Source organism: Hemiscyllium ocellatum, chromosome 16, assembly GCF_020745735.1.
Source record: "Hemiscyllium ocellatum isolate sHemOce1 chromosome 16, sHemOce1.pat.X.cur, whole genome shotgun sequence".
Classification (NCBI taxonomy): domain Eukaryota; kingdom Metazoa; phylum Chordata; class Chondrichthyes; order Orectolobiformes; family Hemiscylliidae; genus Hemiscyllium; species Hemiscyllium ocellatum.
Window position 1 is genome coordinate 33,464,632 of NC_083416.1, and position 72,089 is coordinate 33,536,720.

The following is a 72,089-nucleotide window of genomic DNA, read 5'->3' on the forward strand; positions in this document are numbered from 1 at the left end:
GCTAATATTGGTTGGAGAAGAAGTCAAAGGGAAGCCTTACAGAACACTCTGGGATGAGCGCCACAGAGGGAAAGATTGAACAGCAGAAACAAAACAATACTGTCTCTAAGAGGCAGTCAAAATGAACTAATTCATTCAGTATCTCAGCCACAATTTCATTGAAACAGTCAGAAAATTCCAACCTCCATTTCTATTCAAGGAGCCAAGAGGGAATCCTTCAGGCCAGTAACAATTTCAGCCTCAATCTTTAAAACTAGTTAAACAGATTGAGTGTTTCTTGATACTCTGTTAGTAATATAAGTGCAGGTATATTTTTAAAATCATCTTTTCGTGTGTATGCATAAATGTACAAGTTTGGGGTTTGGATTTTTGTTGTGATTACATTTCAGGTGTTGTGAAAATAAACATTTATTCTTACATGCAAAAAAAAAGTTGTTTGTCACAGAGCTTACAAATATCAAAACACTCCTTCCCAAAAATATAGGGTGTTGCAATTATCCATGAGTAAGAAAAGGGGGCAAGTTATCCTATACACATTTCCCCTGTTTGTTAAACTTTAGTGTTCTTAGTTGTACAGATAATACTTTAAGGAAGGAACAAAATCAGATTTTAGGATCAGATATAATTATTATTTCTGGAGGTTCAGGGATTTGGTGAGGTTCAACTGGCTGTTATTTCCTATATAGTACTTTAGCTTGATTGTTGAAGATTTCATTGATTTCTATTAACTGACTCCTTCCTGTATTGTAGGATGAACATTTCTGTGATTTTGTGGACACCCTGACAGAGTATAAAACAAAAAGTGTTCTGGCAACTCCAATAATGAATGGAAAAGATGTAGTTGCTGTTGTGATGGCTGTAAACAAAGTAACAGGATCACATTTCACCACCAAAGATGAAGAGGTAAGATTTTTCCAGGTTAATTTTGTACACATACTCTGTATGTACAGATTTTAAAAGTTAAATCTTTAAAGTTCAATGTCTTTTCCAGTACTTCTTCTGGAACCACAATAACATTTTACTTTTTTTGACCATATAATTGGGTGAATTAGATGACAATGTTAATAGCTTTCTGTCCCATAATGATTACAGTGTAGTTTTCATTTCTGGCTAAGGCCTTGTCTCAATATATTATCTGATGTATTTGAGGGTATTTAAATATCTATAAAATAGGGATGATCATCACTGAAGTTGTAAAGACCATGAATTTTACCTCCAAGGCACCAAAGATAACTACTACACCACATTGTTTTTCTTTTCACCCAGTTGTCGAACTTATCCTTTTTCCACCCATTCTGGAGCTGCTCCCAGATGTAACCTCAGGGTAGACCATTCCTATGATAAGAAAGTCTCACGAGGTTGATTTGGCATTTCTTTTATTGCAGTTTGATAATAGGAGGGAGCTGTTGCTGACTACATATTTTAAAGTTGTGCCTCAGCAGCATTGCTTCCTGTTCACTGTTTGAGTATTCTCCAGGGCTGAGAAAAGGAAGCTTTTCCTACACCTACTCATGCTCTCTCCATTTTATTGAGTCATATCTTTTCTCACTGACCACCAGGCTTGTTGGTTTATGACTGCTTTCTAATCCTGATGCACTTAGCCAATAGTCACACCCTGGCTCTCAGATATCCATATGCAGGATGCAGTCTGATCTGGCCTGCACTTACAACCAACGCTTCAATCTATCTTGGTAGACTAACTGACTCCTGATAGCTGTGGAGATGGAGAGTGGTTACAGCTGCAAATGCCACATGCTGCACAGATTCTTTTAATAAGCAGAAAGTATATCTTAAGTAGAAACTAATGTTTGATTATCAATGACATAAAGGGGGTAAAGTCGATAAAAGGTTTTGAAGTATTGATTTGCCATGATTGTATTAAATACTGGAGCAAGCTCAATGGGCTGAATGGCCGATTCTTGTTCCTTCTGTTTCCTTGACGCTATCACAGATGATAGTCACAGGTGTCAATTGTCAGGCATGCTGAGAGGTTGTCTCCAGTGTCTGTGTATAGGTTTGCTTTTTCTGAAATATCTAATTTATCAAATTTGTAACTTTCAAATTAGAGGTACAAGTAGCTTGCTGGTCTGTATATTCTCAATCATTCCACACCCTTCTTGCTCACTTGTGTTCTGAATGATTAAGAAGGTCCCAGGAGAAAGTTTTTGAATCGACAGATGAATGTGAAAGCATGTGATAGAGATGGTGTTGTCATGGAGACCAAGGTAGCAGAACATAAATGAAGATCTTGGTCCGAAGACTTCTGTATGGTCTTATCGTCAATATGCCCTTCCTTGTTGTACTATTTTGATCCAAAGGTAAAAAAAAAATTCCTGGCAAATACTTGACCTTCTCCTCTAAAGGATGCAGTTCTCCACATTTGTTGTGCTGACTCCAGTAATTTTACCTTTTCATTTTGTGCAACTTGCTTTTGTGACAAGATTGAAAGAATTAGCGAAAGGCTAACTTTTGAGGAATTATCCTTCAAAAGATAACAGACAGTTGATAAAATACATATATTGGTTTCACTCTGCTAAAATAGATTAAGGGTATTTACAATTATGTGATGCCAGGACGTGACAAATATATTAAGCTACCAGGTCAGTGCAGGTGCTTTCTCAACTTATAGTTGACAATTGAGTTAATATCATTGCCTTGATGGAAGCCAGGCTGAGGATTGATGTCAGCTACTGCCTAACCTGCTCTGCCTTTGTCTTCACACTTTCCTTACCCAGACCTTTGTGTTAGTGATGCTGGCAATGGTGATAGTGTGGGTCTAATTGGCAGATGACACTTTGGTTTGTCATCTGGCTCTTGCTATGCCTTTTCAGCATCTCATCTTGTCCCATTCCTCTTGGTTCTGGTGTAAAACGTTCTTTCTCCAGCCAAGTACCATGCCAATTTTCAAACTGAACTATCTTCATGACTTGCCTTGCTAAGTCTCTGTACTGAGAAACTTCTCATCAAGAGTTTCAGCTGCATTCATATCATCATGTTTCTCTTCTTTGAGTTCACTGTCCTCTTATGCTTCTCTGTTAATATATCCCTTTATGGACAGTCCCCAGTCTTCTATCTCACATGGTCTCACTACTCCCATTGCATTAATCACATGGTAAAGACACCTCTGACCACTCCCCTAATTTGTTTTCCATTCATATTCATTTTCCCTCTCCCGCCTTTACCTTCTTTTGTGACCAGCTTTGGGATATAAGACTATCTCTTATTTAGTTACAGTAAAATCATAACAAGTTGAATCACAGCCCACTCATAAAGTTGTGTTAGGCACAGCTTCAAGACAGCAAAGCAAGCTGCAATTAAACCTGATTTGCTTGTAAATGTCAAAAAAAAACCTTTGAATACTCAGTGATGTAGCATATACAGTTCTGCAGGCTGGAACAGAAGACAACTTTTCTGCAGCCAGAGTTCAAGTTATCTGCATTTTATTCATTGCTATTTCAGTGCAATAACTTTACTGTCAAAATTCAATTGTTTACTTTTCATTCACTGTTCTCAAAAATATTCCCGCAGCTGGCATACGATTTGTTTAGCCATTCACTGCCAGATGTGGTTGGAACACAGGAAAGCACCATCAGGACCTGCTGTCAACAATAAAGACAACTTGCTTTTCTCAGATCATCCTGAGTTGCAAAGATAAAACCTCACTGCTTTCCCCTAACCATGTAGTTTTCTGTACTGCAATCCAATTTCTTATCACCAAGCATGGCTGTGATACTGACCAGAGTTGTGATTAGAGTGGTGCTGGCAAAGTGCAGCAGGTCAGACAGCATCCGGAATCTGTTTTGATAATGGAAGTGCATTGATACTTTGCTTCATTAACATATTTAATATAGCTGTAGCAAGATATTCTTTCTGTGATCTCTTATATCAATGCTTCAATGGTTTTTGGACAAGTTTAAGAAGTGTGACATGTTTGAAGTCTCTGTTATTGCTACCTTAATGATCTAACTGATTGATACTGTTATGGGGTTCCAGGAACAGCAGTTTCTGTTTCAAAATAGATTTTGTGAATTTCTACTTTCCTCTCAGCAGCTCCCTAGTTGCCATTGGTTTGTATACAGCTTACTGGACAATGTACATAATGCATATTAGGTGAATGGGCATGGAAATGGCATGAATAGCATGAGAGACAATGTGGAATGGCCAGGGGTCATGAGTTAGTCTAGCGAGTAAAAGGGGCTTTCAGAATGGTTGGGATCATGGGTTGGTATTGATTAGAGTGTAGAAGGTATGGAGAAGACCCTTTGGCCTTGCCTTTCAAAAATATCCCAAAACCAAACTATGATTCATGACTCCTCTGTGTGGCCATGTATGGAGAAGCTGGTTATGGAGAACCTAGTTCAAATCCATGAAAACTACAGAGATGTTTTTCCCACATGGAACCAGTCTGTTTGAGAGTGTAGATTGTGGGCTCACTGTCTGTGCCTTTATGACATCCAAGCAAATGCTGAGAATGGGTCAGGAATCCTGAAATTGTGTCCCATTGCCAATTTTAAAAGGCTTCAGTATCATTCCAACTCCATGAAAATTCAGCACTGAAGTTCAGGGTAAGTACAATGGTAGAAAATTGAGACCTAAGTTTCTTCATTTTTGTCTAGTATATTGAAAATAATCTCAATTTTATTTTCAGATTTTATTAAAGTATCTCAATTTTCTCAACCTAACACTCAAGATCTACCATCTGAATTACCTCCATGGGTGCGAAACCAGGAAAGGGCAGGTAAAGTTAAACGGGAATGTAAAATATACAACATAGGTACTTATACAACTTAATCAATGACTTAATAATACTGTTTATAATAAATGTAAAGGTTGATTGTTTGAACATAGGAACATAGTACTTGGAAATAATTTGAGTTGTAAGTTGACATCAGTTATATCAGACATTGAGTGGGCAATTGAATCCACAGTGCAGTTGATGGAAATTGGAGGTGGGGCTCTGTGCATCATATATTTTTGTGTAACTATGTTTTCATCACTACATTTTAAAAGATAAATAAAAGTAGCTACTTCACGTCACAGACTTTTGCAGAATAGTCTTAGTATTAAAGGTTATGGATGTTGTGAAGAGAACATAAAGTCATTCAAAGGGATATAGGTCGGTTCAGGGAATGGGCAAAGTTCTGCAAATGGAAAGTTCTGCAATGTGAAATTGTCCATTGTGACAGGAAAAATTTTAAAAATTGTATCTAAATCTTATCTAAATGGTGAGATATCACAGAGCTCTGAGATGCAGGTACCCTAGTGCAAGCATCACAAATAAAACATTAACATGCTGGAATAGTAAGCAGTTGGGAAATTTAATAGTATATTATAGTTGATCACAACAGGATTTGAATACGAAAGTAAGGAGGTTATGCTTTAGTTATATAGGGTGTGGATGAAACCTCACCTGGAGCACTATGTACAGATTTAGACACTTTATCGAAGGAAGAATGTAGATGTGTTGAAGACAGTTCAAAGGAGGATTATTTGACTAATTCCTGGGATGGTGGGGTTGGGAGAGGATTATCTGCTGAGGAAAAACTGCTTGTATCCACTGGAGTTTAGAACAGTAAGAAGTGACTTGGTTGAAATATACAAGATCCTAAGGAGTCTTGATGGGTTAGATGTGGAGAGGATATTTTCTTTCATGGGAGAATCTAGAACTAAGGCTCACTGTTTAAAAAGCAAGGGCCACTCGTTCAAAACAGATGAGACAATTTTCTTTCCTGTGAGTCTTTGGAAGACTCCTTCTAAAACGTTGGTGGAAGCAGTGTTCTTTATTATTTTGGAGACAGAATAAGATAGATTCTTGTTTTATCAAGGGCTAAATGTTTATCAGGTAGGCAGGAATGTGTATTTGAGTTTACAATCAGATCAACCATGATCTTATGAATGGCAAACAAGGCTGGAGGAGTGTACCCCATCACTTTTTTGGCATGAAAGTGTGAGGCTGATCTTTAATGAGAAAAGGAAAATCATGTTTCCACTGAAGGGGATGTACATTAGAATACAGTATATGGAAAAACATGTCTTTTGTAGCTGAACAAATAGGTTTGTAATGTATGCCAAGTCAACACATATCCCAATAATTGATAGTAATAAGGAAAATCCACCATTGTTTATCCTTGTACCTCCTTCCTGTCAGGAATATCTTATGCATCCTCAGCTGTATATGCTCATTCCTAATTGCCCAGACAGACAGTTATGAGTCAATCACATTGCTGTGGGTCTGAATTTAAATGTAAGCCTGATCAGGTAAGGATGGCAGTTTCTTTCCTTAACCTCTGTAGAGGTCTATTACATCAAGTAGCTAATTTTATAATTTGTTCATAGGGTGTGAGCATTGTTTGCAAGCCTAGAATTTATTGCTATTTCCTAATTATCCTTTAGAATGTGGTGATAAGCTGCCTTCTTGACCTGTTGGAATTCATCTGGTAAAGGTACAAACTCAGTAAGGTTAAGGAGAGTATTTCAGTGTTACGATACAATGACAGCCAAGCAGTGAGATATAGATTCATATCACTGTGGTGTGTGACTTGGGGAAGAACTTGCAGGCAATAGTATTCCCATGCATTGGCTGTTGTGATCTTTTACATGGTAGTTTTCACAGGTTTAGTAGGTGCAATGGTGAGGTCCTCCAGTAAATTTGTAGATGATCTATACAACTAAAGGCTAAAGTTTCCTGCTCTGGTTAAGGGGTGAGGGTGTGGGTTTCTTTCTCTATGATTATTTTTAAAATGTATCATGTAACATCTTTTTATAATGAACTGCAACTGACACTAAATTCCCAAACCTGCTGAAATAACTTTAACATTTAGTTTTTCCTGGCCTTTGTCACAATTTGCAACACATTCAATTTGACCGCCAATTTCATTAGAAGAAAATTTTATTATTACTTCAATTACTGGCAATTACTTCAATTACTTATTACTGGCAGTTAGCACTATTGCTATACCGTTTCTTTGCCAAAGACAACTATTTCTGTTATATTCTCGTTTGATAGATCACTATCATCAGTGTTTCTTTATTCTTTTAAACAACACAAAATTAAGTTAAGTAGCCCTGGATGGGACACTGTAACAAAGAAAAAAGCAAATGATTAAATGAAACTTGTAAAAGGTGAATGAAAGCTTACTACATCAAAATAGCATTATCTGGTGTATTCTCCTTTCACTGTGCTGGATCAAGGGATAAACTAATCACCCATGGTAAGGGATGATCTAAATAGAAAAACATGCTTATATAAGAAAGCCATTTATTGTATAATGACAATAGATGTAATCTGCATTAATTAACTAGGCATAATAAATTAGGATTATCAGTTCCTGTACAAAATACATCAGCTCCAATTGGCAATGCTCACAGACCTTCAGTTGCCTCACCAGAAGGCTGTGTGATATCATCATAGTGTTTGGACCTTGATGCAACATCAATGTTAGCACCTTCAGAGCTCTTACCTTATTCAAAAGCTTTTTCAAAACATACATCCTACAAGTTGACTCCAATGAACGTCTAGTCTTGCGTATCACAGGAAATGTGTTAAAATTCTTGTCTAGACAATTGAGTGTAGAAATGTTTATTTCACAGGTTCTCTTATGGTCTGCAAGCAAAGTATTTGAAGAACTTACTGATATTGAGCGTCAATTTCACAAAGCCCTTTACACAGTGCGAGCCTTTCTGAACTGTGACAGATATTCGGTTGCACTCTTGGACATGACAAAGGAAAAGGTCTTGTAATTTTTGCATCAGTACTTCAAATATGGCAGCATTGACTTGGTTATGAGTTATGTTCAGGTAACTTTATTTTCATTTTGATTTTGTCATTTTTATTGCAGGAATTTTTTGATCTTTGGCCAGTGCAAATGGGTGAAGTACCACCATACGATGGTCCAAGAACTCCAGATGGAAGGGTATATTTTACAATTCATTTCATTCAAAAGATATTACTTTTGTTTTGACATTTTTATTCTTACGTACTTTGTTTTTATCTATAGGAAATAAACTTCTACAAAATAATTGATTACATCCTTCATGGAAAAGAGGAAATTAAAGTCATCCCGTAAGTCTCTCTGTTCAATTAAAAAGTTGAGAAATGAATACACTTTTCTAAGTTGATTTAAGTTACTTCTCAGATCCACATTTGGATTCGGAGAAGAAAAAAAATCAGAAAATAGAATGGGCAGAAGTAATTTGATTGGATATTTAGACAGAATCTTCTGTTCTCATTGGTGAGCTTGGAAGCAGGATAAAGCATACCTGGATGTCACCACCTTTCCATCTCTCCCAGAACTATATCTGAGCAGGAAAACCCATGGTCAAATCTCCCATCCCACTACCAATTGAGACCCCTATGTGAGCAAGCAATAACTACTTATGGGCCTCATTCCCCTCCTGATGGTATTAACCAATGTCAGAAAGGTCTGCTCCTTTACACAACAGCTAAAACTGTTCAGTCAGCTGGTTACCCTTTATGTATGAAGCAAAGGGAAAGGACACATACACACCTGCAAAGGGACAAGTTATATTTCACAGAGGAAAGAAATCTGGATTTATTAGATCTACTTAAGGAGACCACGTTTTGGTGAACTTGAGTTATTCAAAACCCCACTGCTTGCATTGTAATTTGTACCCACTCCCATTTACCCATGCCCCTGTGCTCACTGACCTACAATTCGCTTCCAGTTAAACACTACCTCAATTTTTGTTCTTTCTCGTTCGTGTTTTAAAATACTTTCATGCATCACTTCTACTATCCTAAAATGTCATTCAGTCCCACAAACCTCTGTAATAGTCTCTGTACTTCATTAATTAGAGGCCTCTTAGACAAGCCCAATTTTATTCATATCACACTGATGACCATGTTTTTATTTGTCAAGACCATAAGTTCTGGAAATTGCTCCTTAAACCTCTCCAACTCTCAAGTTTTAAGACACCCTTTAAAATCTATATCTTTGACTGAGATTCGGGTCACCTGAATTGATATCTGCTTATTTGGTGTGGTGTTTAATTTTGTTTTGTAACACTCCTGTTAAGTAGTTTAGGATATAATATTCCATTAAAATCATTATTTTAGATACAAGTTGTTATTGTCTAATATTATGTGATTGGCCCTTGGTAATAAATTCTGTGTTCAAAATACAAAAAAAATTATAAAAGAAACCTTTCAGCAGAAGAGTGGTTTGAATGTCTTGTAATTAATAGGTCCACTGCAGGAAAATGTTATCAATTCATTCCCTTAGGCATGCATTCCCCCTGCATGTTCTTTTCATTGCCAATCTTTTCAATGTCAACTTTGGTTCAGCAGTAGCATTCTTGCCTTCAAATCCCATTCAGTAATTTATGCATTTCAGTGCAAGGCTGGGAGACAGGTCCTTGAAGACAGATGTTAAGCTGAGATCCCAACTGCTCTCTCAGATGATATAGATCTAATTGCACCATTTTTTGGGAGGATGGGGGAGTTCTTTTGCCACCCTACTCAACCTTCCTTCCTTTACTAATATCACTGAAAGAAGTCCTGTATGTTTCCAACTGTTGTCCAGGGAATTTTGTATATAAACTAACAACCTTCACTGTCTATACTGCAACAGTGACAAGGCTTTAACATTTCTTTGGAATGTCCTGACACTGTAAATAGTGCAATATAAATGTTCATTTCTTAGTTTCTAAAAAAACATCACTTTTTCTCTATTGCTTTCCATTCATGCCCATCTCGCTTATCTTCATTTGTAGAAAACTTAGAATAGCTGCAATGTATTCAAGTCCAAAGAAAAATGTTGACCTCTGTTCTTCCCCACCCGTCTTCAGTTCAATCCATTCTATTCTGTCCCTTTTATTGCAATCTCTCCGTTCCTTCACATAGGAAGGACAGAATTTAATCCAGGTATTTGTGTTCTCTCCAAAGAGCCAGAGAAACAGTGACAGCCCAGCGTCGTCTCTTTTTGGAATGGCTTGTTTTATTAAGTGTCATTCATAGACTTTCATGGCCAACAGTGGGTCTTGGTATCAAGGACCTGAGAAGTCAAAATTCCAAACAACCACCCAGTCAAGAGCCACCAAACAATCAACAGCTAATTGCTCCTCATTGCCCTGTCACTGGGGAATAGATGTTTGCTACTGGAAAGGTGCCCAGCAGACGGCCAGCACTTATATTTCTGATATCAGATGTTTTTATTAAGAGGAAGTCACTGCAATTACTTTTTCAACTGAAATGGTTTCCTCTAATAAAGATAATTTATTTTTTCAGGAATCCTCCTCCAGACCATTGGGCCCTAGTTAGTGGGTTACCATCGTATGTTGCAGAAACCAGTCTTGTAAGTTTTGTACCCCAACAGTAGACACAACAGAACCTTGCTGTGCTTTAGTATTACATTAAAGCAAGTTGTTCTATCAATGTATGTTGACTGAGACTAAGGGGGAAATTGTCTGTATTTCATGTTTCTCCAGATATGCAACATTATGAATGCAGCTGCAGATGAATTCTTTGAATTTCAGGTAGGTAAATGCAAAGAGAAAATGATGGACGGTTGTCAAGCCTGCTAGAATGGGCAAGGTGATGATTGGCCCCAGGGAATTGTGCGGGTGTCCATGCATCAGATTCGTGATGATGGAAAGCTGTAAGCAATTAAGTCAGTAGTGGGAAGGCAATAGAACAGAAATCACATTCATTGGCTCATTGATTTGCTTATTTGCCTTATATATTATTAATTGCAATTTGGCATATTTTAATTCTGCTTCTGCAGCTCAGTTAAACTCACATGTGTCTCTCGTACCTTCAGTTACCTATCCAGTGAAAGCTAGCAACTTATGTGTGGGGTCCACAACTCACTGTGTGGACTTAGAACAATACAGCACAGCACAGAACAGACCCTTCAGCCCACCATGTTGTGCCGAACATTTGTCCTAGCTTAAGCACCTATCCATGTACCTATCTAATTGCTGCTTAAAGGTCATCAATGATTCTGACTCTGCCACTCCCACAGGCAGCGCATTCCATGCCCCCACCACTCTCTGGGTAAAGAACCTACCCCTGACATCCCCCCCATACCTTCCACCCTTCACCTTAAATTTATGTCCCCTTGTAACACTCTGTTGTACCCGGGGAAAAAGTCTCTGACTGTCTACTCTATCTATTCCCCTGGTCATCGTATAAACCTCTATCAAGTCACCCCTCATCCTTCACCGTTCCAATGAGAAAAGGCCTAGCACTCTCAACCTATCCTCATACGACCTATTCTCCATTCCAGGCAACATTCTGGTAAATCTCCTCTGCACCCTCTCCAAAGCTTCCACATCTTTCTTAACGTGAGGCGACCAGAACTGCACACAGTGCTCCAAATATGGCCTTACCAAGGTCCGGTACAGCTGCAATATCACCTCATGACTCTTGAATTCAATCCCTCTGCTAATGAACGCTAATACAGCATAGGCCTTCTTACAAGCTCTATCCACCTGAGTGGCAACTTTCAAAGAGCTATGAACATAGACCCCAAGATCCCTCTGCTCCTCCAACTAACTAAGAACCCTACCGTTAACCCTGTATTCCACATTCTTATTTGTCCTTCCAAAATGGACAACCTCACACTTGACAGGTTTGAACTCCATCTGCCACTCCTCAGCCCAGCACTGCATCATATCTAAGTCCCTTTGCAGCTGACAACAGCCCTCCTCACTATCCACAACTCCACCAATCTTGGTATCGTCTGCAAATTTACTGACCCACCCTTCGACTCCCTCTTCCAAATCATTAATAAAAATTACAAACAGCAGAGGACCCAGAACTGATCCCTGCGGAACTCCACTTGTAACTGGGCTCCAGGCTGAATATTTACCATCTACAACCATTTGCTGACTTCGACTGGTTAGCCAGTTCTCTATCCAACTGGCCAAATTTCCCACTATTCCATGCCTCCTGACTTTCCGCATAAGCCTACCATGGGGAACCTTATCAAATGCCTTACTAAAATCCATGTACACTACATCTACTGCTCTACCCTCATCCACATGCTTGGTCACCTCCTCAAAGAATTCAATAAGACTTGTAAGGCAAGACCTACCCCTCACAAATCCATGCTGGCTGTCCCATATCAAGCAGTGTCTTACCAGATACTCATAATTCCTATCCCTCAGTACCCTCTCCATTACTTTGCCTACCACTGAAGTAAGACTAACTGGCCTGTAATTCCCGGGGTTATCCCTATTCCCTTTTTTGAACAGGGGCACGACATTCGACACTCTCCAGTCCCCTGGTACCACCCCATTGACAGTGAAGACGAAAAGATCATTGCCAACGGCTCTGCAATTCCCTCTCTTACTTCCCACATAATCCTAGGATATATCCAATCAGGCCCGGGGACTTGTCTATCCTCAAGTTTTTCAAAATGCCCAACACATCTTCCTTCCTAACAAGTATCTCCTCTAGCTTACCAATCTGTTTCATACTCTCCTCTTCAACAATACGGTACCTTTCATTTGTAAATACTGAAGAAAAGTACTCATCCAAGACCTCTCCTAACTCTTCCGACTCAATACACAGTCTCCCACTACTGTCCTTGATCGGACCTACCCTCATTCTCTTCATTCTCATGTTTCTCACATACGCATAAAAGGCCTTGGGGTTATCCTTGATCCTACCCGCCAAAGATTTTTCATGCCATTTTTCATGACTTGCTGCGGATTGACTCATAGGGTTCTGGATTGATTTTGGGAAATATTTACTCTGTGTGCAAATTTGCTGAGCAGATTCTCTGAGAGATGCAGCCTCAGGGGAGAAAATTCAGAGTCTGGACATACTGGGTCCAAAATTTGGTAAGGGTCAGTTGAACCTAATGACGTAGTGATTGGCCAATCAATGCAGGTGATGTGGGCTTGCTACTGGATTACATGGTAAGGACCAACTCAAATAATGTAATCCATCCCTTAAAATGGCATCATAAATTTGAGGCCGTCGGATGAAGATAGCTGTAGGGCTGCCTGCAAGGAAATCAAAAAGTAATGGCAGTGTGGGAAGCATCCATCCTGTCTTTGTTTTTATGTTTGAGCACTGGAGGGGATGTGATGGTTGTACTGTGACATCTCTGACCTCAGTTTGACACATCAAATGATCTAGCGTGACATCAGAGGAGTCGTCTTCTTGGATAACGGCATGTATTTTTGTGTTGGAGCAACAAGAATTTATATGCTGGAAGTTAAAACCTACAGAGCAATTCTTAAAAGGTCTGCAAGACAATTTCTAAATCCAGCACAAGACTTATTTGCCCTTTAAATATGCTGCCAGCTCAAAGTCATCAGGTGGTGCAGGATTCTTGATGGTTAATGACTGTATGAGCTGCTCCTTGCCATGTAATCCAGTGGCAAGCCCACATCACCTGCATTCATTGGCCAACCACCATGTCATTAGGTTCAACTGACCCTGACAGACCCGTACCAGATCCCAAACGACATAAAATCATAGAGTCATGCAGCATGGAAACACACCCTTTGCCCAACTTGTCCAGATGACCAGTGAATGCCACAATGTTAGGACTAAATCCAACCCAATGGTTCTATGTAAATTTATTGGAGCTTGCATAGATTCACTGACCTCAAGTGAACATACATAGATCAGTTTGTCAGATATACTATGGATAAATCACAAATCCCTGAATATAGTTTAAATCCATTCTATTCACATTTACAGAAAGAGCCACTTGATAGTTTGGGATGGACAATTAAAAATGTGCTATCGATGCCAATAGTAAACAAGAAAGAAGAGATTGTTGGAGTTGCCACCTTTTATAATAGGAAGGATGGAAAACCATTTGATGAAATGGATGAAACTTTGATGGAAGTAAGTTTCAATCTGGTAACTTTGGAATCCTAATCAGACTACAGGATACTGCATATTGACAAGTCTTTATCTTTTGTAGGCCTTGACACAATTCCTTGGGTGGTCTGTTTTGAACACGGATACATATGACAAAATGAACAAATTAGAAAATAGGAAAGATATTGCACAAGATATGGTGAACTATCATGTTAAATGCTCTAAAGATGAAATACAAGATATCCTGGTATGTTGGAAAAAAGTTAATGAACTTTGTTCAGCAATGTTATATCATATTGAAATTAAATTTCCAGCAATGCTATGATTCCAGAAACAAATCACTAACAACATTATATTTGCCAGAAAACTAGAGAATACTTTGATAGAGAACCCGATGAGTGTGAGGAAGAAGATCTTCAGGAAATATTGGTGAGTGAACCATTCTGGATTTATTGTTATACACTTATGTTTAAGATGCATCTTTTGCAATAAGTAAATAGAAAGACTGAAGAAACACTCTCAACAAAAACATTACTTTAAGAATACTCTAAACAATTTCTCTAAATAATGAACAGCAAAGACTATGCATCCTCTTTTCAAAAAAGGGAAATTTTCTTCTTTTCTTTGAACTTGTCCCTACTCCCTTGGCTATGGTCAGTTTACAGAAGAGTGACACTTAGTGCACGATTTTAAGATAGCACAAGTTGAGAGATTTCTCATCTCATTCTGCTGACATCAGTAAAAAGCACCTCTAAATGCAATTTCTCCCCCATGGGGGCAGTTGCAAAATCAAGCCAATCAACCCAGAAACCAGAGCAGAGTTGGCCACGTGAGTAGTTAAATGCTGAGGCGGAATATTTAGAAACCCCACTTCAGTTCTCTGGGATTTTGTCCTAGGTTTTTTAGAAGATGTTAAACTCACTAAGCACTAAACCCTTATTACCCTCTCCTGCCCTCTTTGGCACCCCTATAGCCAGTCACATGGTTTCTACCATGAGAAGATCTCAAGATCCATATGGAGATTAAAAGATCTTCTAAAAATGAGTAGAACTCTCTCTCCTCCATATTTGATCAATTTTATTTATTTGTTCACGAGATATTGGCATTGCTAGCTAGGTTTTAATTTCTTGCACACCCCTAGCTGCCCTGGAGCCAGTGGTGATGGTTCATCCTCTTGGTTTGCTGCTGCCATCCTTGGAGTGCACAGTTCTGTTAGGAGGGGAGTTCCAGTTTTTGACTCAGCAACAGTGAAGTACAGGTGGTCCAGTTCAAAGTCAGGATTGTGAGATGTTCAGAAATTCTACCACATTGTTAATTATTATAATTCATATCTTTGTTTTTGTATTATTTTTAAGGCTGAAGAACTTCCAGATGCTGAGGAATCAGAACTCTATGAGTTTCACTTTTGTGATTTTGAATGGTCTCCATTGGACCTTGTGAAATGTGGAATACAGATGTATTATGAACTTGGTGTGGTTGATAAGTTCCACATACCACAGGCGGTGAGTCATTTTGTTTGTTTACACTGCAACCAATTAAATGTGATAAAATAGGGTTACTGTATTCCAGTCTGTTGACAGGCACGTTATGCACTTTGCTCAATGTGCAAAAAGTCAATGCATTTTGTAAGAGCATGTGTTTTAGCAGATTATAGCCTTTTTCCTTCAGTAAGGCTTTTGCATCATCATTGTTAAAACACCATAGTGTCCTGTATGTCCAATGTAAGGAACAATGTGTGAATTTTTGCATTGGCATTCTTTAGTTAAAGTTATTGGATGTTGATGAGTTAGAGCACCCCAATATCATTAGATTTATGATGGAAAAAAGGTTTTAAAATAATGTTTTTCATGGAAGGAAATGCAAAGGGAAAAAGTTCCTAATGGGAGTTGTGTACAGGTCTCCTGGCAGTAATCAGGATATGGGGAAGAAAATAAATCAGCAGATGGGAAAGGCATGTAAGAAAGGAACTATTAGAATAATCATTGGGGTGGTGGGCTTCAATATGGAAGTGGACTGGGAAAATCAAGTTGGTAGCAGATGTCAAGAAAAGGAATACTTGGGATGTCTATAAGATGATGTTTTTGGAGCAACCTGTGGTACAACCCACTATGGAACAGGCAGTTCTAAATTTGGTGACAGGTAATGAGTTGGATAATTAAGGAGCTTAAGGTGAAGGAGCCCCTAGCGGGCAATAACCATAATATTATAGAACTCACCCTGCAGTTTGAGAGGGAAAAGCTTGAATCAGATGTAATGGTATTACAATTGAGTAAGGTAACTACAAAGAGCTGGTGAGAGTTGATTGGAAGGGGAGCTAGCAGAGAAGATGGTGAAACAGCTAAAGTACCAGTTTTTGGTGGTTATTTAGGAGGCACAGCAGAAATTCATACAAGGGAAGAAGCAGCATACTAAGGGGAGGATGAGGCAATCATGGTTAATTTGTGAAGCCAGGAACAGCATAAAAGCAAAATAAAAATTATACAATGTGTTGGAAATTAGTGGGGAGTCAGAGGATTGAGAAACCTTTTATAAATCAGCAGAGAATACTGAAAGAAAGTATTTTTTTCTGGCTGGAGAATTAGTAATGGGGAGCAAAGAAATGCTAAAAGAACTGAATAGATACTTTGCATCAGTCTTCACAGTGGAAATCATCAGCCGCATACCAGAACTTAAAGAAATTTGGGGCAGTGGTAAATGTAGTGGTCATTGCTAAGGAGAAGGTTCTGGGGAAACTGAAAAGTCTGAGAGTGGGTAAATCACCTGGACCAGATGGACTATCCTCCAGAGATCTCAAGGAGATAGCTGAGGAGATTGTAAAAATATTGCTGGTGATTTTTCAGGAATCACTGGTGTCAGGAAGGGTCCCAGAGGACTAGAAAATGATTAATGTAACATCCCTGTTTAAGAAGGGAGGGAGGCAGAAGGCAGGAAACAATAGGCTGGTTAACCTGACCCCAATCACTGGTAAGATTCTATAATGTATTATTAAGGATGGGAGTAGTGTACTTGAAAGTGCATGGTAAAATAGGGCTTTGTCTGTATGGCTTGGTCAAGTGGAGATCATGTCTGATAAATCTGTTAAAGTTTATTCAAAAAGTAACAAGCAAGTTAGATAAAGGGGAGACAGTAGATGTGATCTATCTGGATTTCTAAAAGGCCTTTGACTAGGTGTTGAATAGCATGTTGCTAATTAAGATAAGAACCCACAGTGTTAGGGGCAAGGTATTGATATGAATAAAGGATTAGCTGACTGGCAGAAAGAAGGATGGCAGTTAGTTACTAATGGAGTTCTACAAGGACTGTATTGGGACTACAACTATTCACATGATACATTAACAATACATCCAAAAGCAGAAACGCACTGCCAAAGCTGTATAAAGCTCTGCTCAGACCATAGTTGGAACATTATGGGTCATGAATCTAGAGGTCCAGTGGAGTTTTACAGGGATGAAGAGCTTGGCATATGATGACCAGTTAAAAACTCTAGGTTTGTTCTCAACGGAGTTTAGAAGGATGAAGGGGATCGCATTGAAAGTTACCGAATACTGAAAGGAGTGGATAGAATGTTTCTACACACAGGAGAGACTAAGACTGAGGTGCACAGCCTCAGAGTGTAGGGACAACCTTTTAAAACTAAGCTGAGGAGGAATTTCTTCAGCCAGTCGGTGGTGAATCTGTGGAACTCATTGCTGCAGAAGGCTGTGGAGGCCAAATCATTGAGTGTCTTTAAGACAGAGATTGATAGGTTCTTGATTAGTAAGGGCATCAAGGGTTATAGGCAAAGGACAGGTGAATAGGGTTGAGAAACATGTCAGCTATGATTAAATGACAAAGTAGACTTGAATAGTCTTATTCAGCTCAGATGGCTTATGGTATTATGTAATCAAGGTTATTGTAATTTGCTCTGTATTCTTTATATTTTTAACATTTTCCAGCAATAAAATGTATTTTTTGTTTCTGTACTGAAGCGATCTCTGAAATGATTGGGTTTAAGTGTAAATGTTCTTTCTTTGTTCACCATCCTGGACCAAAGAGGAGGTTTAAAGGAAACAACAGAGAAACTAGTTAGTGAGGCCTAAAATCATCATAAAACCCTTCCTTCCTCCCCAATCATGAATTACACCAGGTCCAAAGTAAATGCAGATGAAGTTGTGGCGCCCAGTTTCTCAGCTAATATTCCTCCTGGTATCCTTCATTTCTGCCCCATCCAAGTGGGTGGTCGACTTGGTTACTGAGCCCATACATTAAAAGTAGAAAGAAGGACCTGTTCTAGGATTCCATCATATCTGCCTGATCCCTTATCTTCTGAAAGCTCAACCTGAAAATGTGCCCTTTCATACTTCCTTGAGTGTCCTTTGGCACGAGAAAGTACGATTTGTTTCTAACACTTTGATTTTCCTTGATAACACTAAAGATAATTGGTTGGGAATACACACAAGGGATTTTATGATGTTTTTAAATTTGATGAGGAGTTCAAGGGTTGCTAGTGTTATTATATGGCTTGTTGTTTCTACACCAGTTTATGAATTCTCTGGGGAGCCATGCATCTTGTCTGACGCAAAACTCTTCTTGATTCCAGTAAAGTTTTAGAGATAAGATGAAGAGCAAGTCTTAAAAGCTCAACACCAAAATACAGTCAGCAATGTTGGGAGTGCTGTTTGTGAGCGTGTGACCCAGACTCTTATAGTTACTGTTGAAAATTGCTGGGGATAGAGATACCAACAGGAAATCCAGAATTTGATCACATCCACTATTTTCAAAGGCCTTCCTTCTCTGTTTTGACACCAACAAAAATATTTATGTCAAAAAAAATGAAAGTTCAGCCTGCTTTTAAAATATACATTTGAATAGAAAATAACTTGGTGATTTTGTAAAATGTAGAGAAATTACAGCAATTGTAACCAGCTTGAAGAAAATCTCATCACAAAACTAACATTTTGTTTCGAGTAAATTAGTCACAAGGCTTTTTGTTATGCGACAGGTATTGGTCCGTTTCATTTATTCTCTAAGTAAAGGATACAGAAAAATCACCTATCACAACTGGCGGCATGGCTTCAATGTTGGGCACACCATGTTTGCCCTTCTCATGGTAAGAACTTACCTTCTTATGTCTACAGATGAAATATGAAATTGTAGGACGGTTATAGCACATAAGCATGTTGTTCAACTTATTTGCATCTATATTGTCTCTCCCTGCTTGTTCCCACATAACCCTCGAATCTGAATTAAGTTATTCAGTCTGTGAATTATAAAAGGACTCATTAACCTTGATATTGTCAGAGATTAGTGTTCTCAACAAAGTGAGTTTGAAGTTTCAGGCAGGCTGCAAGTCCCAGTTTCCTCGCATGTTACGGAGTTAGTTGGCACCTGCTTTTTACTAAACAGGTTCCACATTAAGAAGCCAGGCTGATTTAACAGGTCTGAATCCCAGCTGGAACTGCATAGCTAGGGACAAATTTGCTTCTCCTCCTGGTCCATGAGCAATTCAGTAAAGGATCTGACCTTTACCCCGAAGGTGTCCTTGCCTCTATTAAACTACCATTTTTCCTGAGACCTGGGAAACTGAATAAATCTGTGAAACAGGGTGTCCCACTTTCACTATACTAATAAAGTTGTGAATTGAGCTCTTAGGTGTGCTTTGATTGGCAATCCCTTGACCTGTTTCTTTTAAACAGAAAAGATTTCTGCCTAATTGATTGCTCTGAAATACACAGTCAGCACAAAATGACGTCCACAGTCCAGGTTAAAATTGTGTTATTAGTTATTCTTTGATGTCTACTCAGTGAATTATGCCTGTCAGCCAACACCCAAGGCAATTCCATTACCATCTCTGGATATGTTTTATCTCATTAGAGGCTGTGGCACATTTGGAAGTCAATGGCACTGAGAGTACCCATAATTGATTCCAGACCCCATGATGTCTTATGTCATCAGAGGTAAAGTAACCTCCTGCTGAGTACCATCTATTACCCTCCCTCAACTGATAAGTCAGTGCTATTCTATGTTGAATATCAGTTGAAGAAGGACTGAGGGTAGCAAGGGGACAAAAGCACTCTGAGTGGAGAATTTCACTGTCTATCACCAAGAATAACTTGGTAGCACTGCACTGACAGAGCTGGGTGGCTCCTGAAGGACAAAGATGCAAGATTGACATTGTGGCAGGCAATGAGAAAACAATCAGCCTGTACTAGTCTACATTTTACAGATGCATCTGCTCTTGAAGACAAACGTATGAGGTTGACTATTACACATTCCAAAATGTTCCTTAGTTCTCAGAAAGCACACAGCTTCCATGGAGTTTCCATAGTAATACACCTTGCTAAATGCAATGGATTCAGAATGGATCCATCAGCTCAAAACCTGGGGAACCATGTGATGCTGCAGTCACTTAGACACATCAGAATTATATTCCACTGCAATAAGTAACTTCACCATACAGCACATCGCCATTACCATTAGTCCCGGGAGCCAATTATGATTCAATAACAATAATAAGGATGCCTATGTCAGGCTTCTACTTATTGACTACAGTTTCACCTTCAGCACTACAATTCCAATCACACTAGTCTCCAAATTCAGAAACCTTGGTCCCTGCTGCACCCTCTGCAATTGAATCCTCAACTTCTTGACCCCCAGACCACAATTAGTGAAGATAGGCAACAACACCTCCTTCACAACAATCCTCAACACCAACATCCTGCAAGGATGTGTACTTAATCCCTTACTGTACTCTCTGTACGTTCATGACTGTGTGGCCAAATTTTGTCAGAACTCTATCTCCATGTTTGCTGATGACATCACCATTGTAGGCCGGACATCAAACAATGACAAGACAGAATAACGGAATGAAATCGAGTGCTTGATGGAATGGCATAAAGAATAACATCTCTCACTCGATGTCAGCAAAACTAAAGAGCTGATCATTGACTTCAGGAAGCAAGGAGGAGGGCACATCCCTACCTACATCAATGAAGCTGAGGTGGAGATGATTGGGAGTTTCAAGTTCCCAGGAATGATGATCACAATGACTTGTCCTGGACAACCCACATTAATGCAGCAATAAAGATGCAAAACAATGCTTCTTCTTCCTTAGGAGGCTAAGGAAATTCAGCATGTGCAAAAGGATTCTCACCAACATTTATAGATGCACCATAGAAAGCATTCTATCTGAATGCATCATGGCTTGGTATGGCAACTGCTCCACAGAGAGTTGTGAATACAGTCCAGTCTATCTATGCATATGTCTCACTGCCTCAGAAAGGGAACCAACATCATCAAAGAACACTCCCATCCTGATGATAATCTTTTCCAACCTTTTCTGTCAGGCAGAAGGTACAAAAGCTTAAACACACGTCCCAACAGGTTCAAGAACAGCTTCTACCTTGTTGTATTTGACCTCTGAATGGATCTCTCAAATTTCAAATCTAATGTTAACTTACTTTTTGTCACCTTCTTTGCAGCCGTAACTTCGTATTCCTCACTGTGTTCAATCACCCTATGATCTTTGTATGATACTACACACATAGAATCAGAGTCATAGAGATGTACAGCATGGAAACAGACCCTTCGGTCCAACCCCTCCATGCCGACCAGATATCCCAACCCAATCTAGTCCCACCTGCCAGCTCCCGGCCCATATCCCTCCAAACCCTTCCTATTCATATACCCATCCAAATGCCTTTTAAATGTTGCAATTGTATTAGCCTTCACCACATCCTCTGGCAGCTCATTCCATACATGTGCCACCCTCTGCGTGAAAAAGTTGCCCCTTAGGTCTCTTTTATATCTTTCCCCTCTCATCCTAACCTATACCCTCTAGTTCTGGACTCCCCGATCCCAGGGAAAAGACTTTGTCTCTTTATCCTATCTATGCCCCTCATAATTTTGTAAACCTCTATAAGGTCACCCCTCAGCCTCCGACGCTCCAGAGAAAACAGCCCCAGCCTGTTCCGCCTTTCCCTGTAGCTCAGATCCTCTAACCCTGGCAACATCCTCGTAAATCTTTTCTGAACCCTTTCAAGTTTCGCAATATCTTTCCGATAGGAAAGAGACCAGAATTGCACGCAATATTCCAACAGTGGCCTAACCAATGTCCTGTACAGCTGCAACATGACCTCCCAACTCCTGTACTCAATATTCTGACCAATAAAGGTAAGCATACCAAACACCTTCTTCACTACCCTATCTACTTGCGACTCCACTTTCAAGGAGCTTTGAACCTGCACTCCAAGGTCTCTGTTTAGCCACACTCCCTAGGGCCTTACCATTAAGTGTACAAGTTCTGCTAAGATTTTCTTTCCCAAAATGCAGCACCTCGCATTTATCTGAATTAAATTCCATCTGCCACTTTTCAGCCCATTGGCCCATCTAGTCCAGATTCTGTTGTAATCTGAGGTAACCCTCTTTGCTGTCCACTACACCTCCAATGTTGGTGTCATCTGCAAACTTGCTAACATTACCTCTTATGCTCACATCCAAATAATTTATGTAATTGACAAAAAGTAGAGGCCCAGCACCGATCCTTGTGGCAGTCCACTGGTCACAGGCCTCCAATCTGAAAAACAACCCTCCACCAACACCCTCTGTCTTCTACCTTTGAGCCAGTTCTGTATCCAAATGGCTAGTTCTCTCTGTATTCCATGAGATCTAACCTTGCTAATCAGTCTCCCATGGGGAACCTTGTCGAATGCCTTACTGAAGTCCATATAGATCCCATCTACTGCTCTGCCCTCAACAATCTTCTTTCTTACTTCTTCAGAGAACTCAATCAAGTTTGTGAGACATGATTTCCCATGCACAAAGCCATGTGACTATTCATAATCAGTTCTTGCCTTTCCAAATACATATATATCCTGTCCCTCAGGATTCCCTCCAACAACTTGCTCACCTCCGAGGTCAGGCTCACCGGTCTATAGTTCCCTGGCTTGTCTTTACCGCCCTTCTTAAACTGTGGCACTACGTTTGCCAACCTCCAGTCTTCCGACACTACAACTGTGACTATCGATGATACAAATATCTCAGCAAGAGACCCAGCAATCATGTCTCTAGCTTCCCACAGAGTTCTCGGGTACACCTGATCAGGTCCTGGGGATGTATCCACCTTTTAACTGTTTCAAGGCATCCAGCACTTCCTCCTCTGTAATATGGACATTTTGCAAGATGTCACCATCTATTTCCCTACAGTCTATATCTTCCATATCCTTTTCCACAGTAAATATTGATGCAAAATATTCATTTAGTATCTCCCCCATTTTCTGTGGCTCCACACAAAGGCTGCCTTGCTAATCTTTGAGGGGCCCTATTTTCTTCCTAGTTACCCTTTTGTCCTTAATATATGTGTAAAAACCCTTGGGATTCTCCTGAATTGTATTTGCCAAAGCTATCTCATGTCCCGTTTTGCCCTCCTGATTTCCCTCTTAAGTATACTCCTACTTTCTTTATACTCTTCTAAGGATTCAATCGATCTATCCTATTTTTACCTTACATATGATTCCTTCTTCTTCTTTACCAAACCCTCAATTTCTTTAGTTATCCAGCATTCCCTATACCTACCAGCCTTCCCTTTCACCCTGACAGGAATACACTTTCTCTGGATTCTCGTTATCTCATTTCTGAAGGCTTCCCATTTTCCAGCCGTCTCTTTACCTGCGAACATCATCTTTCAAACAGCTTTCGAAAGTTCTTGCCTAATACCATCAAAATTGGCCTTTCTCCAATTTAGAACTTCAACTTTTAGATTTGGTCTATCCTTTTCCATCACTATTTCAAATCTAATACAATTATGGTTGCTGGCCCCAATGTCTTCCCCCACTGACACCTCAGTCACCTGCCCTGCCTTATTTCCCAAGAGTAGGTCAAGTTTTGCACCTTCTCTAGTAGGTACATCCACATACTGAATCAGAAAATTGTCTTGTACACACTTAAGAAATTCCTCTCCGTCTAAACCCTTAACACTATGGCAATCCCAGTCGATGTTTGGAAAGTTAAAATCCCCGACCATAACTACCCTATTATTCTTAAAATAGCTGACGTCTCCTTACAAGTTTTTTTTCTCAATTTCCCTCTGACTATTGGGGGGTCTATAATACAATCCCAATAAGGTGATCATCCTTTACTTATTTCTCAGTTCTACCCAAATAACTTCCCGGGATGTATTTCCAGGAATATCCTCCCTCAGCACAGCTGTAATGCTATCCCTTATCAAAACTTCCACTCCCCCTCCTCTCTTGCCTACCTTTCTATCCTTCCTGTAGCATTTGTATCTTGGAACATTAAGCTGCCAGTCTTGCCCATCCCTGAGCCATGTTTCCGTAATTGCTATGATATCCCAATCCCATGTTCCTAACCACGCCCTGAGGTCATCGCCTTCCCTGTTAGGCCCTTGCATTGAAATAAATGCAGTTCAATTTATTAGTCCTACCTTGTCCCTGCCTGCCCTGACTGTTTGACTCACTTCTGTTCTCAGCTGTACCCGTCTCAGATCGATCTCTTTCCTCACTATTTCCCTGGGTCCCACTCCCCCTCCACACATTACTAGTTTAAATCCTCCCAAGCAGTTCTCGCAAATCGCCATGCCAGTATATTAGTCCCCTTCCAATTTAGGTGCAATCTGTCCTTCTTGTACAGGTCACTTCTACCCCAAAAGAGATTCCAATGATCCAAAAATGTGAATCCTTCTCCCATACATCAGCTCCTCAGCCATGCATTCATCTGCTCTATCCTCCTATTCCTGCCCTCACTAGCTCATAGCACTGGGAGTAATCCAGATATTACTACCCTTGAAGACCTCCTTTTTAAATTTCTGCCTAACTCTCAGTAATCTCCCTTCAGAGTCTCAACCTTTTCCCTTCCAGTGTCGTTGGTTCCAATGTGGACAATGACCTCTTGCTGGCCCCCCTCCCCCGTGAGAACATTCTGCACCCTCTCTGAGACATCCTTGATCCTGGCACCAGGGAAACAACACACCATTCTGCTTTTTCTCTGCTGGTCACAGAAACATCTGTCTGTACCTCAGACTAGAGAATCCCCTATCACAATTGACCTACTGGAAGCTGACGTACCCCTCATTGCATTAGAGCCAGTCTCAATACCAGAAACTTGGATGTTCATGCTACGTTCCCCTGAGAATCCATCACCCCCTACATTTTCCAAAACAGCATACCTGTTTGAAATAGGTATATCCACAAAAGACTCCTGCACTAGCTGCCTACCTCTCTTACCCTTCCTGGAGTTAACCCATCTATGTGACTGTATCTGAGACTTTACCCCCTTCCTATACCTGCCATCCATCACATACTATAGCTGTTGCAAATTTCTCATCGCTTCTATCTGTCTCTCCAACCGATCCACTCGATCTGATAAGATTCATATCCAACAGCATTTATGGCAGATATAATCCACAGTAACCCCTTAAACTCTCTTTAAACTCCCACATCTGACAAGAAGTACATATCACTGCAAAGGCAATTTTTGCTCCTTCACAAATCTACACAAAACAAAACATTTTGCTGTACCTAGGTATGTGTGACAATAGGAGAAAGTGAGGACTGCAGATGCTGGAGATCAGAGCTGAAAAATGTGTTGCTGGAAAAGCGCAGCAGGTCAGGCAGCATCCAAGGAGAGGGAGAATCGACGTTTCGGGCATAAGCCCTTCTTCAGGAATCATGTGTGACAATAATAAATCAAATTAAAACAAATCAAAATAACAGAAGAGTATGTGAAGAGTGGCACTAGCTTTAGCTAAAAACTAAAGAGCGACCTTGTGATGACACAACACTTGATAAAGAGTACCCTAAGACCAATGTAAATAATGACACAACCAATGATGAAGAATTATGATGAAAAGTCAACAGAATCAAAACCTTAACTCTGCTTTCTCTCCACGGATGTTGTCAAACATGCAGAGTTTCTCCGGCAATTTCTGTTTTGTTACTCAACCAATGAACTGGACCAAAACTCTGCCGCAAATGTGTTGCTGGTCAAAGCACAGCAGGCCAGGCAGCATCTCAGGAATAGAGAATTCGACGTTTCGAGCATAAGCCCTAAACTCTGCCATCAACATCAATAACAACTTGTATTTACATCAGGTCTTTAAAGTATCAAAACATCCCACGAGTATTTAAAAGCAAAATTTGGCACCAGATCACTTAAGCCAATATTCGGGCAAATGATAAAAAATCTACCTTTTCATCAAAGAAGTGGATTTTAAGATGTGCCTTAAGGAAGAAAGAGGGAGATGGGGACAACAAGTCTCAAGGGTAGAATTCCAGACCTTAGAACCTACACACCCAAATGCAAAGTCACCAACTGTGGAGCAAAAATTCAGGTTTGGTAAAAGCCTTTTTGTCCAATTATTCATCAAGTTCCTAGACACTCTCCTCTCTTGCACTACATTTTTAGCTGAAGAGAGAGGAAATAAATCTAATGAAAGGGGCTTGTTTTGTGAGCTGTTGTATACCAGACAGTTCTGACTTATTAACACTACCCTGTGAATTTCTTTTAGACTGGAAACCTAAAGCGCTACTACACAGATCTAGAAGCTTTAGCCATGGTGACAGCAGCATTTTGCCATGACATTGATCACAGAGGAACAAACAACCTCTATCAAATGAAGTGAGTAACTATCACTCAAGGCAGTTGGCATGTGTTATTGCAATTATTTTGAATACTACGTTATAGCAAAAGACAATCATATTAATTATATTTCACCGATCCAATAGATCACAGGATCCATTGGCAAAACTTCATGGCTCATCCATTATGGAACGCCATCACTTGGAATTTAGCAAAACCCTGCTTCAAGATGAGGTATGTCAGGATTGTGTTAAATCCCAATATTCATATGACATCACAAGGAAGGGCTGGAAGAAATAGAAGACAGTCTGCTGATGGGCATAACACACACTGTGAACAAGTTTTACAAGTTAAAAATATTTTATGTATATTTTGTGTTTTTTTTAATGAAAAACTAACAGTAGATCAAAGTGTAAGATTACACATAATTTTATATGTAAGGATCATTGGAAAAGTGATAAAAATGTGTACTAGCAATGCTTTTGATAGCAGACATTTCTATGGTAACTTTTTAAAAAGTTTTCAATTTTAACTAAAGGATTGCATAAAAATAGCGGGAAATTCTACTCTTGTTAACTTGTAACTGCACCATCGGTTTCAGCTATTTCATATTTGATATATTCATGACGCCACACCTTTTGGCATTAATGTCAGTCATTTTCACTACCTATAGGCTGAGTCACATTTTGGAAATGTTGATGTATACAAAGCTACAGTGGTAATGTCCCTATCTCTTATCTGAAGGTCCAAGTTCAAGTCTTAGAGGTGTGTAATGATTTCTCCAAACTGGTTAACTCAAAAAGACTTAGAACACTTAGCAATTCAGACTGCTGGGACACAGTGTAATCCTGTGTTCTATCAATAAACCCATTATCAAGGAAATTAATTGGTGCCTAGTTTCATCCTTGATGATCTTGCTCAGGATCCAATTAGCAGCTTTTACAGAGCCATGGAAACAAGACATTTCCCATTTTCCTGCCATTGGTAATAAATAGCTGGAAATAATGATAGAAAAATAAACATGAAAGAACTGAAGATAAATGAGAATGACTGTTGAAAAGAGTTAATAATATGATCCTAAATATCTTCCTTTCTACATGGTTCTAACAGTAATGCAGTATGCGGTACTGATTAGATCTCATTTTTACTTAGTTTGTGGCTATTTGATTTTTAACAGGATTTAAATATCTTCCAAAATCTTAACAGAAGACAGTATGAACATGTCCTCCATCTGATGGACATTGCCATCATTGCTACAGATCTGGCACTTTATTTCAAGTACGTTTTTCAATACCTTAAAAAGACATCACAGATTTGGATTTCATCTAATTTTTTTGTGAGATATAGCATTCAATTGATGTGCACTTTTATTATTTCTATCACACCTCAGAAAAAGAACAATGTTTCAAAAGATAGTAGACTTGTCAGAAACATATGAAGATGATGAAGAATGGGTGCAATTTATGATACTGGAAACAACGAGGAAAGAAATAATCATGTAAGTGAAATTCTAGCTTTTTTTAATGGAATCTTTTTGAAATTCCAAATCTGAAATTAGACTTTAAAATGTGCTGAAGAAATATGGCTTCAATTATGCTGATAAAATTCGGAAAGTCAGAGACTTTAGAATGTTGAACTTCACATTTATTTCTGAATTAACAAAGGCACCAGAAATGTCAACAAATCACTCATCTCAGTTGACCTTGCAAAGTTCTCTTAACATCTGAGGGATTGTTCCAAAATTGAAAGAGTTGACCCACAGACTAGTTGAGCAACAGCTGACAGTCATTCTCATAGACTATGTCCCAGGCACCACTGTTGACATCTATGGACATATCTTGTCACATTATCAGGACAGACCCATCAGGGGTGATAACACATGGATATAGAGTTAGGAAGGAATTATCTTGAAAATCTTCAACTTTAACTCTGGACCCCATGAAGTCTCATGGCATCAGGTCGAAAGTGGCAAGGAAACCTTCTGCTAATTATCACCTACCACCCCTCCTCAGCTCTTGAATGAGTACACCAGCGTATTGAATACCACTTGGGAGGAAACAGTGAGAATGGCAAGGGCATAGAGTTTACACTGGATGGAGGACTCCAATCTCCATTATACTTATCCAGTACTACCACTACTGACTGAGCAGATTGAGTCTTAATGGACACAGTTGCTAAACTAAGTCTATGGCAAGTGGTGAGAGAACCGACATGAAGGGAAAATATACTTGTCCTCGTCCTCTCCAATATACTTGTTGCAGATGCATTTGTCCATAAATGTATAGTAGGGGTGATTCACTGTGCAGAGTGTGGAGATTGGCCTTCTATTTGAGGGTATCCTTTATTATGTTCTGTAACACTACCTTCATAGCAAATGAGACAGATTCCAACAGATCTAACAACTCAAAATTGAGAATCCATGAGGCACTACGGACTATCAGCAGCAGAACTGTATTCAACCACAATCTATGACCTCATCGTCTGTCATATCCTCCATTCTATAATTATCTACAAGCCAGCAAATCATCTATGGTTCAATGAAGAGTGCAGGAAGGCATGCCTAGAGTAGAACCAACCATCCCTACAACGTGAGGTGTCAACTTGGTGGTGTTACAATGCAAAACTATTTGCATGCCAAGCAGCATGTGATTGACAAAGCTAAGCAATGCAATGACAATCTATGGATTAGATCTAAGCTCTGCAGTCCTCTTGCATTTGGTTGTGAAAAATGATGAATAATTAAGCAACTCATTGTTGGAGAAGCGTCCACTTTGGTGGAGTCCCGACTATCAATAAAAATGATAGGGCTGAAGCATTTGCATTCACCTTAACCTAGAAGCACAAAAGGATAATCCATCCTAACCGACGATCTCCAACATCATTATAGTCAGCCTTCAGCTGATTCGATTCAATCTGTGTGATATCAAAAATCACTGAAAGCATTGGATACTGCAAAGGCTATGATCCCTGACAAAAACAAATCCAGCAATAGTCCTGAAGATGTGCTCCAGAACCAGCTTTACCCCTAGCTAAGCTGTTGCAGTGCAATTACACCTCTAGTATGTACTTATAAATGCAGAAGATTGCCAAAGCATTTCTGTCTATAAGAAGCAGATCAAATCCAACCAGCTAATTACTGCCCCATCAGTCTACTTCAATAATCAGAAGTGATGAAAAGTATCACTGACAGTGCTACCCAGTGACACTTCTTTAATGATAGTCTGCTCAATGATGCTCAGGTTATGAGGGCTATTCAGCTCCAAAACTCATTACAGCCTTGGTCTAAACATTGTCAAAAGAGCAGAACTTCAGATGAGAAGTGAAGGTGATTGCTTTTGACTAAGGCAGGATTTAACTGAGTATGATATCAAGGATTCAAGAATGTGGTGCTGGAGAAGCACAGCTGGTCAGACAGCATCTGAAGAGCAGGAGAATTGATGTTTTGGTCACAAGCTCTTCATCAGAAAGGGCTTATCATGATGTCAAGGAGCCCTAACAAAGCTAAAATCAATGGCAATCAAAGTGAAACTAAGTTCAAATCAATCAACAAAGTGTACTATCAAAAAGATATACTGCAGTAAACCATCAAAGCTCCTTTGATAGCATCTTCCGAACCAGTAACCTCTATCACCTTGAAACACCAGGGGCAGCTGTTGTATTGAAATACCATCACCTGTTTCTGTCCAAGCTACACATTATCCTGACTGGAAATAAATTGCTTTCCTTCACTGTCACTCAATAAAAGTCCTAGAACCGCTTTCCCATGTGCACTGTGGGGTGTTACCTAAACCTGCATGAATTGCGATGGTGCAAGACAGCAGTTCACCTTCTGAAATGCTGAACCAAGCAGAGATGCCCATTTCCCACAAAAAAAGCTTTCAACAAAAAATGCTTTGCGCAGTTCTGGTACCCTGGTTGTTGTAGTTATTGTGGTTTTATTGTGGTAATTACCTTTGTGTAATCCTGAGCATAATTAATTTAGGGCCATGATGATGACAGCATGTGATTTGTCTGCAATCACAAAACCTTGGGAAGTGCAAAGCAAGGTAAAATATCATTTTCTGTTTTATACCTACTTTTGTGTTCTTTCTTTGAACAATTTGCTGAGGAGTATTTTGCTTTATGAATTAAATAACTCTACATTTAAGTGAGTGTACTTATTTCTATTGATCTGTCTTGCACAGTAACTGATAAAAGAATAATGATTTGAGTTCATAGCGCTGCAGGGTCATAGTTTAGAGCTCCTGCAATGCAGCATGTTGCAACAATTCAGAGTGGTCAAGAAAATATAGATAGGGAATGAAGCAATGATGAATCATCCTTAGCTAAGAAAAATAATAATGAGAGTTGGTAGTATGCGAGAAGGAAAATTGGGATAAACCAGTTAACTGCAGATTGCTTAGCCTTGGTTAACTTGGCAGATTCAAAAAATAACAAAGTTAGTACTCATTGGGAAACCAGTTTATTCAAGAACAATCAGCGCTAATCTACAAAAGACAAATATTGTCTTATAAACTTTAATAGAGTTTCTAAAAGTGTTGTTTTTGCCTCATTTCAAAAGCATAACAAGCAGATTACTTTCGTTAGAAAGTTTCCTAATTGGAAAAACTCCAGGTGGCAGTAGTTAGCATCACACCATTCTCCTTATCCAAAAACCTTGAATGGGAATCTACCCAACAAGATCCACTGCGCCAGTTGTGCTTTAATTAATGATTATGAAATTAGTGGAGGTGTATTTGCCATACTTCTATGGTAAGTGCATGACCAGACACTTCCTTGGAATATAAACAGAAAAAGGTGTCAAAAATCAGCAGCTTAGACAGCATCTGTGGAACAATGATTAAGGTCTATGACCTTTCTTCACAACTGGGAATTGCTTAAATGGATATTTATTCATTCATGGAATGTGGAGATTACTGGCTAAGCCAGCAATTATTGCTCTTCCCTCCAGCAAATCACATTGCTGGGGTCTGGCAAATTTCCTTTCTTAAAGACATTGGTGAACCAGATGTTTATGACAAATTTGAATTCAATTTTAAAAATCTCAATGCAATTAAGTGGTTGCTGGTCCAGTAATATTATCACCACTCAACCACCTCCCCTCAATAAAGTAAGCTTATGCCTCCAGTAACTCCATAATTGTAATAATAGCCAACTATTGAATAAAGAACTATACCAAATTTTCTTACACATTGTCAATCTGCATTTCAATTAGTAAAGGCACTATATTCCTACATTAAAATTGATAGCCTATTTTCAGTTGTTACATTGTGTTGCATGTCTATCATTTTCTTTGTATTCAAGGTAGCTCTCTTAGTAGCAGCCGAATTCTGGGAACAGGGTGACTTGGAACGAACTGTATTGGAACAGCAACCTATTGTAAGTACTGGTACAATGGCTTGGATCAAATAATGGGATGATATATTGAACATAATAATGGCAGAATTTGTTGTTACAAGATATTTAACAAATTGTAATTCAACAAGTAATTTGAAAAATTAATTTGAGAAAAGACAAATGTCAGAATTTTTCTGAACTGCAGTGTTTATGGTTATTCGAAGTATTATTTAGAACTTTCATGTCTATTTTAGCCCATGATGGACAGAAACAAAGCTGATGAACTTCCAAAACTTCAAGTTGGTTTCATTGACTTTGTGTGCACTTTTGTATACAAGGTAAGAACATTGGTAGTAAAATATTTAAAGATTGCTCATTATTTTATTATTGAAATACTATTTAAAACAATAAATGTGAAAATATCCTCAGAATAAAGAATGTTTTGTGACCTATTTCCTTAATCCACCAAGTCTAAAATAAAGTTCAAACTTAATCTCCATAATTATGCAAAATGCATCCAAGTTCAAAGTGGATGCTTGGCTATAATGTATCCAGAAGATGGTGATCATGTGAAATAATCTGTCCAGGATTGGTGGCGGAAATGAAATATGCTATAAATGTTCAGAAAATTATAATAACACATGCTTTTGGGTAAAGAAATGAGTAATAAGGTTTGAAAAGAAGGTTCAGACATTTGGGACCAGTATAATGAAATACAAATAGTCTTTTTCAATCTTATAGAGTCTACATACATTTCCATAGACTTGGGGTTAAGGGGGGAAGGGTGATGTTAAGGTCACCTGAATCAGAGTTATGTGCTGCCGGAATCTTATAATTATTTTCCTTGAGTTATGCAGGAATTTTGATTTTTTGCGGATTGCTTTGCCAGAAGTTGGTATGAAAATGTGTTTGGACATCAGCATGTGCTGCAGGATCTTACTGTTTGGTATAATGGTCTTTTCTGATTCATTTTATGAGTATATGCCTCTTTTGATGAAGTTGTGTTATTTGGTGTAATGTTATTACAATTACAAATGCTTGCCTAGATTTGCATTTAAAAGTATACATCCCAAATGATGTATAGCTGCAATACAATACCATAAACAGACAGGCACAACTAGCTTAAATATTGAAATTCTATTTTGATTGAATATTTAGAATCAATTTTTCAGGATCTAGAAAGGTGCACATTCAATGAAGTTTAAAGAAAGTCAGTCAAAGACTGAATGTGCCACCTAAAAATAAATCAAAAAAGCCAGCATTAAATGGATAATCCCAGACAAAAAAATATATTGATTAATATATTGTGACTGCATATATGACTCTGTTAATTGAGTGCATGATTCACAAAATATATTTTCAAACTTTATTGTCTAGTTAGAAATACATTGTAGGTTAAAAAATACCATGTCATCACAATTTGGAGCTATTCAAGGTTGTTTGCACTAAAATATAACAATTAATTTTGAAAAAAGCAGGGGTCTTGAGAGTGGAGTTGATCAAATGGACCATCACAGATGCCAATATTCTAATTTCTCTGGGGTTCAGCTAATCCTTCTTCAGTTTTAGGCCATCCATGGTGATTGCATGAAAGGCCCTGAATCCATTGCTTGACTATTTTTTGATTTTTTTCTAGCATTATTGTTCCACACTTTCCATTTGCTCTGATACCATACATTCATCTGCTGTTGCTTTAATACAGAGCAGCAGTGTACATGAAGTGCCCTCAGCTGGAAATGCCTAGCAACTCCAAGGCCAACGGTTGAGCTTTTATAATTGGGAATGCTCAGGAGGCAAGAACTCCATGAGTGCAAATATCTCACAGGGTTGTGGGCCTGGAAGATATCAGATTTAGGGAGGGATCAGGTCATAGAGGGAGTTAAAAACAAAGATGAGAAGTTAAAAGTAACATATCACTTAAACAGCAGTCAATTTAGGTAAACAATCACAGGGTGATCAATGAATGTTTCATAGTGTGAGTTTAGACCTAGAAGTATCAATGTCTCAAACTATCATGTGGAGAAAATTGTTTTGCTGCTTTGGCAGATGCTTGTGATACTTAAGATTGAGTTTGTCACAATACTGTCTAGCATTGAATGTTAAGCTAATTAATTGCCATATATTATATGTGCACCTATGGTGTTTACAATGGTCTCATCAGGGGTTTCTGTGAGTATTACAGTAGTAATCTTCTCTAGATACCATGCCAAGTTGCTTGTCAGATTTCTGAAATGTGTTTTGAAATGTACTTTTGACCAATAGTTCTGGTTACCTGCGAAGATGATCTTTTGTATCAACTAACATCAAAACCTAAATAGGCATATAGGCAATAGCCTTTAGCTCTTTTCTTGTTTTATTATTTATAGTTTGCCTTCATCAGTTAGAAGCTAATTTTAATAATGTATGACCCAAGATTACAACAAATACATTTTTTAAAATCAATTTGCAGTGTCAATTGCAAAAACTAGCTTTATTATTGAGCTCAGGAACCTATTGAATATTAGTGACTTTTCCCTGAACTGAACAGGAAGCATTTGGTCCAGATAAAACAGGCTCACTTTTTTTTCAAGGGACAGAGACAGGACAAAGGAATGGTACAAAGTCAGTTTTTTTAACCTGCATCATATAGTCTTTCAGCACTTCCAACTAATCTCAGAACAATTCACACTGTATTATTTTCAATGTGCTTCTCAACAATGCAGCAAGCTAATTGTTTACTAGTCAAAAATCACATTTTCTGCCTCGTGAGTCATGTGCTTTTTGTAAATTTGTTTCCTGTTGGCTAGATTTCAACAGAAGGATGTGTGTGCTCTCTATCTTGATGGGATTTCGCAATAACATTGACTAAATCCATAATAATAGTTCAGCATACTGCCTGGAGTAACAGAAATTATTTCATTTTAGAAACCATACATTTCTCGAGTATCAAGAAACCTTTGGCTATGCATAAAAAGAATACACTTTTCTTGAGGTTATTTAGTCAGTTATATTCATCTTGAATGGAATTCAGCAAAAAAGCATTACATAGCATTAACATATAAAACAAACCTTTTAATTAGGTCCACAATAGTTTGTTTCTATTTCCAGCCATCTCCACTTCTTCAACATGTCCTTCTATTCCTTTCTCCCTCATGTGTTTATCTAGCTTTCTGTCAATGAATATATGCTGTATACTTCTCAACTAATTCGTATGACACGGAATAAAAATGTTCCACCTGAATTACCTATTGAATGATAAAACTTTTAGCTGTCAAATGGCAGAACAATGGATTCAATGCAAGGGATTGGGTAAAATTATGGAATCCCTACAGTTTGGAAGCAGGCTATTCAGCTCATAATGATCCTCCACAGAGCATAATACACAAACCCTCCACCCTACCCTATCCCTGTATTTCCCATGGCTATCCACCTAGGCTGCATATCCCTGGACAATTTAGCCAATCCATCTAAACTGCATAGTTTTGGACTGTGGGAGGGATCTGGAGCAAACCCATGCAAACATGGGGAGAATATGCAAATTCCACACGGGCAGTCACTTAAGGGTGGAATTGAACTTAGGTCTCGCCACTGTGAGGCAGCAGTGCTAACCACTGAGTCACCATGGGTAGTATGTGGTTGCCTATAGGCTGAGAAAGATGGCAATCAGTAGTGAACTGAGATTATCCCATTCACTTCTCATTTTAACCCAGACATATTTGTTGTTGTGGGAACAATACTAGCCCTCAATTTTGTGCAGCTTTTGGGTAATTTCAATGATAGACATGGTGGTTAAGAAAGCGTTTAGCATGATTGCCTCTATCGCTCAGACCATTGAGTATAGGAGTTGGGATATCATGGTGAAGCTATACATGACATTGGTGAAGGCACCTTTGGAGTACTGTATATAGTTCTGGTCACCCTGCCTTTGGAAGGATATCATTAGATTGGAGAGGATTCCGAAAAGATTTACCAGGATGTTGCTGACGCTGGTGGATTTGAGTTATATGGAGAGGTTGTATAAGCTATCATTGTTTTCATTGAAGCACAGCAGGTTCAGGAATGACTTTATAGAGGTTTGCAAAATCTTGAGAAGCATGGATAAGGTGAATAGCTTAGGACTTTTCACTAGGATGGGGGATTTCAAAACTAGAAGGCATAGTTTTAAGGTGAAAGGAGAAAGATTTAATAAGAGACCTGAGGCGCTTTTTTTTCACACAGAAGGTGGTTTCTTTATGGAATTAACTACCGGAGGAAGCGCTAGATACAGGTACAGTTATAACATTTAAAGAACATTTGCATTGGCACATGAATAGGATAGGTTTGGAGGGATATGGGCCAAACACAGAAAAATGGGACTAGTTTAGTTTGGGAAACTTGGTCAGCATGAATGAGTTGGACTAAAGGTCCTGTTTCTATGCTGTAAGACTCTATGACTCCACATAAAAGTCCAAATCCACTAGCAATTTAGTCCAGAATTCGAGATTTTGTAGGCAGTGTGCAGCTTTCTACAAATGTGCTGAACTCATTGGGGCAACCATACGAGAACTGAGCATTGAGAGTGTCTTCAGTGAAACAGTATGTTGGGAAACTTTCAAAGAGTGAAACTGAATAGTTGCAGCCGTGCCTAAATGAAAGGTTGCCATTCATAGAGCTTCATCTCTGAGAGAGTGTTGTCACTACTTAGCAGGTGACTTCTAACTTCCTGAAGTCAGCTTACCTGCCTTGGACTTGGACATTCACTTCCCTACTGTCAGTCTTTGCTGCAGCATGGGTGCTGCTCCACTGTGCACCTGGAAATGACCTGGGAGTTGCAGTGGGAGAGGGACTCCCTGAGATTCTTGTAGAGAGAGGAGGAAACTTCTTCAAGGCAGGCATCCTTGCAAGAGGATTTGCAGTAGGGTTAAAATCAACTAGGTAAAAACAATGACTGCGGATGCTGGAAACCAGTTTTGGATTAGTGGTGCTGGAAGAGCACAGCAGTTCAGGCAGCATCCGAGGAGCAGCAAAATTGACGTTTCGGGCAAAAGCCCTTCATCAGGAATAAAGGCAAATAGCCTGAAGCATCAGGCTCTCAGCCTTTTTTCCTGATAAAGGGCTTTTGCCCGAATGTCGATTTTGCTGCTCCTCGGATGCTGCCTGAACTGCTGTGCTCTTCCAACACCACTAATCCAGGATCTGGTTTCCAGCATCTGCAGTCATTGTTTTTACCTCCACTGTGCACCGTTTGAGGGACAAAATGAGCAGCGTGACTGACATCAGGAGGAGATCTGCACCAGCTGCCTATCCTCCACATCCAACTCTACAGGGCTGAAGGAATGAAGAGGGAAATCAAACTTAGGAGTGAAACCCCCCCTAAATATATGGAGAACAGCAGGTCTCTGAATGCATTTGAGCACAGTGCCTCATAAGGTGAAGATTTCCACATTCAGTCATTGTTGACCAAAACCCCCTACTGAGTACATTAAGTAAGGACAGTTTGCCACTGGCTGATGATGTGTTTGTCATAGAGGCCTGGACACTTAAATGGTTGTCTCTGGATTTCTGTGCTGGCTTCTACCAGGGGAGGATTTATAATCATGAGAAATATGAGGAGAGGAGAGAAGGACGAATTTGTGGAGCATAATTGTGAGGCTTGGGTGCAAGATTATACAAAGCTGAAGCTGACTGTACGCATTTGCTGCTCAGATGAGGATGTGAGAGATGCCTAGAGAGGGAAATGAGTGGAGTTTCAAGATTTTGCTGTTCTGAGCAGTGTTATGCAAGATAACGCTGAGAAAGGGCAAGTCAGTTTACAGGCTAATGCACACAGTATTTTGCTACTTACCTATAATGTCCTCCTGAGATCCATGAACCTCTTGGACACAATATCCAGGTTCATGTGACTAAACTGTTCCTGCTCATAACCTAAACTACAACCATCTATGCATGCATACATGCTTTGAAAGGCTGGTCTTTTCCTCACATACTTGCGAAATTTCAGTCTCACGGATCCTGCAGTGGGAGCTTCAGGTAAGAGTCTGAGGACAGCTTTCAGACATTTCCTTTCCAATTCTGAGGTTAATGAAAGTTCAGGAATCAGTACACAATTCAACCATCTTAACCCCTCCACAGGAATCCCTTTAGATATAACTTTTTCCGATGCCAGATTCAGCAATTTATTGTAAATGGTTTGTCTAATTGATTGGGAAACCTGAAAATGGGATATTCATGCTGTGGCTGAACCAGGATTGTGTATGGGTCTGTTAGCTGACTGATGGTTCATCTGGGGGTGCAGCACATGCTTTACTTTTCTGATTGGTGCATTTCTCTCCCTTATTTAGGTCCTCATTTTGCAAAGAATACATGACCTCCTTTCTCTTCCGACCAACACGAACCACCTAACTTTTGCATATGCGAGAATATTTGAATGTTATGAATGTTTAATTAATCATTTGCAATTGCACTAATATTATTTCTATTATATTAGGAATTCACCAGATTTCATTCTGAAATTCAGCCTATGCTCAGTGGCATCCTCAATAACAGAAAGGAATGGAAAGCACTGGCTGATGAGCATGAAGCAAAAGTGAAAGCCATTGAGGAAGAGAAACAACGGAAGGAAGAAGAACGTGCAGCAAAACAAGGTTAGACATCTGGATATAAATCAGAACACAGAAGGATTTATGTTCAAATAGGGTAGGAGGACTTTTGTGTGCAGCGTTATGACCTGTATAGGGCAGTTGAGCCAAATTACCACTCTTCATATTGTGAATTCAATATCAAACACAGTAACAGATACTCAGCGCATCCAATAAAATGTGATAAATTAGACACATACGGTTGGATTTCTCACAGAGCTCAAGCAGCTTTGGCTTTGGCTAGAATCTGGATGCAGTGGAGAAACAAGTAGGTCCTGCAATATGAGATGGTCGTATGGACGTTAGGCCAGAGGATGACTGGTTTAGAGTAGAGAGATGAGAAGAAGATGATTCTTCAGGATTAGTCGAAATTAGATTGACAGCTGTCCATGCATGGATTCTGGGGCCAGGAGGAATACTCTAAAAAAAAGTAGACTTCACTTTTTGGGTAGTCAATTAACAGAAGAGCCACCAGGTGCTGATCAGATCCTGCAGTATGCATGTATAGATCAAATGAGTCCAAAAGTGGCAAATCAGGACCAATGACACGATGACAAAATTAGGCCCTAACTTCCATTTTAAGCACAATTATAACAATACCAGAACTAGAGAGTATAGGTTTAGAGTGAGAGGGGAATGATATAAAACCGGGCAACTTCTACACACAGAGGGTGGTACATTTAAGGAATGAACTGGTAGAGGAAGTGCTGGAGGCTGGTACAATTGCAGCATTTAAGAGGCAATTGGATGGATATATGAAAAGGAAGGGTTTGGAGGGATGTGGGCCGGGTGCTGGCAGGTGGGACTAGATTGGGTTGGGATATCTGGTCGGCATGGACGGGTTGGACCGAAGGGTCTGTTTCTATGCTGTACACCTCTATGACTCTATGACTCTAAATCATTGCTCGCAGCTTTTTGAGATGTTACTACCCATCATCTGCTAAGTAAAACTTATGAAAATTAATTCAATAGTATGAGTGAGTAAATTGCAAATAAGAAAAGATATTCAGATTGCTTAGGCTGTTGCCAAGATCTGATATGTATGTGTTTATATATAAATTTAAATTGTGTTTCTAAAATTTTTAAATAATAATTTAAAAGATTATAATCTGTCATTCTAATGTGCATCACTGAAGTCAGGTTTTATTCTTTTAATGTGATTTTTTTCTCTCCCTTTCAAATTGCAGCTAATGATGTATCACAAAAGGCACAAGATTCTCAGTCTAAGACATGCAATCTTTTGTAAACTTCCACAAATAACCATTTTTGTGAGTCTACACCGGCGGTATACTATAGATATTTGGGAAAAATATTTTACTTTTCAAAATTAATTGCATTGTTAAAAGATAGCTTACAGTAAAGCAAAACCTTTCCTTAGTTACAAGGCTTCAAACAAGCAAAATAAATTTCAAAAAGTCAGATTATTATGTACTGTAAAGAAATTATTATATCTTATGAATCATATAAAATATTGTGTGTTACAGAAACGTAAAATACCTTTGAAAGATAAAAAAGTTATTTTCCATCTTGTATTGAGGTGAAAAGAAATTATGTGACAATTTGTGAGGTGAATTTGGAGCTTCAGAAGAGGCATTGACCTTTGATTAGCTCTGACATTGCTATTTTCACAAATCATTCCAACAACCTATTCTTACTGTCCATGATCTTTGTTTTATTTTTAAAAAGTCTTACTATGGATTCAGAGTTGAAGCTACTGGTGAATTGTGAAATTTGGCATTATCACCAACAGCAAATAATAAAGCATAGTTATAGTTATAATATCTTGCCTGACAACCCTGTGGTTATGCCTCAATACAACAGGAGGACTGATAGATACACAAAGAATATAAGCAGCCACAACTTGCTAAATTTACAAACAGATCAACTGTAATGGAGTCATGGTGTGAAGGTGCCAGTGTTGGACTGGCTCAGACAAAGTCAAAAATCACACATCACCAGATTATAATCCAACCTGTTGGACTATAACCTGGTGTCGTGTGGTAATGGAATCAGTTACCTAGGCTTGGCAGAGGAATAGTAGGTTGAATCTCATTGAGGATGCTATGACTAAAATATGCCATGAAATTGAAGAAGTGAAAGATTGTGAATTATAATAAAAATGTATTAATTCTCCTCAGTTGTGCTGTGTGATTGTGTACAAGGCAGACTTTTACAAGATATCTTCCAATGATCCATTGCAACTCTGGTGGTAGACCCTTATATCCTTATTCTCTGTGGCTCACTGTGCTTTACTATCAACAATTTTAGGTGCATTTGTATAGAATGAACTATTGTATATGCCTGTTCCTGATTCGATATGGTTTCCAGCAGATCGGTTGCTCAATGCAGTACTATATATTATGTTGCTTTCCATTCCTGTGCTAACTAATTTCTTTTTGGTTCCTTGGATCTTGCAGTCCACTAAGACCTACATTGCCTAAAGGATTTGATAGACTAGATGTGCAGAAGACTGCCACAAAATTAATAACTACAGGACAACGATATAAGACAGTGCGCCAAGAAATCTAATGTAGAATTCAGAAGAAGCTTCTTGATCCAAAGAGTGGTGAGAACATAGGGAGTATTTGAAGCAAATCATACAGGTGGAATTAAGGGGGAAGATGGACAAATATATCAAGGCAAAAGGAACAGAAGCTTATAATGGCAGATTTAAAGGCAACAATATGGTGGAGGTTTCAAGTTGGGTATCATTGTTGGTATGAACTGTTGGGTTGAATGTACATTTTCCATGCTGCATACTATGTGAAATTCAGTTCCTGGATGCCAAGTGGTTTCAGCTCTATGGGAAATGGTTGGGGTTAAAATAAATCCAATCATTTCTGGTGTGACACGATTGCTATATTTTGTTGAGGGTAATGAAAACAATCTGTACATGTGCCAGAAAAATGCAGGGTGGGTGGATCATGACATCAGGCAGATGAGTTGATAGGTGATCTGCATGTTGAACCTTGTCACTCACAATGACCTCTCTTAAATGAATACAGCTGAGCTTAAAAGGATTGCACAAGGAATTGTCCACCAATGTGTTTAAAAGCAACAGCATTCAATTTGCAGATGAAGTGCTTTAGACTATTGACTTGCTGCTGCAGAGGAATAAAAGCAGTTGGAGGAGTTGTGAGAAGTTATTGAACTGAACAGTGAAAGGGCAGATTTATATTCATAAGCAGGTCATTTGTTCCCTGTCAAAGGAGCTTCAGTTAAATTTTTCCTCAAGTTTTATCAGCAGAGGAAGATTGAACAGAAAAAGTAGATAAAAGGTTAATGGAGAGGATGGAGAAGCAGGAGGAGGGTTCTAAGCATGAAGGCCTTAACCATCTAGAGTCTTCATGGACTAAGTAGAGATTCACAGAATTGGGCAAGTAAAATTGCAGGCCAAGGACAGTGCTGCCAAACTTTCATGCCAAAAGCTCTTTCCTTATGAGAACAGGTGGCAATGTTAATCTATTGTGTTTGGCATCTGTTGCTGCTTCTGAGATGACACAAAGGATCTATATGCATAGAAAGGTGAATTCATTAACTTCTTTCTAAACAGTCAGAATAGGATAAGTTGTTTTGCTCTAATATTGGCCTTCTTTCAGTGCAGGAAGCCATCTACTGCAGACACGTGGCTTTGTTTGCAATCCATCTCAACAGGGAGATGAATCACAGCCACAAAGAATATCTCTTGCTCAATGTGCAGTTGGTTAACACCCACACTGGAAATATTATATTGGTGATTGTCTGCTATCTTGGCAGCAGTCATGATTCATTCAATCTGTGCTATTCAGCTGTTGTATATTCAAGCTACTGTACTGAACCAGAGAATTGCTCCTGAAAGGCAAGGGCTATCTGCTGTGTTGAGACTCCTTTCCATAGTCTCACATGTGGTTGTCACTCACACATCGAGAGCCCAACTGGGAGAGTCATGGAGCAAATCATTGACATGCTGAACCAATGGTTCCACCGCTAAGATCCCTCATGAGGCACCTTTCATATTCATCCCAATGCTCATTAGTCTACTGCATTGTCCACAACAAGGACGGAACAGCCATTTCCACTTGGGCTTCAGCAGCCAGCTCAGAGAGTAGGAGGAAGAAAAGGAAGATGCGAAGGGGGCGAGATTTGCAGCAGAACTGCAGTCTTGACAGACTCTGTGAGAGTATCCACAGATTGTTGTTTCTCAAATAAATCACTATATCCTCAAACTATTCATCTATTAGGTACCATCCAGTGTCCTCTTGGCCCTAAGTTTGAAATAAAAGACACCAAAACCAATGGTATCCAGTAATCCTTATAAATGATCTATACAATACTCAACTAATCACTGTTTGCAATCCCTTAGTGCCTCAGTTGCTGGATACCTCAGCCTATCTGGAGATGCCAGTGTTGGACTGGGGAATACAAATTTAAAAATCACACAACACCAGGTTATAGTCCAACAGGTTTAATTGGAAGCACTAGCGTTCTGAGAACTGCTCCTTTATCAGGTGGTGCTCCTTCATTAGGACAACCAACTGATGAAGGAGCAGCGCTCCGAAAGTTAGTGCTTCCAATTAAACCTGTTGGACTATAACCTGGTGTTGTGTGATTTTTAACTTACTGCTCCAACACGGTGCTACCCCAGTAATGTTGTGACTGGTGGAAATCTATTGACTTTCAGTAGGAGAGACTGCAGATTGTCTTTCAAGAAGACCTTAAAGCCGATCTGGACCAGTTTCAGACTCCATCACTTTTACACGGGCAGCAGTAGTCTGAGCTGGCTGGCTCATAGTCAATAGTAGGAACATTGATAGAATGGCAATTCTGAGAGTATGAATGCTGCATATTAGTCTCTAAAGTTCATACCAAGTCAGCATTTGAGATGGTGACTGTGAATGTCAGATAATGTAATGATGTTTCTTATCTTCCATTTCTGGCACCATTGTCTAGCTGTTCGTGAGTATCAGAAAGTTAAGGTGTAGAAAACAATGGTTAGAAAGAAGGAAATGAGAGGTGGGATGGAAGTTAAAAATACAAAGTTACATCATCTGCAGCATGCACTTCCAAACAGATTGCAGTATGAGAGTGAAGTGGGATTTGAGATTCATTGGACAGGAATGTATCGTGATTCTCAATGGGTTTTGCCACTCTTTAGCCCACAGCATCTATGATGGCCACAATGGTATATCTATTTCCATCTCTCCATGGCTGCCTGTAAGTGCAGCTATAGTTTGCTGCTGCTGCCATCTCTAGGTGTCAACTGGTGTTTCAAGAGAAAAGAAAGATGAATATATTTGAGTGATATGCCTCCATAGTTGAATAGTTAACAGTATGTACAAGCTGAGAGAGATGAGTGTGCATCTTCTAGCAATATTAAAATTGTGACGTTGAGATTAAACATATAAATGTGAGGTAGTGATCAATGTAGATTGTTAGCAAATGAATGATCACGATTTGGTGAATGGAACAGTTTGAGGTTAACGATGCAATTGGTCAGTTGCAGTCACTGACTTTGATCATTTTTTGTGAGATCATCAAACTCACTTCAGCATTGAACCCATGTCCTTAACACTTGTGTTAGCATTGACCATTATGGTCACCTTACTCACATTCTAGATCAGTGTGGTGCTGGAAAAGCACAGCAGGTCAGGTAGCATCCAAGGAGCAGGAAAATCAACGTTTTGGGCCAAAGCCTTGATTCCTGATGAAGGGCTTTTGCCCGAAACGTCGATTTTCCTGCTCCTCAGATGCTGCCTGACCTACTGTGCTTTACCAGCACCACTCTAACCTAGACTCAGGTTTCCAGCATCTGCAGTCCTTGTTTTAGCTTACATTGTCTTCTGAGTACGATATCTCATTCACCATTCATTCCCCCCCCACCCAGTGTCCCCACAAAAAACCTGCCAGTAAAAATTAAACAAAGTGTTTTCAGTCATATTAAGGATCTAACTCCAATCATTCTGTTTTTGTTCAAGTTGACAGTTGTAGTAAAGGTTTCAAGACGATTCTTTTCGTCTTCTCCAAAACTGATAGCATAAGTCCATGCTGAAAGATCCAAAATCTCCTACAGCATTCCTAGCACAATTAATTTACTGCTGATAGTGAACGTTAATTGTAAACAAATGCTATAGGTACATATGCTGCTCCCCTATTGGCATTCCCAATTGTGCAACATGCCATAAGATGACAAGTGCAAAACTGGAGGCACATTATGTGTGTTATGGTTGTCATTAAACTTCTCCATTTCATTCTGAGTATCTTCAATGGACAGTTATAGACAGCTGTTAATTGCACCCTACCAGCTCACTGAATGAGCTGCCATATGAATCTGGCAGTGATTTGCAAGATTCACAGGCAAAAACCTGCTTTATTTAACTCAATTGTTTCAAGTATTTATCAGAAAATTATTGATACACATAAGCAGCAAGCTAGCAGAGATTTGATATTGGAAGCAATTTCCATCTTTACCACACAGGCAGTAAACTGGCAGAGTAAACATTTACCTATTGTATAGCTCATCCAATTATGGCCTGTTCTAGTATAGGTTGGTAATCCACTGCGAGAGACCTGCATGTCATTTTTAACTATTTTTTCAACCTGTCTAACTGCCTTCAAAGATCTGTGAACAAACATCCCAAGATCTCTCTGTTTCTCTGAGCTAGTCAATGAGTATTCCTTTGTCTTGTTTCTTCCAAAGTGCATCACCTTATTTATCGGGATAAGATTCCATTTGCGACTGTTCTATCCATCTGACCAATCCATCTGTCTCCTCCTATTACTCTTCCTCATCGTCAACCAACTGACCAATCTGCAAACCTATTTATTCCCCACCTAAGTCTAGTAGTTCATCTGTATCTCATCTCTTTTTACTTATCTTGGTTTCATATTTCTAAATTCTTACTTGACAAAAATCTATTAGCCTTAGTTTTGAAATTTCACATCAATCTAACCTCAATAGCTCTTTGAATGAGAGAATTCCAGTTTTGTGTAAAGTCGTGATTTCTAATATCTTCTCCAAATAGATCAACTCCAATTTTATACTTAGTCCTCCTTGTTCTGGATTCCCTTACTAGAGCAAAGAGTTTCTCAGTAGCAATGATATCAAATCATTTTATTCATCAAAGCATTTCAATCAGTTCAACTCTAATTCCTTCATTCACAAGGGATCACAGTTCTACTATATTTCATAAAAGGGAGTGAAGAATACTGGCAGAGAATTGTTTGACAGGAGTACATATTATGTTACTATATTCAAAATTTAAATCTTGGTGATTTGTGAGGCTCAGGCTTTAATAGGCACAGTTTAAATTTTGTTATAAGAGGAATGAGGAGGAATAGTTACATCTCTGCAAAAGGACTCTGGAAACATAACCCTCTCGTGAAAGTGCTAGGAAATCTTTCAGCAATGAAAAGACTGTACAGACAAAATGCAATGGTTCCCTTCACTCTGTTTCTATGAATACAGCATTTCCAGGGCAAGGGAAAAGAGAAAACTTGCTCCATTTTATTAGTTTATTCACAGCTTAGTTTTAAGATTAGTTCCCCACAGTTCTAAGAATATGGTTAATTTGCATATCGCATTCAAGTTTTATATAATTAACATTAAGTTGAAAAAGTCTGAAAAGAAAACCTGCACCATACAGAGTTGTTCTGATATATTTCTAATTCTTACAAAGCTAATGGTAATTTTTTTACTATTAATCTTTTGAAATGTTACTTAACATTGGGTTTTTTATTTATTCTAATGAAAATCTTTACAAATGTATAATTAATTGAATATAGTTATATATCAGATCTAATGTTCTATTCATGGTGGCAGCTCAAAACGTAATACATGTTTTAATAGAATAAATGTGATCTATGTGTGTTCAGGTAGTAAATAAAATTCAGACTTAATAATATAAAAGCTGTGGACTTTTTTATTTTAACCCATATATGGGCAGTTACATTGTTGACTGGGCCAATATTTATTACCAAACTTGATTGGATTTGTGTCAGAAGGAATAAATAATTGTTGTCATTTAAAGCGTAAAGATGGCTCAACCATGGCTGACAAAATAAATTAGGGATAGTATTATATCAAAAAGGTGACATGTAAAATAGCCAGAAAATGCGATAAACCTAAGGATTGGGAATAGTATAGAATTCTGCAAAAAAACACAAAAAGTTTTGTCAAGCCAAATTGGGAATGAGAGTAAATTTGCAGGAAACATAGAAATTGATGACAATAGCTACTATGACTATACAAAGAGAAAAGATTATAAAATGTTAATGGCAAAACAGAAGGTGAAAGTGGGAAGTAACTGGGAGGCTTCTGGGAGAAGTTGGCTGAGAAGGGGATCACAGAGGACCCAGTGTCAAAGAACAGTAATATTGAGATCTCTTTTGGGAAAGAAGAAAACTGTTCAGAAAAGATGGACTTCACCTTAGCAGAAATGGAACTAATCTTCTGGCCAAGAGAGTAGGTGGTCTCATGGGGTGGATTTAAACTTGTAAGGGAGGGAGAGTAGGTTGGCTAACGTGCCAAGTTTTTGGAACTACTGAGAGTCCAAAAAAGAAAGGACGACAATGGAGAAAAGGAAGTGAGGAAAAAGCTTGAGTGTTGACAGTGAATAAAGAAATAATCAGATTTCAATGGGCAAGAAAGACATAAAGGCAGGGTTACACACTACGTATGTAAATACATGCAATATAGTAAATAAAATTGGGAGGCAGAAATTGTTGTAGGGCAAAATGATATAATGGCTCAAGCCAAAACAGACCTGGATATTTAACATGCCAAGTTGTGAAGTTCTTGAATGAGATGCAACTCTTGAGTTAGAATCTATTCGGATGAAGGTAAGAAACAGGAAGGGAGTAGTGACCTTGTTGATTTTATTTATTATATATCTCTAAATAGTGGCGAAGAAGTAAAAGCGAGCAATTTTGGCAGAATATGGAAATCTACATGACAAGTAGGGTTGTGATAGTTGGTGATTTCAATTACCCTAGGGGCAACTAGGAAAAAAGGTAAAGTATGGGCTACAGAATGGGCTGCAATGTGTGCAGGAGAATTTGCTGCTATAGGACATTTCCAGTCCTACCAGGGAGGGAGCTATGCTGGATCTGGTCCCAAGAAATGAGATAGCAAAGTGGAGAATGTCGGAGTGTGGGAGCATTTGGGAAATAGTTATCATAATACATTGATATTCAATACTAAGTTGGAAGATGATATAAATCAGTCAAGAATTAAGATTATACAATGAAAATTTTAGGGATATTAAAATAGAACTGGAACAAGTTAATTGCAATCACATTTTAATAAGTAAAGCAGTGGATAAAACATGAGAGACTTTCAAAAGGGAGGTGAATAGGATACATATCCATGAGAAGTAGACATAGGGATCCAACCTCCAGAGTATCCTGGATGGCTAAAGGTACTGATAAGAAAATAAGAAAGAAAAAAGAGTCAAGTAATGCATTCCGGAATAATAATAGCAAATCAGGAAGTGTAATTTGAATGCAGGAGAGAGGCTAAGTCTGAAATAAGGAAGACTAAAAGGAATGAGGATGAAAGGATGACAGGATGTACTGAAACAAATGGCAAAATGTTCTACAAACATGTTAATTGTAAAAGATTAGTGAAAGAGTGGGAATCTGAAGGTACAAGCAGAGTAAGCTGCTCATGAAGCAGAGGTAGTTTGCCTCTGTCTTTACCATATCTTAAAAAGTACTGACAATGGCCGAGTTGAAAATGAGGGTGTTGATCGACTGAGCAGTATCGTCATAGATATATCTATCATTGAGGCGGCATATTGACTCAGTGGTTAACACTGCTGCCTTACAGTGCCAGGGACAGGAATGGGATGGGAGGAGGTGTAGTCCAGGTAGCTTTGGGAGTCAGTGGGTTTGAAGTAGATGTCAGTGTTGAGTTGATCACTGAAAATGGAGATGGAGAGGGGAGGGAGTTGTCCAAGATGGTGCAGGTGAACTTGAGGTCAGGATGGAAGGTGTGCATGAAGTTGATGAACTGCTCACCCCACCTCTCGTGGGAGCATGTGGTAGCTCCGATACAGTCATCGATGTAGTAGAGGAAAAGATAGGGAATGGTGCCAATGTAACTGTGGAAGAAGCTCTATTCCACATACCCACTGAAGAGCCAGGCATAGCTGGGGCCCATGCAGATGCCCATGGCTACCCCTTTGATCTGAAGGAAGTGTGAAGATTGGAAGGAGAATTATTGAGGGTGAGGACCAGTTCAGCCAATCAAATGAGTGTGTCAGGGGAAGGCTACTTGAAGGCTGGAGAGGAACAAGCTGATGTTTGGAGGCCTTTATTATGGCAGGTGGATGTGTGGGACTAGATGTCATGGTGACGATGAGACATTGGGGACCGTGGAACCAAAAGTCATGGAGGATGTAGAAAGTGTGGTTGGTGTTCCGAATGTATTAGATTAGATTACTTACAGTTTAAAACAGGCCCTTTGGCCCAACAAGTCCACACTGACCCGCAACCCACCCATACCCCTACATTTACCCCTTACCTAACAGTATGGGCAATTTAGCGTAGCCAATTCACCTGACCTGCACATCTTTGGACTGTGGGAGTAAACGGGAGCACCCGGAGGAAACCCACGCAGACATGGGAGAACATGCAAACCCCACACAGTCATTCGCCTGAGGCGGGAAATGAACGTGGGTCTCAGGCACTGTGAGGCAGCAGTGCTAACGACTGTGCTACCGTGCCGTCCATGTGAGGAGTTCTTGGACCAAGGGGTACAATGCAGTGATAAGGTATGGAGAGATAGTTTCTCTGGGGCAGGAGCAGGCAGTCGACCCCCATCCCAACCCACAGCCCGGCCGCATTCCTGATGAACAGCTTATGCTCAAAACCTTGACTCTCCTGCACCTTGGATGCTGCCTGACTGGCTGTGCTTTCCCATGCCACACTTTTTGCATCCACATTCTTTTCATTCAATTGTCTGTAATTTCTTAAAAAAACACCGAATGCCATTCTGCAAATAGTCACTTAGCCACTGAGAGTGCCCAGAAATCAGTAAGGAAATCTTTACATCAGCTTTAGCTTCTTAACATCTGTGTTATCTGTACCACACCACATTGGCCTAAAATGAGTGTTCATGGCACATACGCACTATTGGTGTCTACCCATCCCGATACCATTTTAATGGGGTTTTTTTGTATGTATAGTAAGTAGTTACCAGGAGTAATCAGAGTAAGCAGATGGGGACATTAACTAGGCACAAATATTGCCAACTCATTGCCCAATAAAGCAGGACACTAAAATATTTTTTCAAGCTTTGATTCTGGTTCGTAATGTGCACAGAACAGTGTGGATATAATGGAGGCCATGCTGCCACATAGAATGTGATAGTGCTGAAACAACGATTCTCCAGTCTGGATCAAGCTGGAACTGCCCAGCAATAATCAGCACATTAACTACCAAGATCCAGTGCGGTCTGCTGCATGTTACAGAACATTTCCATCCTGCTGCACAGCCCTTGCTACTGTGAGCATTTGAAAAGTAGGTGGAGATAGCCTATACAGTTACTGCCTGACCAGCATATCTTTTAATGACACATCTGTCCATGATAGCAGGAAGTATGATTCCCCTTTTACCAACAACACAATACTTTACTTTCCTTATGACACCCCTGTCCGCATCAATGGTGTTAAGTTGGAAATCAACAAGAGTGTCGATTTTCTGGGAGTGATGGTCACCAACAATCTGCCCTGGTCCCGTTATACTAACGTAATCATCAAGAAAGCACAACAAGCACCTCTACTTCCTCAGGAGGCTAAAGAAATTTGATATGTCCACAAAGACTCTTACCTTTTTTTTATAGATGCATCATAGAAAGCATCCTACCTGGATGCATCATAGCATGGTATGGCAATTTGTCTTACCAAGACTACAAGAAACTATAGAGTCGTGAACACATGGTGTAAACCAGCCTTTCATCAACTGACTCCATCTGTACTTTCTGCTGCTTCTGGCAAACAACCAACATTGTCAAGGAACTCTCTTCCACCCTCAGACTTTTGAACAGGCCTCTCAAATGTTAATGTTGATCTCTCTCTCACTCTCTCTGTGCACCTTCTCTGCTGCTGCAATACTGTATCTGCGTGCTGTTCTGCTGCCCTGATACATGCTTTGTATGGTATGATCTGTCTGTAGAGCTCGCAAAGCAGCGTTTCACTGTATCTCAGTAAATGTGACAACAATAAATCAAACTCAAACTCAAACTATTACTGACCACCACTGTCTTGGCTTGATCACAGACCAAAAATAAAAGCCACTGTATAATTAGCATTTCAAATCAAATTTGTATGTCATGGTTTATCACAATCTATATAAAGGTTGCATTCTCTCAGTGCTTTTCTTCTGTATACCTTTGTCTTCTGTTGCTCCAAGTGATGTTTTACCCCAGTGGCTGCAGTATGGATATTAGATACTTGCTGACAGTCAGTGAAATAGACCTTGCACAAAACCTTTGAGCAGCTCAAGACCTAAAAGGCCCAGCTTTGCATTGCACATTCTTGAAATGGATGGCCGCAGAATGGGCATGGGAGGAGGAACAGGGGAGGAGAATAGTTGTGGTCATCCTTAGAGAGGACAGCAGGTTCATGCTGTGTGCACAACTGCATAGCAAAGGCTGGGCTCCAAGCTCTGCACAAACCCTGAGCCAAGTTGGTGTTGGACTCCTTCATGCTCCTTGACATTGCACACAAGCCTTTCGACAGGTCTGCCAATGGAAATGTCGGGGATTGGGACAAAAATATTCAGCCTAAGACTTGCTTGTATCGATCCGAATTAAAGAAAATTACTCGCATCACACAAGCCTTGAGTTATTGACTGTTTTATTTGTGAGCTCAAGGGGAGAGACAAGTCGACCTAATGGTCACAAGTCATTCTGATGAGATACAGAGAGTTATATGGGTTACAATCATTTAACAATGAGCTAACTGTTAGTTAAACTATAATGAGTAAGTGGGCAATCGGCCCAGTCACTAGCCCCAGTTACATAACTGTCTGGACAGTGCTGGTAGATAGTTGATATGCAGTGTTAGTAGAACAATAGATTCTTGTAAAAGAAGAACATTCCCATGCTGGGAAAGAGTTCACGATCAGGTGCTAGTACAGCTACAAGGTCGGCCACCTCATTGAGCCTGGGAACGTACAAGCAGACACTAATATGAAAATTAAAATGGATTTCAGGCTTTAATATGTGACAAAATGTCTGCTTGGGTTATGACAAATCTCCCACAGTTCCTTCCTTTTGTCTTTTCACCAGGTCAGAGGAGCAGTTCAGAAGAGTTGGCAAAAGAAGGGACATTACCAGACCCGTGGGTGGGGTGGGGGGGAGGGTGGGGGGGTGCGGAGTGGGGGTGCTGGTTGTTTGGCAGTGGGGATTCATGGTCATTCAGATAACTATCAGCGATTTCATAAACCAGTGGAGGGACATTAGAAACAGAAAAACTTACAACTGGGAAGAAAGAGGGGAAGCTGGTATCAATAGTGTTTAAGAAGAGTGGTAAGGACAAACCAGGGAACTATAGACCAGTGAGCCTGATGTCTGTGGTGGGCACGTTGTTGGAGGGAATCCTGAAGGACAGAATGTACATCTATTTGGAAAGGCAAGGACTGATTAGGGATAGTCAACATGGCTTTGTGCGTGGGAAATCATGTCTCACAAACTTGATTGAGTTTTTTGAAAAAGTAACAAAGAGGATTGATGAGGGCAGAGGGGTAAATGTGATCTATATGGACTTCAGTAAGGCATTCGACAAGGTTCCCCATGGGACACTGATTAGCAAGGTTAGATCTCACAGAATACAGGGAGAACTACCATTTGGCTACAGAACTGGCTCAAAGGTAGAACACAGAGGGTGGTAGAGGAGAGTTGTTTTTCAGACTGGAGGCCTGTGACCAGTGGACTGCCACAAGGATCAGTGCTGTGTCCTCTAATTTTTGTCATTTATATAAATGATTTGGATGTGAGCTTAAGAGGTACAGTTAGTAAGTTTGCAGATGACACTAGAATTGGAGGTGAAGTGGACAGCGAAGAAGGTTACCTCAGATTACAACGGGATCTTGATCAGATGTGCCAATGGGCTGAGAAGTGGCAGATGGAGTTTAATTCAGATAAATGTGAGGTGCTACATTTTAAGAAAGCAAATCTTAGCAGGACTTATACACTTAATGGTAAGGTCCTAGGGAGTGTTGTTGAACAAAGAGACCTTGGAGTGTAGGTTCATAGCTCCTTGAAAGTGGAGTCACAGGTAGATTGAATAGTGAAGAAGACGTTTGGTATGCTTTTCTTTATTGGTCAGAATATTGAGTACAGGAGTTGGGAGGTCATGTTGCAGCTGTACAGGACCATTGGTTAGGCCACTATCGGAATATTGCGTGCAATTCTGGTCTCCTTCCTATCAGAAAGATGTTGTGAAACTTGAAAGGGTTCAGAAAAGATTTACAAGGATGTTGCCAAGGTTGGAGGATTTGAGCTATAGGGAGAGGCTGAACAGGCTGGGGCTGTTTTCCCTGGAGCTTCGGAGGCTGAGGGGTGACCTTATAGAGGTTTACAAAATTATGAGGGGCATGGATAGGATAAATAGACAAAGTCTTTTCCCTGGAATTGTGCAGTCTAGAACTAGAGGGCATAGATTTAGGGTGAGAGGGAAAGATATAAAAGAAACCCAAGGGGCAACCTTTTCACACAGAGGGTGGTACGTGTATGGAATGAGCTGCCAGAGGAAGTGGTGGAGGCTGGTGCAATTGCAACATTTAAAAGGCATTTCGATGAGTATATGAATAGGAAAGGTTTGGAGGGATATGGGATGGTTGCTGGCAGGTGGGACTAGATTGGCTTGGGATATCTGGTCGGCATGGACTGGTTGGAGTGAAGGGTCTGTTTCCATGCTGTATATCTCTATGACTCTATGAGTAGTGACCCAAAATGGACACAGCATCGTTTTAAGAAAACAATGACTGAGGAGAACAGAACAGAAATAGCAATGAGAGCCACGAGGCCCTGTAAAAGTATGGAAGCTCAAGAGCCAAGTAAGCTACCCACCAAGTCTAAAGATCCCAATGTAGGCCAGCGTCACAGAGAGAGGAAGCCGCCTTGTGAATATGCGTGACTATGTTTGTAATGTTTTCTCGAGAGTCAAGGATGTAGTGCAACACCAAGAGCCGAGAAGGGCACAAGTGCCCCCTTTTTTAACCAACTGATAGTCAAGGGCCATGCGATTCTGAAGGGCCACAGTGCGGATAGCCACCATCTCTACATTTAGAATGTCAAAAGCTGATGCAGTGGCATTTACAATTTCTTTCAGAGTGGTGGCAATCCTCCTCATCTCAACCTCAAGGTGAGGGGAGGCATATAGAAGAAAGAAAATAGTCAAAAGATGTTGAAATGTAGTTTGGGATCTTTTCTTGCGAGGTATCATACTCTCAAAGGACGATGCATAGGAATGGTGAAGGAAAGGAACACCATACCCGAGATAGCAGCTGCTGGTCCAGGAGGCAGACAGCCAGGGTTGGCCCTCCAGCCACGAATGAAATAAGTGCCATTGAAAGCTGACAAATGATTGTGTTACACACCAATCCAAAAGGTGGTGAAAGAGGAATTAATGGCAGTTCTAGTGGATTGAAAATCAGATGTTGAGAGGACAATGGAGTGAAGACATTTACTGAATCCAGTCCGCCAACTTAATAAAGGGTGTTTATTTTCAATGGAAGTACTAGGTCTGGGTGTAGTCATGGACGTGACATTTGTGAGGAACAGAGACAGGGGTGTACATGAAAGATTATAGCGAGGCTGGAACCAGCCTTCTAAAGTGCCCATTGCATATCCTGCTGATCACCATCGTAGGCGGGTATTATCCCCATAAGTGGAAGGGGCGCCTATCATTTTTAGGAAGTTAGAGGGAATGCGAAAAGTCATGATGTCGATGTAACCACTATTCAGCAGTGTCAGAGTCTTTAAAAGGGACGGTCCTTAAAGGAATTCCACCTTTAGAATGGAAAGGAATATGAACGCAAACCTAACATCCGGATAGGCTCACCTTCTGTGCATAAAGATATATCATATAAAGAAAAGTGTTAAATTGTAGTTCTTAGTAGTGGCCACTAGGTCACACCGACAACCCCAAACAAATAAAAGCATCATCAGAAAAACAAGCAAAAACAATAAAAGAACAGCAAACACAATCTATCAAAAACATCTGTGGTTCTTGGTTTTGTGGATAATGATGTCATAGCCAAAAGATTTTCACCTTGAGGTGGACCCCTCTTGCATGGGTCCATTCTGCTTTCCTCTTGACTTTGAGAGCAGTTGGGGTTACTAAGAGGACAAGGAAAAGAAAATTATTTTCAAATTATTTAATTATAACATAATCCCCCAGCTGGAAAGGATGCATGGGACCAGTGTTAGGAACAGGAATGGTCACTTTGACAGTATCATGACTTGTAATAATAAGTTCTGAAAAAGCCCTAGTATCAAAGACTCCTGTGTCAGAAGTAGGGCTACATCAGCAGGGAGCACGGGAGGCCTAGTTGCAGTAGGCATAGGTTCATCCATTAAAACCTCAAAAGGGGTGAGGCCTGTCGAGCGATTAACCTGATTCTGTATAGAGTATAAAGCAAGGGGTAGTGCCTCAGGCCAAGGCAAACCTGTCTCTTGCAAGATTTTAGTAAGGGCTACTTTAAGGGTGCCATTCATCCTTTCCATCATATCTGAGGATTGTGACTGATAAGAAATATAATGTCGCCATGAGATACCCAGAGCCTTTATAACAGCTGAGGTGAAATGAGTGCCCCGTAACTATAAGTAGAACCAATGACACCAAATCTAGGGATGGACATCCTGCATCAGACATTTAACAACAGTCCTAGCATCATCTTTGTTTGGTGGCAAAAGCCTCAACCCAGTTGGAGAACATATCAATAATGACCAACAGGTAGTGAAAACCTAGTCTTTTGGACATATGTGTGAAATCAATTTGAAGTTTCACAAATGGGCCAGCAGGAAGATGGTCAAACATGGACAGCAACTTTGAGCTATTGCTTTGTAAGCAAATAAGACAACGCAATCACAAAGCATGGGCAGTTGTAAAATATTGGGTAGCTGCAGAATTTAATAGCAGGGAGACCGACTATGGAACAAAAACTGTGCATAGGTGATCCAGCACAAGAGGGGTAGGCTTTTCAACCATGACTGAGACAGCCACCACAGCTCGCAAACATGCTAGCATTCCCCTTATAACAGGAGTGAACTGAACAGAATAAAAGGCAACAGGGTGAAGGAGATCCCCATGCATCTGTGTCAAATTCCAGAGGCATAACCCTCCCTTTCAGCAACATAGAGTTGAAACAACTGTGTATAATCAGGAAGACCCCAAGGCAGGCACAGTACTTAGTACAGGTTTTAAACATTCAGGAGTCCATTGTGGCATTGCTGAGTTTTTGGGCGAAGACGCCTCTCTCAAAGGTGCATCAATTTCACAAAGGTCAGTGATCCAATGTCTGCAATAATTCACCATACCCAGAAATGACGTTAGTTCAGTAAATGTAGTCGGACGAGGGAGAATGATAATGGTCTTTTAATGATCAGGAGCAAGCATTCTGGTGCCATGCAATATTGTAAAACCCAAGGAATGAACATTGGGCTGGCAGAGCTGCATTTTGTCCAATGAAACTTTGTGGCTATCCTGTGCCAGGCACTACAGCAGGGCATTGGTATCTTGCATACAAGCATCAGACGTAGAGGGAGACAACCAGTAAATCATCAGCGTATTGAACTAGTACACTGCTGCAGGGCATGTGCAAACCTTCTAATGTACGCTGTGGGGCTCTCCGTATACCCTTGGGGAAACCGAGTCCATGTATATTGATGGCTGCCAAAAGTAAGGGCAAAAAGGTACTGACTATCAGGGGACAATTTATTAGAAAAGAAGGCGGAGCAGAGGTCAACTACGGAAAAACAAGCAGCCAAAACAGGGACAGAAGTGAGGATAGCGTTGGTGTCAGGCATTATGGCGGAACAAGGAACAACAACAGCATTGATGGCCCATAAATCCTGAACAAATCTCCATCTGTCAGGTTCACCAGGTACAGGCAGAATAGGGGCTTCTTGCTGGAATAAGGATACCCTGATCCAAAAGGGAAGCAATAACAGGTCTAATGCCTTCAGAAGCTGTGAGTATAAGTGGATATTGCCAGACCGATGGTAATTCAGCTCCACGTTTTAAAGTGTGTGGAGGAACAGAAAGAACTAAACCTGCATGGTTAGGATGAAGGGCCCACAGTGCGGGAGATAAATCATCTAAAAGCCTCAGATGATCGAAGGAAAGAGCAACCAAGATGTTTAGCATTGCAAAGGTAGTGCAAGCTGTAAAGGCAGGCAGATGGAGGCAGAAACAGTCTAGATCAATCACCGCAATATATAGGGAAAGCAAATCACCAGGAACGAGGGGGTTAAACGACAATGGAAATAAACAACACTTGTGCATGGAGGCCAAATGATCAATAGAACAGGGTTTATTCAGGCCAATAGGAATAAAAGGAGACACCGCAGAGTGAAGAACCTGGGACTGTGAGGAAGAAAGAGAAACCTCAGCTGCAAATCCCTGAACCCCAACATAACAAAAGCCAGTAAGGGTCATATCAGAAACTGTATTCAAGGGAAGAGTATGACGGATCAGGGATACTGAGGTGGGCCATGGGACAATAAAAATCCTTAAAGGGACAACCCGTTAAAAGGATCCAGCACAGAAAAGAAACACGGAGGGGGGGGGGGTGGTCAAAGGGGCATCTGTGGCTGTGCAGTGAGGCAAGATAAAAATGAGCAAAGCCGCTCAGTGGCACAGTGCCAGCCATGCATGGCAGATGCCAGAGGGGGCGATGTTGAGGCTTCAGTCATGGCCACATGTGACTCGGGAATCTCTAAAATACGGCCTTTAGGGGAACAATGAATAGAGACATTAAGTTTACACAGAGTCTCACAACCCCGCAAAGCAACAGGGGCAGGAAGGTAAAATAATGGCTGAATCTGGAACCAGAATAGGTCCAACAGTTATAGGGATAGTATCAGAGAGGGATTCAACCAGAGTAATACCAGAGATACCGACAGTACGGACTGAGTCAGAACTAAGGGGTAAATCTGCAGAGAGAGGTGCAGAAGAATGAGTGGCCCCTGAATCCACCAAAACCAGAAAAGATTACCCTCCCATCTCCACTGTCTTCATAGGATTTTCAGATGGGGACTGGGAGAGCCGTATCGAGGCAGTCTGCTGCACTAACCTCTGCTGCAGGCTTAAGTACGAAGGGAATGGGGAGAATCTTTAAACGGCTGGTGTTGGCATTGTAAATTAAAAGTGGTACGTGTGGGCGCACCACACCGTGAAGAGGCCGTTTCTCTCCCAGTGCCCATACCAACCACAAGACCAGCATTTAACAAGTCATTAGACAATGCAGGGCTGATGCTGCAAATGAGAGGGAACAATATCTAATCAAGGATCAGCCTCCTTATCAACTTTATTACAAAACAGGCCCTGTCTATCCACGTTGTTAAGTGTAATAAGGGTATCTGTCCATGAGGCAGTTTGCCAAGTGAGATTCTGAGCCTTATAAACCTGGAATGATGAGGCAGGAGACAATTGATAAGTGTCTGAACGGTTAGTTTTCATTATCCTCTTTAGGGATTCCAGCTGAATCTTCCCAGGTACCTCTAAATTGAGCAAGAAAATCAGACACATTCTCAGAAACCTTCTGCAGGCAGCATGTAACTTGATGAAAGTCATTCTGTTGCCTTGCGGCACTCACAATGGCATCTCTAACCAGTCTACCTAACCAATCAGAGTGCTCCTCAGGCATGTCCCAATGTTGTGAGGGAAATCAATAGAGCATCTAACTGAAGACCGGTGGAAACCGGAAGCCAGTTGCAATAAAGTCTGCACATCCTGGGGAAGTTAGTTATAAACGTCACAGATTTGTAAAAGCTAATTATAAAATTTATCGGGTCCGGGGCATCTTGTAACAAGCTGCAGTTTCAGTGTTGGTCCATGGTTTATCAAGTTCAGTTCGCCCTGTCATCATTCAAGGCAATTGCAGGGCAAGACAACTGTCAATGTCTGAGGGGCCGCATCCTTCCAAATCAAGGTGCGATTGCTGCCAGTTTGAACGAGTACCATATCGAAAGCCAGAGTGTGTGGAACCAGGTGGCTGTGGCAATGAAACATCAGACATCGCCTGGGATGTCACAGGACCACCCCCACTGGGGGCAGGGTTCAGAACATGTTACTGGAGCAGCACTGGGCACAGCACCCGCCTGTTCCCCATTGCGAGTGGCAACAAAGGCAACAATCTCCCCCATAAGGGGCTCAGGTTCAGAAGGCAAAACATTGGGGTACTGAGATGAATAAGGCGGGGGGGGGGGCGAGGGTGTAGGAAAGGGGAACATTCAGGAAATCGGTGAGGGTCTTTTGCTTTGGGAGGCTGGTGTCTTCTAGCAATCTCTTTCAACTTTTTGAGACAAGTAAGCATATAATTATGAACAATGAGGTAAAAACAATGACTGCAGATGCTGGAAACCAGATTCTGGATCAGTGGTGCTGGAAGAGCACAGCAGTTCAGGCAGCATCCAAAGGTTTCTAGCATCTGCAGTCATTGTTTTTACCTTGTTGATTTTAACCCTACTGCGAATCCTCTTGCAAGGATGCCTGCCTTGAAGAATTTTTCCTCCTCTCTCTACAAAACTCTCAGGGAGTCCCTCTAACACTGCAACTCCCAGGTCATTTCCTCTGTCCTGAAGCTCTTCAACCATGTCCTGAGTTTATCTCTCCACGCTTCAGGCTCACTGCCTTTATTCCTGATGAAGAGCTTTTGCCCAAAATGTCGATTTCGCTGCACTTTGGATGCTGCCTGAACTGCTGTGCTCTTCCAGCACCACTGATCCAGAATCCATATAATTATGATCCCAGACAGAATCACCGCATCCTCCCTGAATGTTAACCATCTAATAGTCAATCTTATCTAATTTAAATGAACCCGGATAAGGCCAGTTTCCACAGGACCCTCCATATAAATCAAGGATAAAGGGAATAATGTAACAACCATCACCTGTCTCCCTCCAAACGATGTTGGCTGGTGACCCTGGGGATACCAGCCGTTCTCCTACCTCATTCTTGCACCTCACTTATTTTCTGTGATGTTGCAGAGTCCTTTTTGTCGGTACCAAATGCTGCAGGCCACTATTCGCAACAGAACGAGGTAACCTCATCCCCGTCACCATCCAAGTTGCGATTCCATCTTAAAATTATTAGTTGACAGAGCAAATAGACAAGACAACAGCAAAGCAAAAACAAAAAGACACACAACAGAGAAGATTAGATTCCCTGCAGTGTGGAAACAAGCACTTTGGCCCAACAAGTCCACACCAACCCTCCGAAGAGTAACCCACCCAGACCCATTTCCCTCTGACTAATGCACCTAACAGTATGGGCAACTTAGCATGGTCAATTCACCTAGTGTGCACACCTTTGGATTATTGGAGGAAACCCACGCAGACACAGGGACAATGTGCAAACTAGACACAGACAGTTGCCTGAGACTGGAATTGAACCTGGGTCCCTGGTGCTATGAGGCAGCAGTGCTAACCACGGAGCCACCGTGCCACCGAAGCAGAGACAGACACCAGAACTCGGGATCCTGGCCAACAACTCAGGGCGAACGCTGTTAATTTAATCTGTTTTCATGTTAGAGCAGTATCTTACTCTTGTCTTTTGGCTCAAAGAAGGAACAGCCAGAAACTGACAAGGGAGAATGTTTGGAGGAGTCTTATGAAGCAACCTTTGTTTAGGTATCGTTTGCCAGTATTTTAAGTTTGTTAGCACAGATATAAAGATATCAGAACTACAACACTAGCCTCTACATGACCCAAACATACTTATTTCGGCTAGTAGCAGAAGAGAGAAAGAAAACCGCCTGCGGTGGGCACAGCTGATCCCATTTCATCGCAATAATACACCGGCCAAGTAATCGCAAAAATGAATGCGCCAACCTCTCGCAAATAAAACCCGCCAAGTAATCACAAAAATGGACCCACCGACTACTCGTTAATAAAGCCTACCGAGTAATTACAAATAAAACCAACTGAGTAATCGCAAACAAAACCTGCTGAATAACCGCAAAAATAAAACTCGCTGAGTAATCGCAAATAAAGCCCACCAAGTAATCACAAAAATAAAACTCATCGCGTAATTGCAAATAAAACCCGCTGAGTAATTGCAAAAAGGAACCCGACGAGTAATCACAAAAATGAACCCACGAGTAATCATAAATAAAACTGGCCGAGTAATCACAAAAATGAACCCGCCGAGTACTCACAAAAAAAACTGGCCGAGCAATCGCAAAAATGAACACACCGAGTAATCGCAATAATGATCCCACCGAGTAGCCGCTAATAAAACCTGCCAAGTAATGGCAAAAATGAACCCGCCAAGTAATTGCAAATAAAACTGGCCAAGTCATTGCAAAAATGAACCTATCGAGTAATCGCAAAAATGAGCCAGTCGAGTACCAGCTAATAAAACTTGGCAAGTAATCGCTAAAATGAACTCACCGAGTAATCGCAAACAAAACCTCTTCCTCAAACAAAACCACTCCCCACCTCTTCTTCTGCTACATTGATGACTGCATTGGCACCACCTCGTGCTCCCGCGAGGAGGTTGAGCAATTCATCAACTTCACCAACACATTCCACCCTGACCTTAAATTTACCTGGACCATCTCTGACACCTCCCTCCCCTTCCTGGACCTCTCTATCTCCATTAATGATGACCGACTTGACACTGATATTTTTGACAAACCCACCGACTCCCACAGCTACCTGGATTACACCTCTACCCACCCTATCTCTTGCAAAAATGCCATCCCGTGTTCCCAATTCCTCCGCCTCCGCCGTATCTGCTCCCAGGAGGACCAGTTCCACCACAGAACACACCCGATAGCCTCCTTCTTTAGACACCGCAATTTCCCTTCCCACGTGGTTAAAGATGCTCTCCAACTCATCTCGTCCACATCCCGCACCTCCACCCTCAGACCCCACCTCTCCAACCGTAACAAGGACAGAATGCCCCTGGTGCTCACCTTCCATCCTACCAAACTTCGTATAAACCAAATTATCTGCCGACATTTCCGCCACCTCCAAATGGACCCCACCACCAGGGAAATGTTTCCCTCTCCATCCCTTTCCGCCTTCCGCAAAGACCGTTCCATCCGTGACTACCTGGTCGGGTCCACGCTCCCCTACAACCCACCATCCCATCCTGGCACCTTCCCCTGCCACCGCAGGAATTGCAAAACCTGCGCCCACACCTCCTCCCTCAGCTCCATCCAAGGCCCTAAAGGAGCCTTCCACATCCATCCATCTAGGTTTTACCTGCACGTTCACCAATATCATTTATTGTATCTGTTGCTCCTGATACGGTCTCCTCTACATTGGATACCTCCAATGCCATCCTGTATTCCCAATTCCTCTGCCTCCGCCCTATCTGCTCCCAGGGAGACTGGATACTTCCTAGCAGAGTGCTTTAGGGAACATCTCTGGGACACCCGCACCAGTCAACCACACTGCCCTGTGGCTCAACATTTCAACTCCCCCTCCCACTCTGCCAAGGACATGGAGGTCCTGAGCCTCCTTCACCGCCGCTCCCTCACCACCATCTTCCGCCTCGGAACACTTCAACTCCAGGGCATCAATGTGGGCATCAACATTTCCCGTTCCCCCACCTCGCCCCAGTTCCAAACGTCCAGCTCAGCATTGTCCCCATGACTTGTCCTACCTGCCATCTTCTTTTCCACCTATCCACTCCACCCTCCTCCCTGGCCTATCACCTTCATCCTCTCACCCACTCACCTATTGTACCCTATGCTACTTTCTCCCCACCCCCACCCTCCTCTCATTTAGCTCTCCATGCTTCAGGGTTTCTGCCTGTATTCTTGATGAAGAGCTTTTGCCCGAAACGTGAATTTTACTGCTCATCGGGCGCTGCCTGAACTGCTGTGCTTTTCTAACACCACTCTCATCCAGAATGTTAACAGTTCTCAGTCAAGCCAATGAAGACAACTGCCAGTCAGTCAGGGAGTCCTGACACAGTTAGTCAAGGGTAGCGTCTGATGCCAGTCCAGGGATTTAGTCCTCTTGGGATGATCAGTTAGAATCTCCTCTTTGTTAGGGTTGAAGAGCTAAATGTCTGGGGCCCCACCACCTGTCCTGGCTCAGTCTGACCAATTACAGGCTGTTTTCTCCTGGAATGTGAGTAAGAGAGGAATTGAGTAAAATGAAAGTGTGTGGTAGAATGTGAACCATGATGGAAGGTGGGTGTTAGAGCAAACATGGAGTGAGTGTAAGTATTAGAAAGAAGAGAGCAGCATGTACCCTGAAGTTAATGACCTTCTTCCTGCAATGTTGGACATTTGTCCACTGCCTTCCTTGGGAGAAGAGGATGGCATGTCTCTACTTCACCCCATTATCAAGATGTCCTGGTCCTTGTCCATAAACAGAGGCACCAATTTTGCCAACACTCCCATTTTGGGGGCAAATGTCATGCAGTGTGGCTCTGCCTTGACAATGCTTGTCCAGATGTACAATATCCTTCCTGAATATCCCAGCAGTGACGAGTACTTCCGGGTGTGTTGGGTAGGAGAATTGTGCTAGCAGTGAATGAGACAGCAAGGTAGCATTAAATGAGAGGGTAGCTTGGGATGATATGATGAGAAATCTTGGTAGGCATTGTGGAGAGAAACCTCCTGTGAAACCTGATGACATCAACACAGCCAAAGTATGACAAGGTTTAGTCCATAGCTGCACTTATTGTTGTCATGCAAGAAACCACTTTCCTTTTAACAGGGATTAGTTCCCTAGGAAATCTATCTTTCAACATGCCCTGGATAACATATAGACAAAGGAAAATTGGAGGCAGTGAACTATCACAAATATCCTTTACACTGAGCCACATATCGTCAGAGGTGGCAGAAAACATGATGTGCCAACAACGGCATTTAAGGTAACACCACAGCTTTAGACTATTCAGGCTAGCTTTAAGGGTGCTGTCCACACACCAACCTGAGGCTTCTGCTGAAGCCTTCAACCATTCAACTGTACATTTCCCCTCCGAGCCACTCGCCATCTTGACTTGAAAATATATTGCTGTCCCTTCAATGTTGCTAAGTCAAAATCCTGGAATCCCATCCCTAACAACAATGTGGGTCTATCTACAGCATATGGACTGCAGCCATTAAAGAAGGCAACTGATGACCACCTTCTCTAAGATGCGCAATAAAATGGTCACCAAGCCAGTGATGTCCACATTCCACTAATGAACGTTTCTTTTGAAAAATTATTGTTGGCTGCATGCTAATTAACACACAGCAAGAAGACAGTGTGCTGTTTATATTTGGATGCAGCAGGACCACATTACAATTCCCACATATGTTCTCAGAAACCATTGAGTTTAGTCCCCCTTATGTTTTAGCTAATTACCATTTTTGCATGGAGAATAGGTTCACCTGGAATATGGAAAAGCAAAGCAGAGAAACTTTAGTCTCTATAAAGAAACAGCGAGAATTGACTTTCAGGCAGCGACTAGCTGGGTTTGCTGCTTTTCAAATCTCTTAATCCCGATTCATGCTGCAGTATAAATGTTTGATTAAACTTCAAAACCTGATTTGCTGTGAACTAAAACTAATGAATATATTTGTGCAAACTGGTACTCGTTAGCAATGAAAAATCTCGGCAATAATAAATATATAAAATATCAGTTGTCAAGATCTGCATGCTTTTAAACATAGTCAATGTGAACATTGAAACTCAGTTATGCAGGGCAGGGCTTGTTTAGTAACATAATAATGTTACCAAGCATAGCAGAGAGTCATTGTACACAGAGAAGCTATGTAATATGCAACAAAAACAGCCTCAAATAAAAATATCAAATGGTTATTGTCACTGTACAGAGAGTTCTGTGATTATTGAAGTTTGTTCCCAATGAGATATCATTGACCTGAAAAGTTCACATTTTATTATTTTAATTGTGACAAAGCACTTAATGTTATTGGCACTACATCACACTCATTATAGCATGAGATCTGTACGCATAGACATGCCAAAGATTAGGAAGCAAGTTTCTTTATGCCACTGGCAACAGGGTATTGCAAATATGACAAGAAACCAAGAATTAAACGAGGAACTACCTCCACTATGCACGTGGAATGATTGAGGTTATTTTGGTCTGAGGAATTCTTTTGTCTGTCTGAACTCCTTCCCATTAGCCCTCTCCCCACCAAAAACACTCCAGCAAAAGTCCATTTGATCGAACCAGCTGCCTCCCTCACTTTCACCACCTGCTGGTCATGTCCCAGAGCACAGCTCAGCTTGCCAACTCAATGTGCTGCATCACTGTCATCATCCACTGCTGGGGATCCTGTTACAAAATTTTATATGTTCTCTTTTAAAGATATCATCAGTCCATCACTAATAATGTACATTGTGTGCTCCTCTACTTGATAGGTTGGTAAAATTCCTGGTTCAAGGATCACTGCTGAGACAAAAGAAAATTAAAAAGAGGAATGATGTGGATATACAAAGTACTAGTAGTCTTAATTTAGTATTGTCGCACTTAACATTGATTTCTGATGTTAACTGATACTGCCAGCACTTGTAAATAATTCAAAAACAAAAATGGAAAGGCAAAATGAAAAACAGACTTAAAGGAACAAACAATATTAAAATAAAATAGTGTACAGTATTGTGCTGCTTGAATCCCAGACACGTTTTGTTCTGGCCATGGGCAAGGGGTTTATTCTTCCACATGGCCTCTTTTCCCAGTCTCATCTCCTGACTTGCTCTGCCTGTTTTTTTTTCACACCCATGCTTTACTCCCAGCCTGGTCACAGCCCCAGTGTTTACTCCCAGCTTATTTTGTCTCAGCTTATCACACCCACAGCCTCCAAATCCCAACCCTGGCCTTGTTCAATCAGCAGTTCTCTCTGCTTGGCCCAACAGCATTGCATGTTGTTCCATTCTCTCCCTGCTGTTACAATCAGACCATGTTGAGTTCTCCGAGGTTATTACCGTTCCAAATGGGATATCATAACTTGGGGGAACAGGATGGCCTTCCTTCCACGTTTCCATCCACCAGGACATCCGGGTACCTGTTAGTGGTGTGAGATATCAACATGCCTCCATTGGCCATTTCTAGAGCATTCCTTCCCACACTGCACCAATTTTAGCCGCGTGGCGGTTTACCTCATACATGGCTTGGGTTTAAATGTTGTGATGGTAGTGGGAATCCCAGCAGTGATGATTATCTTTGCTGCTGCTGACCAAAAACCGTGCCACAGGAACGCAGTGCTTACGTACTGAGGTGAATATGCACATAACAGAGAATTGTGTATGATAATACTTTATAACTCATAGAGAGAAACCCTCCAGGAAACTCCCTGAATTTGACACTTAGCTGAAGTATGCTAATATCAAGCCCATCACATTCAGTCTGATAGAATGGTGAGGCATCAGGCACATCATGCCAGACAGGTCCCACATGACACAAAAACAGAAATTGCTGGTGAAACTCTGCAGCATTTTGCTGAAACACTGACTCTGCATTCTTCCCATACGTGCTGTCAAATCAGCTCAGGTTCAGCAGCAATTTCTGTTCCAGATCTCCAGCTTCTGCAATTCTTTGTTTTATTTTATGTTTTAAATGTCACTTGCTTGTTCATGTTAGTTGAAGTCATCATTGACTAAAGATGTCTCAAAAAGCAAGCAGTTCCTATTCATTTCCTGTAGCTTTTCCTTTGTTTTTTGCTCACTTTTCCTCTTGTTCAATATATGTTCAATGCTAATAGATTTTTGAAGGCTTCCTATTGAACAATGACGAGATAGGTCTGTTACAATGGGCATTGGGAAATCAATAGCACACCTTCAAAGTTCTAACTTGGTATGGCACTGAGAATAAATAGCTGTCTAGTTACATTCTAATAGTTACTACAATGGTCGATCAGATATGTGATGATCCAAAGCACCAAATCATTTAGAGATCTGATCTACTATTCCAAATTAAGTGACACCCATTCAACAGAAGTGACCCCAGAAGCTTTTCTTTCCCATTTACCTTCCAGACTCATTGCTGTTCTGTGAAGGGCTACTCCACATTATTTGACCTGGTGCACAGCTGGACTATCAATATGACACTGGCATCAGGAATGCTGGCTGTACTGAGTACTTCCTCTGCTGGTGAGTACATGCTATTACAAGCATGGCACAGCAGAGACAGACAGAGGTGAGCAGGGGGAAATTGTATGAAATAAATCACCAGGGCTGACAGACAAACCCTTCATGAAACTCCCAGAAATTGACATTTCGCTGATACTTGTTAAAATTCAGTCCATGGCATCTGAGAGTCTGGGGTGGATATGAAAAAGATGTTTTCTCTTGTGAGAAGCTAAAGTCAGTGGTCCCTGCTTAAACATCAGGGGCCACCCAGTTAACACAGAGATGAGGAGAGTTATTTTCTGTGAATCTTTGGAGCTTTCTTTCTGAAAAGGAAGTGGAGACAGAATCCTTGTCTATTTTTAAAGCAAAGGGATGTGCATTCTCACTTTGCAAGGGAGTAAAATGTTTTCATGGGAATGTAGAATTGACAGATGAAGTATGATATTATTGAATGGTGGAGTAGCTCAAGGGGTCAAGTGCTCTACTCCTGTTTATGCATGTAACCACAATCAGCTGTACTATAGTATGTGTTTTTAAGCCAAATAATTCTACATTCTTATTGATGGATGTCAGTTACAGATAGGAGAGTTTTGGATACACTCAGTATTTAAATTAAACTCTTTCTGTGGAGGTTTGACAGGAAATTCCTACTTCTAGCAATCCTTCTGTAAGAAATCGGTCTGAGAGTCAATGCAATTTTTTAAAAAATCTGTCTAATTTTCCAATCAATCACGGTTATTCTAAGTTGATTTAAACTCTAGACAGAAAAGAAATGTTATAACAACATCTTCGCTCTTAAATTATGGTTCTGCTGCATCAATGGCATGGAATAAATGAAGATTTATTTTTCAATGAGTGGCTAGCACGAGCTTTATACAGACAGCACCAACAGCACCAGGGTTTAGCTAAAACCGGCTCCCCAAAATGAAAACATTACTTTCTAGAGACAAACTAAGTATGCTTGGTACTATGCTTTTATTATATTCCTCATTTTCCAGGTTACATGGGGATGCCAGTGAGCATATGGAACATGACTAATGGACTATGCTGGTCTATCGTGGTGACTTCCAAAAATCATTTTGGAGATTCTTTTTAAAATAGTCATAACAGCTGTGCACAAAGAATATTGGTCTGGAATTTTATAGGGTGAGGGACACTCCATGGAAATAGGAATTCAGCAACCAGACATGAGATATAGTTAGGAAGGTTTCAGATGACATTAAAACTAGAAATGTAGTGGACAGTGAAGAAGGTTATCTCAGAGTACAAAAGACAATAGACAATAGGTGCATGAGTAGGCCATTCTGTCCTTCGAGCCAGAACCACCATTCATTATGATCATGGCTGATCATCCTCAATCAGCATCCTGTTCTGCCTTATCCCCATAACCCTTGATTCTACTGTCACTAAGAGCTCTATCCAACTCTCTCTTGAAGGTATCCAGAGACTTGGCCTCCACAGCCTTCTGGGGCAGAGCATTCCATACACCTAGCACTCTCTGGATGAAGAAGTTTCTCCTCAACTCTGTTCTAAGTGGCCTACCCTTTATTTTTAAGCTGTGTCCTCTGGTTCGGGACTCACCCATCGGTGGAAATATGCTTCCTGCCTCCAGAGTGTCCAATCCTTTAATAATCTTATATGTCTCAATCAGATCCCCTCTCAGTCTTCTAAACTCAAGCATGTACAAGCCCAGTTGCTCCAATCTTTCAACGTAAGATAGTCTTACCATTCCGGGAATTGACCTCGTGAACCTACGCTGCACTCCCTCAATAGCCAGAATGTCTTTCCTCAAATTTGGAGACCAAAACTGTGTACAGTATTCCAGATGCGGTCTCACCAGTGCCCTGTACAGCTGCAGAAGGACCTCTTTGCTTCTATACTCAATTTGTCTTGTTATGAAGTCAGCATGCTATTAGCTTTCTTCACTACCTGCTGTACCCACATGCTTGCTTTCATTGACTGATGTACAAGAACACCTAGATCTCGTTATACTGCCCCTTTATCTAACTTGACTCCACTTAGATAGTAATCTGCCTTCCTGTTCTTGCCACCAAAGTGGATAACCACACATTTATGCACATTAAATGCACCTACCATGTATCTGTCCACTCACCTAGACTGTCCAGATCACCCTGTATTCTCCTAACCTCCTCCTTACATTTCACACTGCCACCCAGCTTTGTGTCATCAGCAAATTTGCTAATATTACTTTTAATACCTTCATCTATATCATTTATGTATATTGTAAAAAGCTGCGGTCCCAGCACTGATCCCTGCGGCACCCCACTGGTCACCACCTGCCATTCCGAAGGGAGCCATTTATCACTACTCTTTGTTTCCTGTCAGCTAACCAATTTTCAATCCATGTCAGTATTTTGCCCCTAATACCATGTGCTCTAATTTTGCTCACTAACCTCCTATGTGGGACTTTATCAAAGGTTTTCTGAAAGTCCAGGTATACTGCATCCACTGGATCTCCCTTGTCCAGTTTCAGAGTTATATCCTCAAAAAATTCCAGAAGATTAGTCAAGCATGATTTACCCTTCATAAATCCATGCTGACTCTGACCTGTCCAGATACTGCTTTCCAGATGTGTCGTAATTTCGTCCTTTATAATTGACTCCAGCATCTTTCCCACCACTGAGGTCAGACTAACTGGTCTATAATTCCCTGCTTTCTCTCTCTCTCCTTTCTTAAAAAGTGGGACAACATTAGCCACCCTCCAATCCGCAGGAACTGATCCTGAATCTATAGAACATTGGAAAATGATCACCAATGCATCCACGATTTCTAGAGCCACCTCCTTCAGTACCCTGGGATGCAGACCATCAGGTCCCAGGGACTTGTCAACCTTCAGACCTAACAGTCTCTCCAACACCATTTCCTGTCAAATATAAATTCCCTTCAGTTCAGGTCCTTCAGCCACTATTACATCTGGGAGATTGCTTGTGTCTTCCCCAGTGAAGACAGATCTAAAGTACCAATTTAACTCTTCTGCCATTTCTTTGTTCCCCATAATAAATTCACTCATTTCTGTCTTCAAGGGCCCAATTTTAGTCTTAACCTTTTTTTTCTTTTCACATACCTAAAAAAGCCTTTACTATCCTCCTTTATATTTTTGGCCAGTTTACCTTCGTACCTCATTTTTCTTTGTGTATTTCCTTTTCAGTAATCCTCTATTGTTCTTTAAAAGCTTCCCAGTCCTCCAATTTCCCACTCATCTTTGCTATGTTATACTTTTTCCCTTTTGCCTTTATATGTTCCTTAACTTCCCTCATCAGTCCCGGCCACCCCTGCCTCCCCTTAGGATCTTTCTTCCTTTATGGAATGAACTGATCCTGCATCTTCTGCATTATACCCAGAAATACCTGCCATTGCTGCTCCACTGCCATCCTGCTAGGGTATTGTACAATTGAACTTTGGCCAGCTCCTCCCTCATAGCTCCATAGTTCCCCTTATTCAACTGAAATATTGTCTCTTCTGATTCTACCCTCTCCCTTTCAAACTGCAGATTAAAGCTTATTGTATTGTGGTCACTACCTCCTAATGGCTCCTTTACTTCGAGGTCCCTGATCAAATCCGGTTCATTGCACAACACCAGATCCAGAATTGCTTTCTCCCTGGTAGGCTCCAGCACAAGCTGTTCTAAGGATCCATCTCGGAGGCACTTCACAAACTCCCTTTCTTGGGTTCAAGTACCATCCTGATTCTCCCAGTCTACCTGCATGTTGAAATGCCCATGACAACTATAGTAATATCTTTGCGACAGGCCAATTTTAGCTCTTTATTCAACTTACACACTACATCCAGGCTACTGTTTGGGGACCTGTAGATAACTCCCATTCGGGTCTTTCTACCCATAGAATTTCTCAGCTCTATCCATACTGACTCTACATCCCCTGATTCTAGGTCCCCCTGCGCAAGGGACTGAATATCATTCCTTACCAACAGGGCCACCCCACCCCCTCTGCCAGTCAGTCTCTCCTTAGGATAACACGTATAGCCTTGAATATTCATTTCCTGGGCCCGGTCCACTTGAAGCCACATCTCAGTTATCCCCACAATATCGTAACTGCCAATTTCCAAATGAGCCTCAAGCTCATCCATCTTATTTCTAATGCTTCATGCATTCATATATAATATTTTTAATTTGTTAGTCCCTTTACCCTTCCTATCAATCCATATTTCACTTGACCTTACGGCATGATCATTTTTTGAGTTTTCTGCTCTATTGATTCTGTTGTCTTTCTTGACTTGACTTTCCCTTTAACTTCCTTCTTAAACTTCCAGTTTGTGTCCCCCCCCGCTATTTAGGTTAAACGCAGCAATGGGATCTTAATCCAGTGGGCCAATGGGCTGAGGAGTGGCAGATGGTGTTTAATTTAGATAAATGTGAGGTGCTGCATTTTGGAAAAGAAAATCAGAGCAGGCCTTATACACTTAATGGTAAGGTCCTGGGGAGTGTTGCTGAACAAACAGACCTTGGAGTGCAGGCTCATGGTTCCTTGAAAGGGTGGCATGGTGATCCAGTGGTTAGCACTGCTGCCTCACAGTGCCAGGAACCCGCTTTTGATTCCAGCCTCGGCAACTGTCTATGTGGAGTTTACACATTCTCCCTGTGTCTGGTGGATTTCTGTCGAGTGCTCTGGTTCCCTCCCACAGTCCAAAGATGTGCAGGTTAGGTGAATTGGCTGTGCTAAATTACCCATTGTGTTTGAGGATATGTGGGTTAGGTGCATTAGTCAGGGGTAAATGGAGAGTTATAATTAGGGGAATGAGTCTCAGAGCGTTGGTGTGGACTTGTTGGGCCAACTGGCCTGTTTCCAAACTGTAGGGATTCTATGATGATTCCATGATGAAAGTGAAGTTGCAGCTAGTATAATAGTGAAGAAGGTGTTTAGTGTGCTTTCCTTTATTGGTCAGAGCATTGAGTATAGGAGTTGAGAGGTCATTTTGCAGCTCTATTTGTTCAGCCACTTTTGGAATATTGTGTGCATTTCTGGTCTCTCTCCTAGCAGAAGGATGTTGTGAAACTTAAAAGGACTCAGAAAAGATTGACAAGGTTTCCAGGGCTGGGCCTGTTTTCCCTAGAGCATTGGAGGCTGAGAGGTGACTTTATCGAAGTTGATAAAATCACGGGGGACATGGATAGAGTAAATAGACAAGGTCTTTTCCCTGAGGTGGGTGAGTCCAGAACTGGAAGGCATAGGTTTTGGGTGAGAGGGGCAAAATTTAAAAGGGACCTAAGGGACAGCTTCTTCACATAGAAGGTGGTGTGTGTATGGAATGAGCTGCCAGAGGAAGTGGTAGAGGCTGGTAAAATTATAACATTTAAAAGGCATCTGGATGGGTGTATGAATAGGAAGGGTTTAGAGGGAAATGGGCCATGTGCTGGCAAATGGGACTAGATTAGGTTAGGATATGTGGACAGCATGGAAAATGTTGGACTGAAGGGTGTGTTTCTGTGCTGTACATTTGTATGATTCTATAACTCCTATGGTTACCTCCAAACTCTTTTTGGGGCAGT

The 72,089-nt window shown here is 40.7% G+C and overlaps 1 protein-coding gene across 1 annotated transcript; it reads left to right on the forward strand.

Annotated features, from left to right (window-relative positions):
* The first annotated feature begins 599 nt into the window (after positions 1–599).
* Positions 600–39,703, forward strand: pde6a (phosphodiesterase 6A, cGMP-specific, rod, alpha). The gene is made up of 22 exons (XM_060836768.1): positions 600–653; positions 751–903; positions 4,649–4,738; positions 7,591–7,731; positions 7,839–7,913; positions 7,998–8,062; positions 10,247–10,313; positions 10,447–10,494; positions 13,679–13,828; positions 13,908–14,051; positions 14,168–14,233; positions 15,160–15,306; positions 18,786–18,893; positions 26,307–26,416; positions 26,524–26,611; positions 27,555–27,655; positions 27,768–27,875; positions 30,360–30,423; positions 31,682–31,756; positions 31,969–32,052; positions 38,160–38,316; positions 39,498–39,703. The coding sequence occupies exons 2-22, from the start codon at positions 823–825 to the stop codon at positions 39,554–39,556; spliced, it is 2,028 nt and encodes a 675-aa protein (XP_060692751.1). The 5' UTR covers positions 600–653; positions 751–822; the 3' UTR covers positions 39,557–39,703.
* The last annotated feature ends 32,386 nt before the right edge of the window (positions 39,704–72,089 follow it).

Bases quoted from the DNA above. Each gene is read 5' to 3' on its own strand.
- pde6a (XM_060836768.1), top strand. From the start codon at position 823: ATGAATGGAAAAGATGTAGTTGCTGTTGTGATGGCTGTAAACAAAGTA. The intron at 10,314-10,446 runs GTAAGTTTTGTA...ATGTTTCTCCAG, and splicing joins ATGTTGCAGAAACCAGTCTT to ATATGCAACATTATGAATGC. The intron at 13,829-13,907 runs GTAAGTTTCAAT...TATCTTTTGTAG, and splicing joins TGGATGAAACTTTGATGGAA to GCCTTGACACAATTCCTTGG.